General features: G+C 43.9%; 1 protein-coding gene, 1 long non-coding RNA gene and 1 other non-coding gene across 16 annotated transcripts; 1 reads left to right on the forward strand and 2 right to left on the reverse strand.

The window, feature by feature from the left end:
• The first annotated feature begins 1,326 nt into the window (after positions 1–1,326).
• epb41l2 (erythrocyte membrane protein band 4.1 like 2) lies at positions 1,327–47,762 on the forward strand. 14 transcript variants are annotated; one of them, XM_047574399.1, is made up of 25 exons: positions 1,330–1,498; positions 16,855–17,093; positions 17,218–17,400; positions 17,989–18,279; positions 21,946–22,050; positions 22,232–22,274; positions 25,333–25,408; positions 26,562–26,658; positions 26,753–26,877; positions 27,241–27,328; positions 29,350–29,502; positions 29,641–29,738; positions 30,007–30,179; positions 31,065–31,138; positions 34,756–34,806; positions 34,970–35,002; positions 38,170–38,337; positions 38,763–38,969; positions 39,843–39,911; positions 40,278–40,967; positions 41,986–42,114; positions 42,364–42,462; positions 42,702–42,782; positions 43,985–44,099; positions 44,320–47,762. In XM_047574399.1, exons 2-24 carry the CDS (start codon positions 16,869–16,871, stop codon positions 44,087–44,089), a joined length of 3,363 nt encoding a protein of 1,120 aa, XP_047430355.1. In that variant the 5' UTR covers positions 1,330–1,498; positions 16,855–16,868; the 3' UTR covers positions 44,090–44,099; positions 44,320–47,762. The 14 variants fall into 14 exon arrangements, with proteins under 14 accessions (XP_047430364.1, XP_047430361.1, XP_047430355.1 ...); XM_047574400.1 differs by lacking the exon at positions 1,330–1,498 and adding an exon at positions 13,028–13,351; XM_047574405.1 differs by lacking the exon at positions 41,986–42,114 and having other exon boundaries at positions 1,329–1,498.
• Positions 47,763–48,044: 282 nt separating this feature from the next.
• On the reverse strand, positions 48,045–51,668 carry LOC124999492. The gene is made up of 3 exons (XR_007111188.1): positions 51,259–51,668; positions 50,429–50,616; positions 48,045–48,483 (listed from the first exon to the last, which is right to left on the reverse strand). It is a non-coding gene; the product is annotated as an uncharacterized LOC124999492 (long non-coding RNA).
• An 8,285-nt stretch (positions 51,669–59,953) lies between these two features.
• trnar-acg lies at positions 59,954–60,026 on the reverse strand. The gene has a single exon. It is a non-coding gene; the product is annotated as a tRNA-Arg (tRNA).
• Between the last annotated feature and the right edge of the window lie 11,718 nt (positions 60,027–71,744).

Genomic DNA, 71,744 nt, shown 5'->3' on the forward strand with positions numbered 1-71,744 from the left:
ACTACGACTACCCAGATTGTCAATAAAAATCTGTTGTTCTATATAAAGTAGCGTGAAATGACGTGACAGTCCGTCGTTACGTTAATTTTAAGTGCAGCAGACGAAATAAGCAGATTCAATGTGATGTGAAAGGATGCTTAGTGTTGTTAGGAAAGCCTTATTCCCTCTACTTATGCTCTTAATTCCTTTGTTTTTGTGTGCATATGCTCCTCTGGCCTCTTCTGGTCTGCTACGCCGCTGGATCCATGCCGCTTTACTTACGGTGAGTCCATTGAAACACACTCTGCCCCTACTAAACTGGGATTCTTATTGGCCTACCATTCAGTTATTACTGTTGCTTGCTATTTTTTTTTTTTTGCCAAGTTTTTAATAATTAGTAGTATTTCACTCAGTCATATTTATCGTACTATATGTTCACATTCCTCCTATATAAAGTATACTGTATTACTGTCGTCCTTGTGTGGTTGTTTACTCCTCCTCTTTGGTAGATGTCAGATCTGCATGCTGCCGCGCACTATAAGCCAATTACTTGAGCTTTTTTAATCTGGGTGTGGGTGTTGGTGTATATATAAGGGCGTGTGTGTGTGTGTGTGTGTGTGTGTGTGTGCAGTGGCCGTGCCTTATGTTACGTAATGACCAGTGTGTCTTGGCATTAGTAGTAAAACATTATCAGTCAGAGTCAATGTTAATCACCAGTCATCCATAAATATTCATACCACTGACCTTTTGATGGATGCCATTTATCCCGAGGGATGTTCAGCGTCCAGTAGCGTCATCACATAGAGACAGATTTAGAAGAAATAACCACAGTCCAGTTGGTTCCTCACAGGGAGGCGTGCAAAGGACAGAGGACACCAGTCTGTCACTCTATGGTGTCGTGTAGATGGTGGTGGACATTGCTCATGATGGACCGGAGTTTGTTCAAGGTCCTTGCCTCTTCCACCGATGCCAGAGACTTGCCTGGTCTGGTCTATAGGTGTGTGTCTAAGTGACATCCACCCGAATGTCATGTCTAAATGTTTCCCAGCAGAACACTGAATTGTAACAAAACGGCCAATGGTATTCAATTCACCTTGTCAGTGGTTTTAATGTTGTGGCTGATCGGTGTGAATCTAATCTGCAGTAACCTCGCCGGTCCCCTGGAGGGCGCTGACTCGCTACACAAGCACCGACACATCTGCGTCGAGAGTCCCTCCAACGCGGACGGGCAACGCGATTGACCAATCACAGGTCGAGGTTTAGTACAGTAATCCCTCTGAGCCAATGGGAGGCCGCCAAAGGATGTTTTTGACTGTAAGGGGGCGGGTCTTAGAGGATGATGGACACGTCTGCTTTGAGCCGTGGCCAAGTCCTCGGCGTGTGTGTGTGTGTGTGGACTGTAGTTGAGATTTTTAGAGGCTGAGGTAGTGGGACGTACGTTATTTTGTGGAGGAGAACACAGTACACAGAGTCCACGCTTGGAAAAGTCTCCCATACGCATCGTCGGAAATCACAACAGGTAACGTTTAATTTCGCCTCCTTCCAGTCACGTGATTTATACATCAGCGACTGCGGCTGGTTCCCTGCTTTTAGGATGTGTTGCGTGTGTTGTAGACGTTTTTATTGCGGTAAATACGAAGGTAAATAATTAAAAACCGAGCCAGCAAGATTACAAACCAGAAGCGGAATGGTGCTTCCCACTGAAACCCGTTATATTTCGTTGCTTCGGGCTAAGGCGCTTCATGGCGCCTACCTTCTTCCATGTTATTATCCCTGCTATCATCACCTAAACTCCCGCTGCCTCTCCCCCGATGGGTTAAACGCGGCTAACATCAAAGATTTAGTGGGAGCATTGAGCTTCAGGTAAAAAAAAACAAAAAAAACAGCGTGATTTAGACGTCGTAGTGGGCATTTTCTGAATGAATGGAGCCGTTTTTGTACCTTTTTTGGTCGGTCGTTTCCTGGTGCTAGCCTAGGTGATCCTACTTTTAGGTTTACGGTCATCTACGCTGAAGGTTGGCTCTTTTAAAAAAAAAAAAAAAAAAAAAAAATCATGCTACTCTTCAAACATCCGGCTGTTTTTTTTTTTTTTGTGGGACAATCGGTGAAGCTGCTTCCTGCCGCTCACTGAACGAACAAGTAGTAGATGGAGATTTAAAAGCTGACGACAACATTTAACCGTATTCCCTTAGTTATCTCCGCGATTCTTCCCTATCATCTCAGTCCTGTTGTGGCCATTTTTTATTTTTATTTTTTTGTTTCACATTCATTTCGAGAAATGATTCACAGAGATGTCTGGGAAATGAAGTCCCGTAAGGTCACTGTTTGTTTTGCGGAATTTAAAAGATGGGGTCTCTGGGGGGGACTTGGTGGTAAAATAAAAATGTGATAAAGGTTGGTGATCGAGGTATCCAGAGCTCCCTCCAGATTAAAGGGGTGGCCTTTTAGTTAGCCCAGTGTGTAATTGTATCTCCCTTAATAGTTGGGAGTAGTAACTCAGAGTCCTGCAGTGTGTGTGATATAACGGTGTGTGCTCAGACAGAGCCTAGAAGTTGTACTTTGTTTGACAGATGGCCGGTGGCTCAGCTCGTCCACAGACGGGCCGGGCTGTGCTCACATTGTGCTGACTTGTGAAATCCAGGGCCGCTTGGCAAATAGACGCGTTGCATGAACTAAACTCGCTTGTTTTAAGTTACGTTTTAACCATTTGCGTCCTGCTGCAGTCACGCTTGATGCAGTTTGTTAGTTCTGATAAAAAAAAAAAAAAAAAAAAAAAAAATCCGGTTATACTTGAAGGTTTGTGATCAAACGTTCCCAGTTTTATCAGTCGGCCGTGAAGAGGTGTGAACTGCGCTGCGGAGGTCATGTCACCCATACCTGGACAGATGGACGCATTGTACCCAGCCGTGTCCCCGTGTTTCTAACACTCACCCCTAAATCTGATTTGATGTGTCTTAGTGTGTTAAGTACACATCGCTGTAATCAGCACTTAAGCTTGATTTATAGTCGTGTCTCACTTCTACGGCCGAGCTCCGGGCCCCTGCACAGTGGTCTCAGAAATGTGATTTTTGTATCAAAGCGATGCAGTGTCCCCCGTCTGTCTTCTGCACACATCTACCCATCATCTGCAGTGAGTTTGGAAAAAGGTAACAGTCGCTTGACACTCAGTTGAGCTGTTGCAGGAGTGTAAACCAAGCTGCTTCCTTGTGTCCTTGTCTGAAGCTAAACTAGGTTAGATAGAAATGGAGGACATCGGGACAGTGATAGTGTCAGGGACGGTAGTTAATTTCAGTTTATGCCCTCTATGTATCAGTACAGATTTGTGTCATGGAGCTAACAGTTTCCCAGGCTGGCGCTTTTGCTTTCACTCAGAGACTGAGTCACGGCGGAACTGGTTAAAGTCTCCTGTTTCATTTAGGGGATATAACATCCTGGTGGCAAGTAGAGTCAAAGATTTCAGTCTCGGTTGATTTGTATCTTGTAACAGGAAATGTTATTTAATAGTACAGATCCCCAAAATCATAGGGCTGCATGAGAAGCGACTGTCCTTGTCCCTTCACTCACTGAATTACAATGAACAGATTCACCGTCAGAAAATTCATACATGCCCAAGCAGCCATTTCTGAACCCAGCGGTTTGATTTTGAGTTGTTCATCTTGATTCATATCCAGATGCCTGTTTACAGAGATTACATCAGCAGTTTTCACTGTAATGTCTCATAATAATGTTTCTTAATAATTAAAATATATAAAATCCTTGAGCCACTTAGAAAATTGTGGTTGGTAACACTTTAGGACTTGGCGATCGATCTATTCCTTCTCTATTGTGTGTCATCATGGCGCTTTTGAGTTTGGGGTTGTAATCGGCAAATCACGATACGTGATAATGGTGCTTTTTCTCCAGTAAAGAGCATCCATCAAGCCTCGGAATAAGCGGCTGTCGACACCCGACCCCGTAAGATTTTGTTAAATTGATTTTCCACACAAACATGTGGACACACCTCTTAGTCTTTGTTTTGATATGGAGGAGAAGTCCGTAATCTTCGTACACAAACCTGACAACACATAAACCCCAAGAGCCGGGTGGAAACCCAGTGGAATTACAGAGTCTTCATCCACACGGCTGCATTAGCAAGAGAGTTTTAGAGGTTACTACCCAACTATTTTTTACGAGAACCCCTGTTTTCCCGACATCATGAATCTGTCCCCTCTTGTCATTTTGCAGAAGTGGCAGCCATGTTTAATTGGGGCTTTTGAGTCGTATAGCGTAGCAGGTTGTTTCGTACAAATGCAGCTGCACACGTGGCTGCAGTCAAGTACAAGAAAAGCCACCGAAATACAGGCTTTTATGATTGGGGGGCCTCATAGGGGCTCCTGCACAACATCCACTGGAACATATTTTAATACTCGTAAAATTGGCGTTAAGCTGAGAGGATTTATGGTTTGGTGAGCTATAAGGGGAGGCAGGTAGTGTCTGTCTGTTGGGTGTGTTTTTCCTGTCAGGCTCTTCACTGTGTGTGTGTGCGTGTGTGTGTGCGTGTGTGTGTGTGCGCGGTTTATCTATAATCATCAGCGCCATGTTCACTCTCAGGCTCTCAGGATGTGCAGAACAGTGGCAGCTCTGTCAAAGCCACTAATGAGAAGCCTTAATTGGTTGTTCTGGTGGGAGAATCTGCTCATTACGTGTAGCTGGAACCTAATCTGGTCTTGCCAGAATGAGTGCGCGATTGTATTTTTCTCCTCAATGTTGCCGTACAGATTTTTCCAGATACTTTGAGCCAGTGGATCATCTGAGATTTACTTTTTTTCTTCTCCGTTCAGGAGCTTCTTTCTTCTCATCGTCACAAAACGTGGGACGTAGCGTTTAACGGTACAGCACAGGTTATAACTTAAAGCTGCTACAGTTACTATTTATCATTTTCTGATGTGCTGTAACTCCCGCCTTATTTCTCACCCTCCCCGTGCTCTCAGATCGTGGCGGTGCACGCACAAGTCTCAGGGACACGGGGAGATAAAAATAGGAAAACGGGAAAGCCGAGGCTGGAGTGACAAAAGGAGAAATGAGGGAACGCAGAGCCGAGCAGAGAGGAAGTGAGCAAGAGTCGGACGCGAGAGAAGAAAGGAGACTGAGCGAGAGCGGCGGAGAGAGTGAGAGATATTGCCTAACCATTCGGAAAGGCTATGGGAACATCCCCGCGTGTGTGTGTGTCTGCGCGCGTTACGTGTGTGTTTTCGCCCCTGACCCCGTGGGTTCAACAGGAGCGCAGCGCGTCACATCGGCTCAGGCACACACAGATACCCCCACTGTCCCGCGCCGCTTTGGATGAACGGCGCCGTGTTTTTAGAAAAGTAGCGTGTGCATTAAAAAATTCAATCGTCCCACACAATGTCAGAAATCCACTTGACTGCCAATTTTTTTTTTTTTTTTTTTTTCCACCCAACACCCGACTGTGAAAGTGCTCACCGCCGCGGCCACAAAGCGCAACTCGAGGCTTTCATCTCCTCTGTGATGGCAGCGGCATTGGGGCGGTCACAACAGTTATTAAGGTGGACATATTCTACAGTGCGGCAGTCAGCCGTGACGGGCGAGCGTTAGCCTCTGGCTTTTAGGGCCGCGCGGCCTGCGGGCAACCGCGGGACTCGGATTCACGCCGAGGAGATCAGAGGGGCACGGATGAATGGAAACTGTAATGCAGTGTTCAGCTTATTACGGCCACAGAGGCGGCCGGCGAGTGGAGCAGGGTGGGCGGAAGGGGGCCGCGAAAGAGGGATAGAGATGTAGGGAAGAGGACGGTCACCTAAGTGGTGAATGCACGGTTAAATAGAACAACGCATTTGAATTATATTAGTGTTTTTTTTTTTTTTCCTCAAGTGAAAGAGTCGAGCATTGAAGGGTAACATTTCACATCAAAGAGGGGGAAAAAGAGGACAAGCTGCCTTCCCCAGCAAGTGTCCAACTCTGAAAGAAGTGATAGAGTAAAAAACAGAGAGGGAGAGCGTGGGCCTGTGGCTTTGGCACGAGGCCAAACATAGTTAAAAAGAGATTAATCAGCATAGGGTCACATTCTCACAGAGAGGGGCCGAACAGTGCGGGGCAGGACGGGGCAGAGCCTTCGTCTTTCAGAGGCCGCAACTTGGAGAGCAGCACGAGGAAATCTTGGCTCCGAGGTTCGCATCAGACAGAAAAACTGATAATATTGAGCTCCTAGCGCTGATATCTGATCTTGTGGCGGGTGCTCAACATTTCTCAGTGCAAAATCCGGCGAATCAAGGCAATCAGAAATCCCGGGAATGCTGATTTATTTGCATTTCATGGGAAAATCTGTTTGACCAGGAGAATAATAGGGTAATGGGCGTAAATAGCCAGATGGTAATAAATACAATAGCCGTGTTTCTACTGGAAAATACTGCAAAAATGATCCTGTGGTGGCGCCGATGGTGTAGTTTAAAAGTTTAAATTTGTTTTCTCAGTCCGGCATAATTTACAATATGCTTGTTCTGAAAATAGAGTTTACTAATATTACTGGTTAAAAATAGTTGGTGGCTCCAGTAAACATAATTTATGAATCGGTACGCATGAAAAAAAAAAAAAGCCTGAATCTGAATCTAACTGGACAACTTAAGTAAACGCGTTACTCCGACTGATATCAGAATTCTCCTTATCCAATTAAGACACTCAGATAAACTAAACTAGACGACGCATGTGCACATGCTTCACAACCAGTAAACGAAGCCAGAAGAAGAACTATCTGAGGGATAGTGCAAACCTTATCTGCACCATAAGTAGCGCACACATTACGTATGTAGATAAAAAGCTGGACTATTATCCATCTGGTTGTTGTTTGAAATGCTGCTCTGCCGCATGAACGACTCTTGTTTATTATATGACGTAATAGGTCAACCGGAAAGGGGGCCGTATTAACCCTCTGGAAAGACGCATATCGCCACCTAGTGTGTAGGAGGAGGAAGTGTTTCTGTCAGTTATTTGATTTTCTCCGTTGCATGTAAACTGGGACAAGGACCACATTCAGAAAGTGGTACTTTGAGCACCGCTTGATTAAGCTGTGCATGTAAACGCACTGAGTGTTTGACTAATGCTAATTTATTTTAATTACTTATTCAGTTCAGGAGTAAGAGCAGGTTTAAAGTGCGATACTTGATTTCAGGAAATGAATCCAAACGTTCAGTTAATGAATTCGTCACGTGTTAAGTTTTCATTCACTCATTGTGTCGTTGATGGTTTTGAGAAGAGAACACGACGGGGAGCATAAAGACAAGGACGTTGAAAGGAAAAGGAAGTGAGAGGAGGAGCGTCTGGGGCACGGAGGTTGAGTGGGAGCGCGGCCCCGCTAACTTGTCCTCATTAGCTGCTATTGAGATGCTCTGAAGTTTGTTAAACATTTTGGAGAAAGGGTGTAAAGAACCCTGTGAACTGTGTGTGTGTGAGAGTGAGGGGAGTCTGAGACAGACAGAACGCAGGGTCAGTATCCTTTCCCACAGGTCAAAAGTATCTGTGGCAGGAAGTGGTGGTATGAAGCCCTAAAACTGACCTAATGTAGTAAAAAAGAAAAAAAACTCAAACTCAGTGGAGCTAGAAATAGATAATTGGATAGATAAATTTCCTTTACACATATTTTTACATTTTTTGTAAGGTTTATTAGTCAAGTGTCGAACTGAAAACGTCAGCTCATTGAACACCAGACTTTTCTACTATCTATATCTCCCCCACAGGAAGGTTGAAGGGACCAGGAACCTTATGAGGAACTCCAGAGACCAGGGTCTAAATTAAGTTCTGGGGAAATGATTTTCTACTCATAAACTCTGTACTTGAGCCTTGTACCATAGAAAGTACACAAACACCTCAGGATCTTTAGACTGTGGCGGAAGCACAGACACAGTTTTAGTTCCTGGAATAAAAAGTTCTAGGTAATTTGGACGGAAACACAACTTAAGTTTATACTTACCTGATTTTATAAATGCTTAAAACGTAGCTAAAGAAACGATCAGTTAAAGTTAATCAAGCAGAGGGCAACTTTTAGAGGAAGACTTCAGCTCTTTGTATAATCATTAACGTACTTGCTCGAGTGAGTTATGATCAGACACACAGAGTGATTGTGCAGATGTTTTGATGTCGTATATTTCCTGTTTTGATGTTGTCATGTGTCTGATGAAAGACGCAGAGATTCCCGTACTGAGAGACGCATGTGGCCAAAAAAAAAAAAAAAAAAGACAATAGAAAATAAAGATGGACTCGTGGAGATGGTGTGATAGGGGATCAACTGGGGGGGAAAACAGGAGGACAGTTACATCCTGTTTCCTGGTTAGAGGTCAGAGGTCGCCGGTGTGGGATTAGCTGATACTGCGACGCCCAAAATAATCTGTCTGGTCACGTCGTTTGGCTGTGTCGAAGGAGCTGGTCACTGCGACCCCTTTTCACGTAACGACGTGCATGGGTCCTCGCGGTAATTGAGAAAACAGCACGACAGCCTGATAATGAGGACGCCTCACAGCGCTCACAAGGGAAAGGTCTAATTTTCAGGTTTAAGGTTAGCAGGCAGAAAAAAAATTAATGGCAGACTGAATTATTTATTGAATAACTGTTAAGTTGTTTCTTCTCATAACAGCCAAAGTGACTTCTTAAATTGCCGTCGCCCACATCTACGTGTTGTTCTCGTGGGTATGTAAGGATTAAAAGTACGTAATCCACCAGTCGTGGACTTTGACGTGTATGTTGAGTCTTAGAGACTGTAGTGACTTAAAGAAAGGTAAACCTATTTAAATGAGCCACTGAGGTGGCGCGTGCGGGTGAACTTGTTCGGATGCGTGTTCTGGGATAAACAATGAATAATGTCCATGTTCATGTTCAGATTCTTGAAATCCATTTATTTTCAGCACAAAGAGAAGTTCAAACACGTTTCGACTCGGTCAGAAACTGTTTGCTTTCCCCACACACGAGCCCACACCTCCTTTCCCCGTCTGCTGCGTAACTCTTTAAGTAAGTAAGACCCCGGAACTGCATGGAAACGCATGAAGGCAGCGATTTAAACAGAAAAATATATATATATAATGGCTCCAACAGAGACGATATCGGAGCAGGAAATTACAAAACAGACGGAGCCGGTTCGATTGGCGTTGAATTTTTTTCAAGTTGCTGTTTGCTGAGAAGCAGCCTGTCCTGACAGTTTGTTGACAGGCTGCAAACCTTTCAGTCTATTCCACTCAATAGTTAATGACCCGCACGTCCACATCCAGCTTCGTGCCAGAGCAGGCCAATGTTTCTAGCTCCATCTGCAACAACCGTAATAATAATCGCCCTCCGTGCCCATGAAGTCACTTGTTTTGCTGAAGCACCTGTTGTCACAACGCTCTATGGGATGCACGTTGCCACGGTAACGCCGCACCCACTCCTTCCCGTTGATCTACGGTTTCACCGCAGGTTTTGCTTTCTGTCTTTCTTTCTTTCTTTCTTTGTCCTCCCTTCTCTCCTGTTCTTTCTCACCTTCGGGCTGATTCGGGGTTTTTCTTCCCGTCTTCTCTCCCACCTTTTTCTCTTCCTTCTCAAACGCACACACATTGAATTGTATCTCGTCTCGTGTGCCCTACAGTGACCCACCCACTCTTTGTCTCTGGTGTGCGCACACATTCGCACAGACAGGGCCCTCGCGCCTGACTGCTTTAATCGCTGAATAGGGGAGTTTAGCAGTTAACAATAGTAGTTATGAGCCGACCTGTTATTCTCTCTAACCCCACACACACACTGAAACACAGACAGACCCAGCACTAGCAGGGTATATAATAATATGTATTCTCATGGTAATTATTCTTGGGCGTAGATGTAAAACATTTGTGGGACTAATCGGTGAAATATTGTAAAAATCTGAGTTTATTGCTAAAAAAAAATACAAGCACAAAGTCAAAGGCTTCACTTTCTGAAGCTGCAGCCTCTGTTTGTTTGAAAGAGTTTCAAGATGAATGCTTTGGACAGTGGTTCGAACAAAACCCGTCATTTCCAAATTGTCACCTAGGGATCCGAGAGCTTGAGATGCTCAGTTTTTCTCACACGCATCCGATCTAAAAACCGATCAACAGACCGGCCGACAAAAACGTATGAAAGCATGATACAGTGGGATCCCTCCAGCGTGGTCAGACGTGTGGTGTTGTTGGTGTTTTATAGCACTGAGGCGAAGGACTGGGAGCGGGCGTTGTTGAAAAGTAGAGTCCTGCCGCCCGCAGACAGAGCAGCAGTTATGAGTGGAGAGTAATAGCACGGTAACCAAGGTAATGACATAGGATTTGTCACTTAAAAATCACCTAGGAGATGAACCTGAATTTACTCAAAGGCGAAGCGGAGCAGCTGGGCCCACAACTTTTTGTTGTTGTTGTTGTTGTTGTTGTTGTTTGAGGGCAGTGAAAGGTTGAAATCAGGTGTAGATGGAAGTAGAGTTGGATGAAGGGATGGACGGACGGATGGATGGATGGATGGATGGGCAGGCAGGCAGACAGACCGTGAGACACACAAACATACACTGGGATTATCCTTTGTGTAATCCTCAGTTTGAGGGTCAGAGTGCAGTGTAAAGGGACGGGCATGCTCACAATCTTCACACCAGCAGAGAGTGTGTGTGTGTGTCTGTGTGTGTGCGCGCAGATGCATCTCTAGCGTGTGTAGTTTAGATCACACACCCCTTAGTGTTTATTAATGACTCTGAGAGTGTGTTTACATACGTTTTCGAATCCGTTTACATGCACATTTCTGTTTGAGCGTATTTGTGTGTTTGGCACATCTGTGTGTGTTTGTGTGCGCGTGTGTCACAGCGTGACAGATGGACAGATATTACAAGAGAACAGCACAGATTAGGAGTCTGAATTCGGTGGATATTTCAAAACCAAAGAGGGGCTCTGTGACCGTCAGCTGTTTGGCCGCGCTGCTGGCGTGGTGTGGGAAGCTAACCGGCGCGTCGGCCCCGCGCTCGGAGCATTTGGGACGTCCCAGCGCGGTCTGCGGGATTGGATTTTTAATTCGTTAGACTCAGCCGTTGCGAAGGCCGGTCGATTTCCAGCGCTCCGCGTCTACCGCGCGCCGTCGGACCGGGTGCAGACCAGCTGTCGGGAGCGACGTTCGCAGCTCATTGGAAACACTGCAACTGTTTCGTGTGATGAGCGAGTGAACCGTGGGGCCACACACACACACACACACACACGTAAAAGTTAGCAGTGCAGCTATGTGGATGAGGTAGCTGTTTTGAATAAATGTTGAAGATTTACTGGGAGATTACACCTTTGAAGGTTTGGAGCTATTGTGTTCAAACAACTTTTGAACCGTGCAGGTGTGGTGAGGCCCAAATTCATTAAATCCGGATGTTATCTAGTCCCTCTGCAGCCCAAATCCTAAATAACACCTGTGATAACAGCAGTCAGGACGAGTCCCTTTACTTTTTAATCAAACCATCTTCAGGGCAATATTAAAAGTAAAATGTTAATTATTAGCTCTCATGTAGAAACACTGTGAGGCAATATGTGCTTTATATTATAAAAAATAAAAGTCGGCTCCGTCTCAGTATCAACAGGCTGTGTCAGTATTAACCCTTAGGAGTAAACCGCCTCAGTACATCCACATCCTTCAACATACTTACCATGAATTTAAATTGGTTGCGTTGCCACACATTCATAGTTTTTCCTCTTTTTATTGAACATCATGACGTTCAAATGTTGATCCTGGATCCTAAACGTTAAGTGAGACTTTATAGTAGGTCTGCCTGATGTTACTCAAAACCTGAGTGTCCGATTTGAAAAAGATTTACGGCGTTATGACATAACGGCACCTGTTTAAGTTTCACGCGGCGGCTGGTTTGTCTACTTCCAGACGTCTGCTTATATCTCACGTCCTATCAAGCAGCTCCTTTAACCGTATCAGAGTCAGATTCCTAAACTAATAAAAAGTTTTCGCCCTTTGTCTCGTCGATCAGATGTGGAGGAATCAGGTCACATGAGTGCACACTAGTAATGAATTAACTAATATGGTTTCAGGCGCGGCAGGTTCCCTGTGTTATTAGCGGAATCGGTAACTAGAGACACACACACATGCAAATATCTGTTGTAAACGAGTGGCTGTTTTCAGTTGGGCGTGGTGCATCGGATGAATGAGGGAGTAGAAGGAAGCGGCTGCAGTGACTGCAGGGCCACCGTGAAACACCAGCTGTAAATCTGATGCGGCCCCAAATGGGTTTAGACACGCTAATAATTTCTATTGTCATTTATGCACTCTCCCTCTAATAACAGTGGAAGTTATGTAGTAATCTCTCGTCTCCATGGGGATTTATTGTCGCGGCCCGCGAATGCCGTCGCCGCAGAAACCAGTGCCTCCCCCCTCTCGTCCGCCCGCTGCGTCCCATAGAATCGCACAGGCCGGGATGTTTAAGTTTTTACATCGGACTCAGAGTTGTCATATCTGCGGTTTTCTGAGGTTTTCTCTTTCTATTTGCACGCGTTTGCTCTAACTCTTGTGTCTCGTCTGTTGTAAATACGTCTCTCTTGGACGCGGGCCAGTCCAGGAAGTTGTCATTGCTGTGATGACAACCCTTAAACCCAGTCAGACGGCAATAAAGCTGTAAGTGGAGAAGCTGTTGTGTGGTGTTAAATGAGAATAAACAGGAACTCCCTGCTTGTGGATATGAGGGATCTGAATAGTAATTGTATATATGAAAGTTTCTGTCCTTACCGCAGGTATTTTTAAGCCAAAATAGAACGATCTGGTCAGGGGTAGCACTTGCTTTGGCTGTAAAAATGCAAACTTTTCAGAGAACATGAAGTAATGTCTGACTATTCTCTGAGGGAGTATGAATGGGAAAGCGTTCTCTTCCTACGTCTGACAACCTGCAGCGATCCTTACCCCGTCCTTCCTGAGTGGGCACCAACTGCACCGAGCTGCCGATCTGCCATTTGTATGCTAATGTCTCCAAGTAATCCCACACAGCGGGGATGTGCAGTCGACGGGGCTTCTGCCCCTCTCCATCTCTCTCCTTTTGCCACCGCTCTTCCCTCGCTCGCTTTTCTCCACCGCCGCCGCCCCCACCGCCGCTCCGCGTCCCCTCTCAGTTCCTGCCCTCGTTTCTCCGAGCGGTCGGTCCCGGGGGGGATGGCGGCGCTCTGACGAGAGGAGAGGATGGAGGAGAGAACGTGGCAATGACATTTTTGTAGGGCAGGCATCAGCTGAGAGGTTCGGGAGTGAAAGGAAGACGGAACAGAGACGGAAGGACGGAAGAAAAAAAAAAAGGCTAAAAGAAACGGTAAACAGAAGGGAAACGGGAGGTGAAAAGGAAGAAGGGGAAGAGGCTAAAGGAAAGGAGATACAAGGAAAAAGAGAGCAACTGTAGGTAAGGCCGTTAGCACATCGGCGCGTTAACCGCTCATTCAGTCATTCGTTTAAACAAACAATCAACAGGGCAGGTGTAAGATGCTGAAAGCGCTTGGTTTAGCACTAAAAAAGTGTTTATCTTACGTTTGTGGTTGTGGCAGTTTTGTTCAACATTAAATAAATACGGTTAAGTTTCCTTCAGCAGCAAGTAGCCACCAAGTACTGTATGGGAGATTATGGATGACGATGCTAAGTCAGTGTCAGAGTTTGAGATAAAGATGAACATTGTTAAAAACGAAAAAAAACAAGTGTGTGCGCAAACAGCCGACAAGAAGTTTTTGTCCTGCAGATTTGTGCCTATTGAGATAACCGGGCTGCTTGAACTGCCCTATAGCAAAATAAACCAGCAGTACAGCACGTCCTTCTACGCAAAACGTGTGTGAAGACCTTGATGAAGCAACTAAACACCTGATTATAGCTCACGGAGGAGAGGACGTTGTGATTCAGCACATTTAACCCGTGTTTGACCCAATTTAGACGAAACGTCTGGTGCAGCTGCAGCTCGGTGATGTGCAGCAACACTTGACTCATCAGCAGCGCGTTTCTGTATTTGAAGACAGGCTGTAATAATGACACTAGTAGTGTTTTTATATGTTCTGTGGGAAGACGGGTGAAAGAGGAGGCGTTTAGAGGAAGATAATGCAAGAGGGCGATGGGAGGAGATTGAAAGGGGGAAAGTGAGGTTTAGCAAAGAAGAGAACGAGAGGGGGAAGATGGTGGTTTTGAGAGAGGTGGAACAAGGTTCCTGGTGTCGAGCAGAAGGAGGGCGAGTTTAAAGCGGACCTAAGTGGCCGTGACGAAACTCCGCTCTGATGCCAGCTCACACACTGAGCTGGTCCATTGAGAAACAGGGTCTCTGAGGAGTGGGAACCGGGGTTAGTGGGTAGCAACAGACCTGTTTTGATGACTCTACTCGAGGGTTCGGAGAAAGAAGCATTAATGCAGACTTGGGCAAAGACCACTGAGCAGAGAGTGCTTCAAAGCCTTGTAGCCATAATGTTTACATAGTAACACCTGTAAATACATGTTGTTGACTGATATAAAATGTAAATGGGGACATTCTTTTCTCTACTATCACAGGATCAATACTGAAATAACTTGTCCTTTATTTTGTAACCATCAAAGAAGCAACAGTAACGTAGGAAGTAGAGACATTACAAACGGTAAGAGAAACCACTTCTGCTCTTACTAACTACTCACACATTTGGTAAATTGGACAATTTGCTTTTTAGTAGTTTAGTTTTCTGCGCATCTCTTTCACACAAAGTTACATTGATCAAGTAACATAACTTCCTCCTTCCTAGTATTGTATACGTCTCCCTTGTCCCTCCATGGGGATGGACACGGGCCTTCTGAGGGAGTGTCCAGTGGTTGTTAGTGAGTTTGGGATGTAGTGAATGTGGAATCCAGGGAAACACCTTGTGCTGTTCTTCCTGTTTTTTGAGTTGTTCCTAAACTGTTTTCGTGTGTCAGGCTGCATCCCGTCGTTGCTATGGGGTGGGGTGGACCTGGTCTGGTCAAGGTGGGCGGGACATGTCAAAGTAACATCCACACAAATGAATCCCAGGTCCAAAAGTGTCCCGGCAGAACATGAAATGGTTCTCCTGTCAGTGGTCGTAATGTTGTGCCTGATCTGCGTATATTCCAAGTCATAGCAAGTAGATAAGTGGAAACATATGATCAGCAGAGGCATTCAGATTCCTTCTCCTGCTGGATAACAGTGGACAACTGTAGTAAATTCAACGGCTTGTACTGTTGCGTTGCTAACCTTATATTTGCAGCATGGAATTTGTTCCCTAAAGTCAATTTTCGTCAATTTTAGAAAATCCTGCGCATTTATTTCTCTGGATGAGTCCTCTTCTATATTTGGAAGGTCGGTCCTGTGGTTTTTGAGCAGAAGGAAGTCTATGTCCTGGACCTCGCTTGCACCTTTTAATTCCCCAAAACATAAAAACACGCATGCATGTAAAAATAGCTGTTATACTTATCTTTCAGTTGGAGCTTAGAGTTGAGCACCATGTACCGTGTAGAGTAGAACAAATGCAAATGCCATTCAATATAAGAAAGTGATTAAATACCAGGCTTTGTGTAATGTTTGGGATTCCCTCTTAGGAAGTGCCCATTTTTTACTATTAACTGTATTTGTCTTTTGTTCTCTTATGCGCACAAGTGAGTACACAAAGCATATTGCCTCTGTGAGATTTGCACACACCTCCACACACACCTCTCCCTCTATCCATCTCTCCTCCTCCTCCTCCTCCTCCTCCCCCCCCGCCCGCCTCATTAGCCGATCATGCGTAAGGAGACCTGTTCTATTTTTACCCCCGCCCCCTCCCTGTGCACCGCTGCTGCTCCGTGGACGTGTGCGTCCTCACTCACTGAAGGTGGCAGAGCAGGGAGGAAAAAAAAAAAAAAGAGTCCGAGAACTGTTAAGACGGTCGGAAAGTAACGTGCGGACGACGTAGTGAATAATAGAATCAGGTGGACGCGGTCAGAGGGACAGAGGGACAGAGTCTAGGGGATGGAGGGGAAAAAGAGGTCGGACGAATGAAAGGCGTGATGACGTACTAGTGTGTGTGTGTGTGTGTGTGTGATTCATCTTTAGCCTGGAGCCCGGAGCTGCTTGTGTACAAACAGTGCGAGAGACCGTGCGTGCAGGTACACACTCCTTAAGGCTCCGTTTTTTTACATTCCGGACCTCGCGTCGCCCTCAGGACCCGTGTCATAGTCATCCAGTGTCATCAACAAATTAGTGTCGTGCTGAATGTACGTGTCTGTTCCTGTGACAGGGTGTGTGTGGACAGCGCTGCCAAAGATATTTGGGTTGAAGAGTGTGTGTGTGTGTGTGCGCTGACCACAGCTGCAGGGTAAAACCAATGAGTCAGATACTAAGAATTGAGTAATTCTCCCACTTTCCCTCTGTTTATTGTGTGTGACTGCTCTTAACCAGCTGTCGAGCCCCGCGAAACACCCTGTTTGGTGTAATGATATCCCAGACGATTGTGTCTTGCTGAACTGGTAAATCCGAGGGGCTAATGTTTCAAACTGCCGCGAGCTCATTGGCTGACGGCAGCGAGCCAAAGGATCAGAGTCAACTTATATAAGCGTTTCTAACGGACATGTTTCAGTTTGTATTTGTGTCTCACTCTATCACCGTGGTATAAGATATTTTGATCAATTTCAAAGAGGAAAAAAAAACATGTGGCTCATTTATAAAAGATAGTCCAGACAAGTCGTCTGCCATGAAAAATTCACGCTCCTGCCAAACTCCGTCAAACACAGACCCCCTCCTCCCACATCTCTCAAACTGAAAATCACTTTCACAGCATGAACATCACAGAATATTATTAGCATTAGCTCTGAGCTGATGATGCACACAAATAAACCCTACCTGCTTGCACATCTGCGCCGCCCTTTAAAAAATCTGACGCGTCTCCATCGTGCTCCTTTCCGCCTCTACAGGTTGACGCGTCGCCATGACAACGGAAGCAGGCTCTGAGACAGAGGTGAAGGAGAAGGCGGAGGAGTCGGCCGCTCAGCCGGACCAATCGGAGCAGGCAGCGGAAGAGACCCAGGAGGTAGCGAACGCCGAGGGAGAGGAGAAGGGGAAGGAGAAGGAGAAGGACAAAGAGGGGAAGGAGGGCAAGGGGATATCTCGATACCTGCCGACATGGCTTAAGAAGCAGAAGTCTCAAAGCCAGGTGAGTTCCTCCTTTTTGTCGTGCCGTCGCGAGCGATCAGAAAAGGCGTTCACCCCTGAACGTTTGATGCTCGCACCGTGACAGCTAGTTAAATCGGTTAAGTGTTTGTTTCCGACGCGTCCAGACCTCCCCGACGAAGGAGGCGCCGCCCACAGGCGATCCCAAGGTGACACAGGAACAACAGGAGGCGCCTGCCCCAGAAGTGAACGGTCACGCAGAGGAAGTGGAAGAGAAGGAGGAAGTCAAGTCGGAGCAAGTGAAGGAAAAAGAAGCGGAATCTCATTCCAACGCCAGCGCAGACACTGAGGTAACGGCCGCCTGGAGCACGGCATGATAGGAGATAAGTAGCCAGGGGGACCAGCTTTCAGATTCTCATGCTAAAGAAACAGCGCTGTTTTCTGAAAAATGCGCTTTTTAAATTAACAAATAGTCACACTTGCCAAACTTGCCCCCCCCCCACGCTGGTAACACGTCCTTTGCATAAACAAACATCCCGCTGTGTTAGCGAGCTGCATAATGTAAACAGAGACTCCGCTTTCGCTCGGTGATTAAGCGTTCCAATAGTGTAAAGGGGAAATGACTGTTCTGAACTGCCGCTCTGCCAAAAAGAGAAAGGAAGAAAGACACACGCATGCAGAGCGATTCCAACTCATGCACATCCAAACACACAAACTCTTCCATCCAGTGATCGCACTAAGCCTCCCCGGGCCCACCCAGTGACATCAGCATCTCAGCGATCAGGCCAAGAGAAACGCCTGTAAAATCACACTATAAGGGGAATTACACAAGTAGAGTCACAGAGAGAAAAACAGTTCCTTCATTTGTAGTTTGGACGAGTACAAGCTAATATCAAGAGGATATTCTTTGACATAATAATTCTTTCTTTCGCAATCAGCCTGCTAAGGAAGAGAAGGCGGTAGACAGCGCAGAGAAAAGTCCGGAAGAAACCAAGGAGACAACCGAAGGCGAGGCAGCAGCAGCAGCAGCAGCAGCAGCAGCAGCAGCAGCAGCAGCAGAGGAGGAGAACAAGGCCCAGGAAGGAGAGGCGGAGGCTGCAGGTGAGGGAGGAGAAGGCCAGACCTCCATTTTCCAGTCTCCTCTTCGCCTGGTGAGAAAGACCAAGATGAAGCTGGTGGTGTGTCACGTCACCCTTCTGGACGGGACCGACTTCACCTGTGAGGTGGAGGTAAGACTGTGACCAAACTTACCGGTAGATACATGTAGGGTACATGAAGAACATGTTTCCTGTGATTATTTAGTTCTGTTTACATGGGTGAAGCCAACTTTTATAGGTCCACGTGTGCAAGACATAACATAGAGAACGTAGCTTTTTATTTTATTGGCATATAGTATACATAATTACTTTGACTTAACTACTTCATTCCGTCTTACGTTCGTTTGCGAGTCAATGAGGCTGCACGTGAGTGCCGATGATGTAATGGCTAATAGGATCAGAGCCGGTGTGCGTCTTTGTTTATATGCATGGGGGTATTTAACTTTCTGACCCACAGCGTAGTTATGGCAAAAGCACCCGCTCACATCGTTTGGGGGGGTGGGGGGGGGCGTCGTTTAGGGGATAAATGGAGAGCAAAGCGGAGCACGCTGCAGGGGCTTGTCTGCTGACTAGAACACACACACACGCACACACACACACACACACATGGTACACACATATGGTACACACCCAAAAGATTATTGGGGTCTCACCAGATTAGCTCTCTGCATCTGTTGCTCCGTAACAAGCACGTGCCCCAGTCCCCTTACACACACACACACACACACACACACACACACACACACACACACACACACACACATACACACACACACACACACACACACACACACATACATACACCACACACACTAAAACATGCAAATACTCCCAACTATGCCAGGATGACGACTAGTGATGTCCTAACCAACATTTTCTGCCTCTGATAAGATCCTGATCTGACAATTTAAGAGTCCCAAGTGTGTAACTTAAATCTATTTCTCTTCAGAATTAACCTGTTTTTCTTTTTTTTTTTAAATCTTTGACCTCTTTTTGTTTGTGAATGTTAATGGTGAATTAATTACACGTGGTGTAAATGATCTCTTTTTCTGCTCTCTTGCTGTCCTCCAACATTCCTACCACATGACATATTTTTCTCATTATCACCATACGTTGTGGTTGCAAACATGTTTCCCAAGTCGCATGCACATTTTCAGCCGTACCCCTCCTCATATCCACACGCTCGCTCCCATTGAGCTGGAAGCTGCCAGAGCGCAGGTCCTCCGGAGCTCCAAGTCTCCAGGTCCAGGAACGTAGTAAATTGCCCCAGCAAAAATGTTAGCATTTTTATGATGTGCGTCGGCAACGGTCACCGAGACGAGACGGCTTCCTAATCTACAGCACGCCAACGCCCGACAGTTCGCCCGCGAGCGTCTACGGTTGTTTGAACAGTAGCGGCTTTGTCTCGCGACAGATAACGCTGAAAGTGCAACTATCTGCTATTGTCCTATAGGACACACACGCAAACACACACACACACACACACATATCCATCTATCCCTCCCTCCCTCCACACTCTGGCATAGTTAGGATCGCGAGAGGGAGAGATGCACAATGCATTCCAGAGATTAAATTTTCTGTTTTGCCCAGCAGGCCTCCAGCGCACACAATACCACACACACACAGACACACACACCACACACACACTTTCTCCCTGTGCATTCTTCTATCATCCCCCCGTCCTATTTATTAACCCGTGGCATCAGATGTATTGCGGCGTAATATCTTAATACGCGTTTTATTAGTTGTAGCGCTCGGAATGAAAACTTGGGGCGGACATTGTCCGACCCTCTCGTGGGTTTCAAAGGAGAGACTTAGTGTCACATGGTCTTAATGCTGTTTCTAAGAATTTCCTTCATATTGGTTTCAGCAGGATTTCAGTGTCACACGGTTTAAGTAGCGTTTCATAGTATCAAATTGTTGTGGGTTCGACACTATGTGTTTGACTTAATTTAACATGAAACTCAAAACCCGGTCCGGGGCCGTCATCTCTTTTTATTAATCATGTCTTATTTTCGTTATCAGTACTTCTTCCCGCAATTCCTCACTCGTCTCGTCATCTGTGCACATTTAGAAAAAAGCCTCTTATGTCATACACAGCGATACCGTTGTGTGAGAGCGTTCCTCTAATTCAATTTAATATCTGTCCTCCCTGTAACCGCCAGCAGACGTTAGACAGCTGTCCCTAGGTGGTGCCTTGCTCCGGGGCGCCCTGGCACAGACGCGCAAAAACCCCGAAAGGTCACATTCTCGCATTCTCTGGGTGTTGAACTGCGCTCGAGTGCGTGTCCGTGTTGCGCATGTGCCAGGCCCAAGTATAGGAAAATACCGCAGATGTTTTGAGCTGTCCCAGGACGAGAGGAAAAATGCGCTCTTTCATCCTCTTCCTTCCACTTTCACCACGCTCCTCCTGCCCTGTCTGTGCGTCCGTCTGCAGCCCAGTGTGACGCCACGGCTCCGCTGACTAACCAAAAAGAAATGAGCGTTATTTCACTCTTCCTCATTGTTTTTCCCCTCTTCCCTCCCTCTTTCTGTCTGACCTTCTCTCTGGCTAAAGGGGTGTGCGATTATGTGTGTGTGTGTGTGTGTGTGTGTGCGTGCGCTAAATGTCATTGTCATACTTGGGTCTGGAGGATTTTATGGCTAAGGCTCTTATTGGGCTCATGAAAGAACGTGTCTCCGAGAGACAGATGGAAAGACTGAGCGAGAGAGAGCAAAGGATGATGAAACAGATGTAGATGAAAGAGAGGAGGAACAGAGATGCACTGATAGGGAGCCATGGATAGGAAGTGGAGCATACAAAACGAGTTTTCTCTGGTTCACTCCCGGGGCTCAGCTTGTCCCGGGGCTGTCACATTCATTTTAGTTGACATTTTAGTTATCCAAATACCGGTAATTGTGATTATTGATTTCATTTTCTTTTGCCAAACCTTTGCAGCGATCCTTTAAAATTTTGTGTCCCAGTCATATTAGATGACAGCTTTGCTTTGGCTGTGAATCATCAGCGTATTAGAAGTTAAGAACGTCCAGATGAACAGTTGGTTGCTGTCATTCTTACCTCAGTTGTCATTAAACTAGAGAGTTAGAAAAAGATGAGATGTAGATTCAAGAGTTACTGTTGTCTTTCTATCATCTCCAAACAGTCTACCCATTCTCCTCTGACCTCTCACATCAACAAGGCGTTTTTGTCCACACATCTGCCGCTCACTGGATATTTTCTCTTTTTCTGACCGTTCTCTGTGAACCCTAGAGATGGTTGTGTGTGAAAATCCCAGTAGATCAACATGTTCGAAGTCACTTAAATATCCTTGCTTCCTCATTCTGATGCTCGGTTTGAACTTCATCAAGTTGTTTTGATCACCTCTACATGAATAAATGCATTGAATTGCAGCCATGTGATTGGCTGATTAACTATTTGTGTTAACAAGCAATTGAACATGTGTACCTAATAAAGTGGCCGGTGAGTGTATATGAACCAGACATAGACGTATGTAGTCATTAAAAGAGCAACTGTTGAAAACTGTGTGGGTGATAAAATTGTTATTATATATATTTTTTATACAGATGAACGGGAACGATACTTGTGAATGTGACAGTCAGCTCAAATAACCACAGTCAGACGATAATGTATTTATTCCTCTATTGCCTCTATTGTCTGCAGGATGTTTCTCAAGGTTTAATATCACTTTTGAAACATCTCGCACTTAACTTTCTTTGCTGGCTTTGGAAATCCTTCCCATCTTGGGGTGAAATCATTATAACGTAAAGATGTAAACGTTTCCCTCTCTCTCTTCACAGAAACGAGCCAAGGGTCAGTACTTATTCTTTAAAGTGTGTGAGCACCTCAATCTGCTGGAAAAAGACTACTTTGGTCTGACATACAAGGACAACCACGAACAGACGGTATGTATCCACACACACACACACACGGACAGACTTATTGCTCTTAAGCGAGTAATGTATACATACAGAAACTCCAGACGTAAAGTAGATCTCTGCGTAGTGTTTCACACTGTTACTGACAGAGGTTAACTGTCTTCTTCCTCTTTTTTGTGTCTCTCCTCCTGTCATCTGCTCACGCCAGTGTTGGCTGGATCCCACTAAGGAAATCAAGAGACAGATACGCAGTAAGTTGTGCTCAATAAACTCTTATTAAATTATGGTTTTATCCATCCCGGTCTCTTTCACTCCGCCTCGACAAGCCACTTTGTTTTTATTTGACAAAGGCTCTGAGTCAAAAGGTAATGAATAAAATATAAATATTGGATGAATGAAACAGGGCAAGTACCTTCACCCCAAGAAAGTCAAACAAAGAGACCAGAGACATCCGAAACCAAACAACAGCAGTCAAACAGCGCGGAGGAGGTTACGAGGGTGTGATCGCCCCGCTCCATTATTTATCGACCCTTTTATTGACTGCCACACCTCGTCTCCCGTTTATTAATGAGGTGTGGCATCTCATCTCCATTATCGTCATCTTTGTTGACCCGCGGCGTTTAAGGCCGTCGAGCGAGGAAACCTAGAAGTCCTGGTTTCGTTTTTGAATGCACGCAGCATGTTTATAAGAGTGGAAGAGGCCCTCGAGTTTATGAGGTCATTAGTTCAACCACATTAAGACACAAACAGGTTTAGTTTGTATTTGGTTCTGTTTCCTGCCTGCTATTTATTTTCCAGTGTTTCTGATGCTCATAATTCTGTCCGACGGTCGTGAATGTTGCTATTTATTCCTCAGAACGGGCTCTTAACACGTCATCTCACTTCAGTGCGCGCTTTTAAAAGTGAAAACATATCATTTCGGCTCATAAAATGTTTCTTTTTTTTAGTATATGTGAGGCTGTTACGTCTGGGCGTGTGCAGAATGCGAGCGGTTTCGCGCGCACGCTCACACGTGCGCGGCGAGGAGCGTACATGCCTGTGTTTTGCGGCCGTGTTGCTTGTGGTCGTCATGGATGAGTGCTACGCATCTGGCAGCGTGTGTTCGTTTGTGTACGTTTTTTTTTTTTCTGCGCTTTCCAAAGTTTAAAGCCGGAGAGAGAGAGAGACTGCGCAGTGAGGGCTGAGTTTTATTGGGGTTATATTCACGCCGGCTGCGCGGACGTGTGTACACAGCTCGTGTGCACAAATGACAGGGCGCACACCATTGTGCTCTTAACGGTCTTCACCATGTGTGGGGCTGGGGCATAAACATCTGCGCCTGAAACTTATTTTACGGCTCCTTGAATTAATTTGGCTGGATGAAAGCTGCAGACTCGGCTGCGCTTCAATGCCCTATAATTTAAAAAATATAGAGCTGTTGTAATATCCACCTGTAAGTGGAGGGAAAACATAATCTCACATTATGTTAAAATATGTTGTTGAGCAGTTTAAACTCAAGACAACTTGTCAAGCTCCAGAAACAGTAGGTCTCCATGTTCAAACGCCTGACAACTACAAAAAAAATGACCCATGTTTACAGCCTGGCACAAAAAAAAAAAAAAACATTTTGCCCATTCATAACAGCTGTGTTGGTCACTATAAACAAAAATACTATGTCTGCTTTTTGTTTTACTGGTATCCTAGTTTAACGCTAGGCTACAAACACAACCCAGCATAAGTCCCACCAAGTATCACACATGGTGGATACCAGAATGAGAATGAGGCAGAGACGATACCATCCTCCGTGGTGTATGTGTTAATGGACTGGTTGCCAGTGAGATGCTTTCAGGAAGCACTTAAGATATAAGGAGAGAAAAGAGAAGGAAAAAAAAAAAAATGTGAAAGAAATTTCACTCCGAGCAGTCTGAGTATCAGGTATCAAAATTAAACCGGAGAGCCAACAGAAACAAAACTTCTTGCCAAAGAAATGAAACTGGCTGAACTTGTGGCCGCGCAGAAAGATTTCCATTGTAACAGAGGGCACGAATGGAAACTCGTCTGCCGGCCCCCGAGACTAAAATAAGCACCGCTCAAAGTAAAACCGAGCCCGCGGAGGTGAGACCTATCTCCCGTTTCTCTTTGACAGATAATGATAATAACGACAAGATTTTCCCCCTTTTTTCGTGTCGGTCCGAATGAGGCCGAGCGGAGATCACAGGCCTGGATTCGTTCCAGTCGGCCGATCTCTCCCGTGCGTGTGACTGTTGTTAATGTTTAACAGCGGCCGCTCAGGTTTTCTCCATCATCAAACCGACCTTTTATAGTTGGTGGCTGCCTCGTTCCTCTGATGCGGTGCAGTGGATCTGAAGCCGATGTAGTTCAACATTATTTTTTATATATACATATTTAAATAATTTAAATAAACTGCCTAAAACAGGGTGGGAATAAAGCAGAAGATGAGAAAGTCGTATCAGAAAGTGTTCGGAGGAGCTAACAGAGCCGGGATGTTTATACGCTGACGGACTGATGACTGGCAAGTGATGGCTGAGGCACGGCTGTATATAGAGATGAAATGGTCGCGAGAGACTCCCGAAGCACTTTGCAAAACAACAGCGTCTCAGCTTCACTTCCAGACATTCCTCATACGCTGACACATAATGGTGCTGGCACGCCAGCAGACACACATGTGTAAACAGTCATCGGCGGAACAACTAACAGAAGCCCCGCGCACCTACGAGGCTCCTCTCGCGTCGCATGTTGCGCCCGTGCGCGGCGCTCTGTGTCATTGTTCAGTTTCCTCGTGTCACCTCGCAGCGTCCTCCGGGGTTCGGCGCTCTGCACGCGTGTGTGTGTCTGTGTGTCTGTGTGTGTGTGTGTGTGTGAGGGCTGTGCGTGTGTGCAGGCGTGATTGACCTTGGAGGAGGAAATGGTTTTGCTGTGATGTCAGGTTTTCGCAGATTGAATTTTCCAGATGACGTGATCTCCATCTTTTATTGTGTGTGTGCGTCTGTGTGTGTCTGTGTGTGTTGCTGGGTGGAACCCAGCAGGACAGATAGGGTGGCAGGCCTGACAGCGCGGCCTCCTGCGGGAATGAGAGTAGAATACCGGAGCCTAATGAAGATTTAAATGAAATTAGACTGTCTCTCTGTTTCTGATCGCGATTAAGATTACAAAAGGCTATTTGATGAAGCTTAAATGAGGTTATGCGTGTACCAGGCTCAGTGCTGTCGCAAGGCTGCTGTGTCTTAGTTGTCCCGTGTCCTATGTCATGTCCTAATTCAACATATATGTTCTGTAAATTACACTGAACAACGACCTGTCTTTCTCCAGGTAACAACTGGCAGTTTGCTTTCAACGTCAAGTTCTACCCTCCCGACCCCTCACTGCTCACCGAAGACATCACAAGGTACACACACGCACACACGCACAACAGAGTGTAGCGGTGTTTACTTAAAGCTACATTAGCTGTGTTTTTATGGCCATTTGGAGCAATGGAACAAGCTGTAAACCCTGCATTGACACATTATCACCTTTCAGGCTTACGTCATCCCATTAACCAAGCGTTACTACTCACTCATCTACTTAACAAATAAAACACAGATTCATACCTTTCTTTTAGTCCTGTGTTTAGTCTTATGTTACTGTTCATATTTAGCTAACTTTAAATCCTGTTCCGAAACATTAAAGGTGTGGACCTCAAAACCAAACCAGCGAGAGTCAGGCCAGTTTGAGGCCCCGTAAAGTTGTGGATGATGATATTCTGCCTCCCACCGTTTCACAGCTAGTAGTTTGACAAATTGTAGTACGAGTACATAAGAATATACTTAAGTACAGCTGCAGTGCGCAGACTAAAGTAAACCAAGGTTGGCCTCGTGCACGCTGTTAATTCATTCGTATTTATACGTATGCACACACTCGGAGGCGTGCTCCGAGCGCACCGCATTTAGGGTGAAGTGTATGTCTAATGGAGCGAACAGTCTCTCTGACGGACGCAGCTAAAGGCTAAACGGGGACACACAAACGCACGCGCCAGCAGCTGACGTGCTACATCAAGTGCTAATTCTTCTCTTTAGAGAAGTTTTGTTAACAGACAAATTCGCCCGAATAGAAAAAGTAAAACAGTAAAACAGTCCCATGGCAAAACACTAGACTTTATTAACAGGATGACTGGGGTTTAATCCTCTGTTTTATGAACTGACTGAGCCACTGAAGTGTCTTTGACAGCTTTTTACAGGTCATCCGAAAGAAAGCTTCCTCCAGATTTACCCGTCCACACAAATTCACTTCACAGGCAGGGATGTTACACAGCTGTGTCAGGGCGCCGTACGTCACGGTGAGGATTATACATAAAGCCATCCCAACAAACCAGCGTACCAACACACTGAGAAAGACTGTACAGGGCTCCGACAAAGATATTTAATCTGCAGCAGCTGACCCCGTCTTTGAGCTTCACAGACACAAATGGCTTTATTATTGTCACGAACAATGGGGCTGATTCCGGTTCACAGCAAAGAGGAGAGTGTTTTCTTCCTTTCCGCTTAAATATTCCTCTTTCGCAGGTACCTTTTGTGCCTGCAGCTGCGGGAAGATGTAGCCTCCGGACGGCTGCCCTGCTCGTTCGTCACCCACGCTCTGCTGGGGTCGTACACGCTGCAGGTACAGGAACGTGCACGTATTTACATCCTACGTCCGTACCGGTGCACGTGTGATGGTTGTATTGTAAGCGAGGTTGATTCTGATTGGCTCACAGGCAGAATTCGGTGACTTCGAACCCGACCAGCCTCGCCCTCTGGCCTACATCAATCAGCTGACCTTCGCGCCCAATCAGAACAAAGAGATGGAGGAGAAGATTCTCGAGCTCCACAAGTCCCACAGGTCGGACGCAGTCACGCGGTCGGGGGTTTCTTCAGTTGTGTTTCTAAGCGCTGTAATCTAATGAGCCTGCGGGATTTGTTTGTAATGTTAAGAGAGTAAACTAATTTACCAGTTCATTACGTACACTAGTGAAAATGAATGCATTCTAATAAAAAAAAAAAACAGCGCCACAGTAAATCTTAGTTTCGTGAAAGTTTTCTGTATCGGTGTAAAATAGCTGTTAATTCACTTAAAATAATAGAAAGAGGTGTCTCTGATTCAATATTTTAACACTTAAATTCAATCTAGTTTCACAGCACCACAAACTACATCCTCCGAAATGTTCACAGTTTTGCCTTTTCTTTTCTTTTTTTTATGTTTTAGGGGAATGACACCAGCACAGGCCGACACCCAGTTCCTAGAAAATGCCAAGAAACTCTCCATGTATGGGGTTGACCTGCACCACGCTAAGGTATAAATAAATAACCTCTCCTTTCCATTGTTGTCGACATTTGGGTATTCAAACAGTTCATTTGATGTGTGTCGAGCCCGCTGATGCGTCTGCATGTTTGTGTCACTGTATCCCTCTGTGTGCGTGCGTGCGCGCGTGCGTGTGTCAGCTGTACAAACACAGAGGGAGGCCATTGCTATGGGAACAGCCTTTCTCTCACTGGAATAGCAGGTCACCAGCGCGCCGCGTGCACGTCTCCATGTGTGTCTACGCGCGTACGTTTGCGCGTCCTCGATCAAGATGGCAGAGAGAGAGAGAAAAAAAAATGGGGGGGAAATATGCATGAGAAACAGAGAGTCTTTAAATAGAAAGGGAAGAGAATGCACGATTGGGAAAGAAATGGGGGAGAGGGATGAGGTCGGAGTGAGATCCTTTAGAGAGGAAAAGAGGCGGGTGTCCTTTAACCGTACGCTCCAATTGTTTGAAGCACAGAGAGAAGCAGGGGAATTTTTTTACGATAGTGTTATGGTAATTCAAGAGGTTGATCTGTGTCTGTGCTGCGGCACTTATATTTAGTGAAAATTAGATTTTTGTATGTTAAACAAAAGCATTTTAACATCGTTTATAGTTAAATATAGCGTACAAGATTTTTTTTTTAAACTTCTGGATTTGTAAGTAGTGCTGTGACACAGCAGAAAATGTATATACTTTTTAACTGCAAGTAAAGCACATTTTTCCATTTTGCACCTTTGAGGATCAATGTTCGCTCGTTCCAGTGCTGCTTCAGCAACAGAGCAGCCGTAAACTGTTAAAGTAATAAGAGACGGAGCAGCGCGGTGACAAGATAACACGGTGTGTTTTGACCACGTAGTAGTTACCAAATACTCTATATTACACCAGCTTATATAAAGAATTAAGCATGATTATACTCTCCACAGTTTATTAGGTACGCTTGCATGCGTTCTAATATAACAGCCCTGCAATAAAAGCTCCTTCACGACCGTTATAATGTTCAGTTTACGTTGAGACGGCATCAGGAAGGTGGTAGTTAAACTGTATGTACTGTATGTACTTGTGTTTATGTTGTTCAGCCTGGCCCGCTGAATAAAACGGGGTTGTCAGAATAATAGAAATGTGCGTTGGTACAATGCACTTCACTAGCACTACAAACCACAGCCTCCAAAATGAAAACACACCCGAATAAATGCCTCTCTCTGTTATTTTAAGCTAATTCTCACTACCACAATCTGTACGAGGTTTCGATTTAGCGCAACTGGCAAAATTCACATAATCGGAGCTTTCATTGGTTTATTTCACTTTTCATGCCACTTGTTTTCTAGTATTTGTTTATATCGTATTGTTACACAACAGCTGGTTTTAGCCTTCATTCAGGAAGCATGAAATATATTGAGTTTCTAAAAGCGCTGATGGCGTGCGTTACTTTTAGTAATCGAGACGGCGTGGGAAGCGACTGAAAGATAATCTTAGCATCCAACACCACGTGGCTTGTTCCTGTTACTTAATAGTCATTGCGCAAAAAAACAAACAAAAAAAAAAAACAAGTGGAAAGATGTTTGCTTAACATCTATTCTGCTTCTAAAAATGTCTCCCCCCGTTGTGCCACGAGGGCAGAGATCGATGTGCAGCGCGGCGCGGCCTCGTGACGTATGCGCGTGTCCCAGTAAAACTGTCCATTACCAACGTATCGCATCCTCCATTAGTCCCACAGATTTTTCCTGTTAATTCACCGCTGTAATCAATACTTCCCTTACCGTTACCAGATGGCCTAGGATTTAAAAGCTTTGTTAGTGGGTTAGTCTGCCGGGTAACTGTGTTACAGTTGTGCTCGGTGGCGGTGTTTGTGTGTGTGTGTGTGGCAATTGAGTTTCTGTTGACGCTGAGCAGACTGCTTTAACAATCAATTCATGCCACGGCTGATTCAGACGAATGGGCGGCAAGTGCGGAGGTTCTGTTTTTCTCAAGGTGTAGCTGCGTTAAAAAAAAATTAATTCATTAATTTATACTTTCACGTGCTGTCGCAGGATTCTGAGGGTGTGGACATCATGCTCGGAGTCTGCGCCAACGGACTCCTGGTCTACAAAGACAGACTTCGGATAAATCGTTTCGCCTGGCCCAAAATCCTCAAGATTTCCTACAAGAGGAACAACTTCTACATTAAGATCAGACCAGGAGAGGTATGCGTACAAACCAACACATGCACACACTGACTTACTGAGATTTACTGAGTTGCAATTGCCTATATCTGCAGCACTACCCCAATGCGTTGTTCAGTTATTCCCTCTGTGTGATCGATCTTTTTGTTTCTCTGACAGACGGAGCAGTTCGAGAGCACGGTGGGATTCAAACTCCAGAATCATCGATCTGCCAAGAGGCTGTGGAAGGTCTGCGTGGAGAATCACAGTTTCTTCAGGTAGGAATGCGCACAAACAAGCACACACACATATTTTTTAATGCTCTGTTTGGTTCTACCAAAGGCCGTGTCTCTTGTTCGGTCCGATACCTCAGGCAACGGACACGCAATAACACGCAAAGATAAGCCAGGTGTCCGTGACGGCTGTATTTGTGTGTTCATACGCGTGAGGGATAAACTTTAATATCCTGTACATGTGTATTGCGGTGCTGTCATTTCTTCTCATCTTCTTCTCCTCATCTCTCCCTCATGCGTCTTTCTCGTCCAGGCTAAACTCGCCCGAACCTCCCACCAAGGCCCGCTTCCTGACCCTGGGCTCCAAGTTCCGCTACAGCGGACGAACCCAGGCCCAGACCCGCATGGCCAGCTCCCTCATAGACCGGCCCGCACCCAACTTCGAGCGGACCTCGTCGAAACGCATCAGCCGCAGTTTGGACGGAGGTAACATAGCTGACGCTGTAGACAGACGGGTGAAGGTGGGATCGCAGATTTAGAGATTGCGCAGAGTTGTGCGCGCGTGTTTGTATGGATGTAAAAACGCTCGGTGTCTGACCAGATACAGGAAATAGCTGCAGCATATGTTTCCTGTCACACGGCGAGAGACAGAGGGAGAAAGAAAGATATGAAATGAAAGAATGTTGTGTCCAAGAGAAAGAGGCCCGGAGCGTGAAGACAGAAAGAGAACATGCAGATACGGGACATTTTCACGTCAGTCAAATGGAATGAGAGGGTTCAAACCGGGAGACAGCTCAGATCAGCTAATTATTTCGATTTAGGGCAGCGCATGAGTATGTGCTGGATTCCGATTTATAAATAAATAAATAATGCGCAGTGGTGTTCCAGTTGAAATGTTGCCACGGGTGAATCTTTATTTCTACCTTGATGCTTTTCATCAAATACTAATTGCTTTTGTCTTTGGAGAGCACTCCACCGTTTTTTGTGGTTTTCCGGATTTGGGTTACACTACCCTCATCATGCAGCTGTGCACCTCTGTTTTATGTGTGCATGGTTATCCCACTAGCTTACGTTGCCCCCTGGTGTTCGTGTTGTTCTACTGCAGGCCAGCATTGTTTGTGTTCTTGAATCTCATTCAGTACACTTCATTATGTTGTTTGAAAAGTTACACTTATTACATAACATTTGTCTACTAGTTTGCCTAAAGTTGATATTAGATTAACTGCAAATTATTAATTAGGGAATCAATTAATTTTCATACATAAAACATTACCTTCTAAATCCCAGAAACAAAAAAAACAACAGTGATCTTAAAGCAAACAGTAAATTTCAGTTGAAGACAATTTTTTTTATTTGCTTCTCGTCCCTCAGCGCCAGTGATCAGCATAACTGAGGCCTCTGAGAACGGACGTGAGCCTCACCTGGACCTCCACTCTGACTCAAAGGTGAGTATCTGCCTAAATCGAACTGAATAGGGAGATAAAATCAATCTTGGAAAAAGGTCTTGTTTGTTTTTACGTCTGGAAACATCCCAGGGGAGAGATGAACCTGCGCTGCTCGTTTGTCCGACTCCGATATCGATGGAAACGCTACATTTGTTTTTCACATGTGATTTTTCTTCTCCCCAGTTTTTTAGTTTATTTATCCTGGTTTTGACATAATGTCGAAAACATGTGACGCAAACGTGATGTCTGGGGATAATCAGATATTGTATTATTGAATTTTGTGAAGATGGGGGAGGAAGCGGCGAGCGAAGTCAGGTGTTATTTCTGCGTACCTGGTAAAGCTGGTACTCGGAGCGTGCGACACTTTGGGAAACGGGTCGGATGAAAACAGCCTTGTTTGCAGCTGCCCGTCTCGAGCGATTTAATGAAGTTTACAAAATAACACAATCAGGGTCGTTTAAACGCTTCGGTTCATGTAGCGCCAGGAGCCACTTAAAGCTGTAATTATACTGTATGTGTGAGCAGTTCAGCCAAGAAGACAGACAAAGAACCTTTCACATCTTCATTCGACGCTTGCGATCTGTTTGTTTTATGGTTTTACCAGATGAGCTATTATAGTCATTTACTCACCATCCTCCGGCCTGACTGCTGCTCCACTAAACCCATGGGACTAGTCGCATCAGTCTGACTCAGTCCTCCTACAGTCTATATACAGGGTTTTACCGTATGTTGTGCATGCCTCCTGTCCCACCCCCCTCTCCTCTCTGCCCTCTTTCTTCTCCTAACACTCCTCCCAGCACCTTGGATTCGACCTCTGTCCGTGGTGACACCCTGTCGACACTTGTTTCCGCGAACACCTGTGCCCAGTGTTTTCTGCACTATGCTCTACCCTGCTGTGTTCACTTTGAAGCTGCCGTGGTGTGTTGTTCACTGACTAATGTTATGTCTCTTTCCCTCTCTCTTTTTTCCTTCACACTCTTTTTTTTTTTTCCTGTTGCTTTTTGTCACATCCCTCTCGCATGCTCACGTTTTTCTACTATTTCATGGGAATGAAATGACCTTTTTTCTTTTTTTTTTAATGCACATGGTGTGTCATTATTTGTCGTTTAACTTTATTTCTTCACGGCCTGCTCCTTCACTCTGTGTGCGTGTGTGCGCTTGTGTGTTTCCTTTCCCTCCCGCTCTCTTTGCTTTTTCCTCGTCTGCGTCCCCCCCCCCTCCTCCTCCGTTGCCCTCCCATCAGTCCATCTTCATGTTTCCTCTCTCCTTCTCCTCGTCATCCTCCCTCTCGTCCATCCCCCCGTCGCTCGACTCCATTTCCGAGCTCGACCGCGGCCTCTCCGACATCTCCGAGGACGACGACCGCGCCGACGACTCGGACGCCGCGCACGCGCTGTGGACCCTCCCCTCGAACACCTTCTCCCTCTTCTGCGATCAGCAGCTGGCCGACCTCGAGCACCTCGCCCAAAACCCTCCTCCGTCCTCCTCCTCCTCCTCCTCCCCGACCGCCGCCTCCCAAACGCGCGCCTCCTCGGAGCTTTTGAAACCCGAGGAGGGCCGTCGTTACGAAACAGCAGCTGCGCCGCCCGGTCGGCGGAGGTGGTTCGCTCTGAAGGGTGTGGCTAAATGCGTTTCTTTCATCTTGAGTTTTCTGTCCGCGTTGGCAAGGAATGGAAACCGGTGTCTGGCCACAAAGACACTTTCAGGATTAACAAAGAAACTGAACGTTTTCACTCCCACCTTGTTCATGCTAATGTCCAAGTCGGCGACGAAGCTAAAGCTTTTTACCACCAGTGCCCCGAGATGCAACATCCCCAACGTGATCACGTCAAATTTGCATCTTAACACTTTGGCGTTTAAATGGACTCAGCTCGTGGCATTTTCTGCCCATTATCTTCCTCCTAAATTCATTAACTCCGTCCCTGGTTTCCCCCCTCAGCTAACTCAACCGCGCTTCCCCGCTCTATCGTCGCTATCGCCCTGTCCTCTGATCGTCTCCACCCTTTCCCCCCTCTCCTCTCTCCCCTTCTCCGTCCCGTCGCGCCCCTCCCTCCCCTCCCTCGGCGCCTCCGACCTGACGTCGTCCGTGCACCGCTACCTCCGCAACCCCTCCCCCCTCTTCCTGCCGTGCCTCTTGGTGGTCTTCCTGATGATGGTGATGCTGACGGCGAGCCAGTCTCTGGCCTTAGCCCTGGTTTTAGCCACGCCCCTCGGCCTGACCCTGTGTTACTTGGAGAACGTGGCCTCCAGCAGAAAGAGAGCGCTTTTGCCGACGTTTATCAGAGGCCGCGACGAGCCCGGGAAGCGGCCGAGCTCCGCCGGCGCTGACAAGCAAACTCCTCCTCCTCTGACTCCAGAGCACACGCCTCCCCGCGCCAGGCACCACACGAGCGCCGCGTGGACGCAAGAGATGTGTGATCCTGCTGCATAAACACGACACCTGCGCACACCCACGTATCCAGACCCCCCCCCCCCCCCCCCCCCCCCCGCGCCATTCCCCACTCCTCACATTTGACCTCTGTGTATATAATGTGCGCCCATGGATGTCACCTCCTTTTGTTTAGCCCTCACCGCCCCTGCACCCTCCCCACGCTGTATTGTTTATGAAGAACGGAGGGCAGATTAAAACTGAGAGAAGAGATATAAAATGATACACATATGCTAATATAGAGACAAGATAGGTATATTAAGAGTTTAAACTACTGTACAGAGACTGTGATGAAGGAGAGGGGTGTAATATTTAGCGTATTTTGCAATGATAGTATTTATGGGTGTGCTGAACGTTTCTTGCCTTATTAGTTGTCTTGCTCATGGAAAGCTCTGTGCGGTTGCTTTATAGTATTCAGATATATATATATATATATTATTTTGTGGCAAAATATTTCTCCTTTGTGACTTAATTTTCAGTTTCAGACAAAGGCCTGGCTAGAGGATTTGTAGTTGGTTAGATATTAGAAATGTAAATACAGAAACAGGATACATACAGTAAGCCCTTCAAACCTATAGCACTTAAGGCATATTTCATAAGGATATTATTACCGCTGAATGTGACGATGAAACAGTGTTACACTTACCCCCCGACCCCTCAGATTCAATACTGTCCTCAACCCCTCTCCTCTGTTTGCATTTTGATTTAAATAACACAAATAACAACAAATGAAGGCACGGTCACAAGTGATACCAGAGTACTGGTGTGTTTGGTTTATTGTACTTAAATAGAAGTTTAAAGCATGTGGTGGATAAAACTGTAGCGATCAGCTGTCGTGAAATAGTCCCCAAAAGCTTCAGAGGAAGTGGCCGTAGCTGTATTGTCGTTGTCGTGGATACGGTTGTAGATGCATAGCGAGAATCTGGCCGTATATAAAAAGTGTGAGAGAAATTTTCAGCACCTCAGCTCCTCTCATGTGACTCTTTGTAGCGGGTTTGACGCAAAGGTCACATGACCACCAGCACTCCCTAACACCGAGGTCGCCGTGGAAGAAAATAGCTTTTTTTTTTTCCATCATCCATTTCACTCTTTTCTTTCTTCGTGCCCCCCCCCCCCCCCCCCCCCCCCCCCCCCCCCGCCGCCCCTTCATTTTGTCGCGACCACCGTCACCATGACTACGACACTGAAGGTCGTGGAGGTGGACTTGAGCCCTGGCGATGCTGAAGCCATGCCTCCCGAGGTCTGTAAGGCCTGTCTTTACCCAGCATGCTTTGCAAATTCTCAGGAAAAAAAAAAATTAATTTGATGATATTGATTAGAGCTGGTTTTATGGTGAAGTGGAGCAAAACGGGCAGTAACCCTAACCTGTCCTTACTCTCTCCCCGACTTTACCCCGCCAACAGTCACCCGGATGCAGTGAGCATGCCCTCTCTCAGGTTCATACACCGTTATTGGTTATTTGAGTGTGTGTTGGTCTGTCAATCGTTTCTTTTCTCTGCCAGCGTGAGTTGGTTTGTTGGGTGAAGTTGCCCAGATGTGGTATCATGTGTTTCACATCTAATAAGAACTAAATCTGGAATTTGTCTGAAGAAAAAAAAATCAGTTTACACTGAGCATATGTAGGTATAAATACATCTCTAATCATGAAACCTAGGCTCAACATTTAAATTCCAGATCAGGTCTGGCTTTAAAAACTGATGGTGAATGGGCATTTTCACCCTGTGTGTTTACTTTCAGATGCTCTGCTGTGGCTTACGGTTTCACGGTTTCACAGTTTCACAGTTTCACTTTGGTTTTTGGTTCACATCTGTGGCTCACGTTACAGTTATGGTGTTGTGGTTTTATTCTTGAATGCTTTGGGATTTTGCATGCGTTGCCATGGGTACGAGTATCAACGCCGTCACATTCATGAGTGTTACCAAAATGTTCATTTGTGCTTGTACCCAGCTCCCAGGGTTCACTATGTCGTCACATGCGCCTGAGTTTATTTACAAATGTTTTATTTTTAATTAATGAATTTATACATGATTATTTTGTAAATGATTTTCTTATTTTTTCTATATTATTTATAATTTATTTATTTATTGCATTTTCTCAGTGCATTCTTTTATTTTTTAATTTTATCTTTTTTGTTTTTAATAATTTTTTTTTTTAATTTCATGGTGTGTGTCTGCCTTCCAGAGTCCAATGAGAGTGCATGGGGACAATATTTATGTGAGGCACAGTAATTTAATGTTGGAGGTTGGTACTGGCGTCGTCTGATGGCTGAAAATAAGACCTACATGTTTCTGTGTACTCTGACGCCATCAGAACTACAACTTCCTCTGTACTGTACTGTACAAGGCCGCTGCCCTCTCGCACTCTCAGACTCTGCGTGCATGCCCCGCGTGTCTTCATGTCTGTGGATGTCTGCTCGTGAAGTCTACACTCGGTTGCAGCTACTTCCAGACTTTTCTTGTCTCATTGAAAGAGTTTTGTACGAAGACGATTTCAGTTCTGACCGTCCTGATTCGCGCGGCGCCTGTTCTGAACGGCTGAGCTTGGGAGTTTAACTGAAATGTTGTCACGTGTGACGTGTGAAACTAAGGTAGCGTTGAAGGCGCAGCAGCATTTTTAGAAGATTTTAAATAAAGTTGCTCATGCTGACAAAGCCACAGGATAATTATTCAGCTCTAAAAGATTTTAGCTTCTTTCAGCTTGTTGTTTTGGTTTCATGGACCATAAACAACCCGCAGCCTCTAACGAGAGGTGCTAAAAACTGCAGTTCACTGAATGACCACTTGAGGCAGGCTTCAAAAACAAGTCAACCCCTATACATCCTGATGTTAAAATGCCTGGCACTAAAACTGGTTTTGCTATCTGTAGGTAATTTTGTTATTCACGACAGTTGTTTATGACTTACAGAAGCGTATTGCATTCGGATTCTAAGTAATTTATTTTTAGTTTTTTGTTTTTTTGGGCTAATTATTTCTGTTTTTCTGAATAATATATTTCTTTGGTCCTTTTTTTTCATGTTTTCCAGATTATTTAGTTTTTCTTCCCAGTGTCTCAAACCCAGATGAAAGTGAAACTTGATTAAACTAAACAAGCCGGCCGTGTCTGCTTCTGCTACACAGAGCTTTCAAGAAAAGAATGAATTCATTTATTGGTTCAAATGTCCAAAGAGTCCAAAAATCATGAGAAAATTATAAGGGAATAAAGAACACAGAAAAAAATAATAACTCTGAAAATTAAATTTTTCTGAAACGCAGAAATAATACTTTGAAAAACAACCCAAAAAAATATGTTACTCAGAAAAGCAGAAATAATTAGCACAAAAAACAAACCAAAAAAAACAAATTACTTGGAAATCTTCAAGTGAATGCAATCTGCTTCTGTAATAAGTCACTAGATTAAAGTTAGTAAATGTAAGTATATCCAGGCCTACTCTAAGTGTCTGCTTCCACTCCTCTCACTCCCCGAGGCTTCGTCCATGTTCCATGCCAGGAACTTTATTGACTCGGGGAAGTGGAGTGGTCTCCCAGAAACAGAAACAAGGTTAGTCAGCGCCACGCTTACAAAATTTCAAATATTCGCCCGACACGTGTCCGTGCAGCGCAGTAGAGACGTGCTCTTTCAGAAAACTCCCAGGCTCAGCGTTCTCAACGGCCGCTCTGTGAACATTACCAGCTTTGTGTCAGCGTGACTTTAATGCATGCTTTGTGCATGTCGAATGCTGTGTTTTTTTATTTAATCTCGTTGTATTTTCAATTTGATTGATGAAAAAGTTTGATCATTTCCAGGCAGCTGTGTCTAACTTGACTAATCCTGCCTCCCTCACACACGGGAGGAGCTTTTTATCCGTGTTTTCTGGTGTCCTGCTGCCAGCGTAGAGTGATGTGTGGTTTGATAACGTACTAAAACAACGACGACACCTGTTGGCTGAACGTGGGGCTGATAGTGATCCAACTTTAGTTTGCACTGCAGTGTTTGCTAATTGGAAGACTTTCTTATTTTCATGCAGTAGGTTTCAAAAGATAAATTCACCTTAAAACGTACCTGATGAAATCCGTCCTGTTTTACACGGTTGTTTAAGGAAAAAAAAATTAGATTGAATGAGATTATTGCAGTAAAGAAGAAGAAAACCCATCACTACCAGCTCCATGTTCTGCAGCCCGTCCTGGCCTGAATTAAGAAAAAACAGTTCTCAACAAGATGGGAGGCCTTGTTTCACTGCAGCCTACGTACACACACACACACACACACACACACGAACTTTCAAACAAAAATCTAAGATTTTGTTGTAAACTCTTTAAACGAGGCTCAAGTGAGGCACGGCATCCATCTTGTTCCCCTCCAGATTGACAGACTAATGTTCCTGTGACCAAATTTTTTCCCTCCCCCATCCCTCTCTGCCTATATCCTCCCCCACCTCCCCCCTCCCCCCTCCCCATCATTTTCCACCTTATTTCCTCTCCTATCGTATTTCTTCTTTCTTTCTTCTTTCTTCCACCCCACATTTTCTTTCACTCCCTCCATCCCTGTCATGCTTTGACATCCCCTCGTTTACCCCCTCCTCCCCTCTCCTCCCCTCTCCTCCCCCCTCCTTCCACTGAACCATTAGGACCATGATAAGACCCAGGATGAGGTTCTGAAACACCAAGCTAGCATTAGCCAGCTAAAACGCTCCTTTATGGAAGCGCCACCTCCCTCTCCTCCTCAGCCCAACCAGTGGGAGAAACGTCTCACCTCCTCTCCTGCCACAACGATACGTATCCAACAGCAGCAAGTGGTACGTCCGTGTGCATGTGGCGAGACGCGTGAATTGCGAGAGAGACTTGTCTCAGAGCGATTTTCAGGTGGAACGGCGCCTTGCAGAGGATTGTTGTGATTCCTGTCTGTGTTTTCACCTCCTGCAGAGACGTGACAGTGCAGTGTTTCCTCATCATTTCTTTAACTTCTGATTTTATTTTTTTTCATGTGGAATTATTCCTTTTTTTCCTTGTTTTTTTCTGCTTTCTTTCTCTAATGTGAGGTCCTTATGACCTGCTGGTTGTAACTCACTCATCAGTTTATCGACTCCTTCCTTCAAAACTGTCCTAACTTCCTCAGCTTCCCTTTCAGCCGGACCAGTATTACCACATGGGTTTTACTCTGCTCTGTCTCTGCTTCTGTGTTTGTCTTGTCTTTCGTTTTTGTTGCCGTGTGCCGCTGTAGAGCCTCGAGGAGGAGATAGCCTCCGTACTTTTCAGTAGACACAGTGGCAGCGGGTTTTACTCGGCCGCCGAGGCCGCCTGCTGTGACCCAGAACGGCCACTAGATGCCGTCGTAGCCACATGTTCGGCCTCTACTTCCTCTGCTTCCACTGCTGTGTGTCTTCAGACTCTTCTCATTTCCTCAGCTGCCACAACCTCTGCCACTGAGGTGCTTCTGCTGCGGCTGAACGTTAAGGAGTCAGTTTACTTTCAGGCCAAACCAATTCAAGATTTGAATTTGTTGGTTAGCGCTCTGTGCCGCTGGTTTAAGCTGCTCACCTTGAAAATAAACTGACACCCTGTAATGATTCAGTTAATTATGGATGTGTTTGGAGACCTCTCCTTAATGCTTGTTGTATATATGCTGGATGAATGGAGTTATTCTATATGTTGTGTTTGGGTCCATTCAACCTAAATGAATGGTCATAATAAATGTAATCTAACTAACAGCTGCGTTTGCCATGGATTTCTAGGATGCCATCTGTTTTGTGTGTGGATTGAATGCAAATGGAACAATCTGCTCCATTCTGTGATGTTTGCTTCAGCATCATCTAACAGTAAAAACATGTTAAAAGTAACATGTATTGAAGCAGCCGTTTTTATCTCACAAAACTTCAGAAAAAGACAAATCCATGATGTTCATTTTGTTGCTTTTTTTTAACAAATTAACATTTTCTCATTTGTGTTGACTTGAAGCTAAATTCCTTTTAGTTGTGTTTGTGTGTTGTTTCTCACAACTGCTTACTTCAATACCATGTTTCTTTTTTTTCTTTGTTTATCGATGTGATGCTCCCTTCAATCCATCTTTTCGTTTTCTCGTCGGATCTGTTATCCCGTCTCTTTGTGTCTAGCGCAATAAGCGTCACACTGTCTGGAAAATGAGCCCGATGGTGCATGAAAGACGCCAGAGACAGAGAGAGAGATAGAAAAAGTTAAAGACGGGAGGAGAAAGAATGAATACAAAGTGCTGCTGTGATAACGCTAAGTGCTAACGATGCTGATGTGACTGCTGGTGTGTCATGGTAACCTCTCTGTCGTGCAGGTCAGTGTGTCCCAAACCGAAGCCGCTCCAGCCGATAACACCGTGTCTGATACCAAAGAACCTGAGAAGGTGCCTCTAACTTTCTTCTATTAATCCCTCCAGTCTTCCATCCGTGACACTTTTTATCCATCGTCTCCTTCGTGTCTTCAATCACTTTCCACTGGCGCCTTGAAACCCTCCATCCACCCTGTCACTGTTCATTTGTCTTCCTGATTGTTCTGAAAAATGTCCTCTTGCGTCCACAGCTAAACGTCTTCCATCTCCTTCATCTCCTGATGTCATTCATTTATTTTCATTTAACTATAAGTTAATTTTCTTTCCCATTTAAGTTCAATGATCATGTTTTGCTTTTTTGTTTTCTGCCCCCCCCCCATGCGTTTGTCGTGTATGTGTGTGCACCTCGTCGTGTGCTTGTGGATGCGTGCGTGTGTGCAGACGACCGAGGTCGAAATCGAAGAAACCGTTGTCATCCAGGAGGTTTCCAGGGCGACCAAACCCGGGCTTGTCACGGTCACGGCCGGCGCCCCCGCCGACCCGCCCGCCGAGCGGGAAGCCGGGAAGCAGGAAGTGAGAGTTGAGGAGGAAGCGGCGGCGGCGGTGGTGGCGGAAGCAGCGCAGAGGAAGCAGGGGAGCGTCTCGTCCGAGAGCGAGAGCGAAGACGAGGCCGAGTACCATCCGAACGTCTCGGTGTCCATCTCTCACACGCAAATACCCGAGGAGGGGGAAGAGGAGGAAGAGAGGGAGAAGAAAGATCAGGGATCAGTGGAGCAGGTCGCGTCGCCTCCAGGTGCCTCTTTCCCTCCGGCTGATGTCGCGCGGCCCGCAGAAGAAACCGCCACAGAAGAAGAGGCGTCCAGGAGAGAGGACACGCAGGCAGAGATGACGAAGAGCCCAGAGGAAGAGGAGGTGGAGGAAAAAGAAGGTGAAAGGGAGACGGAGGAAAGCACCGAAGATCCCATGCTGACGCCTGAAGAAGCCCCTAACGGCCTCACCCTGCCCGGGGAGGGCGCGACCGGGTCGGCCGCCCCCGCGGAGGAGGAGGAAGAGGAGGAGGAGCCCAAAATGAACGGGGAAGCCTCACTGGCTGAAGCGGAACCGCGGCCGCAGGTTATTTGTTGCTCAGAGGTAAAGTCTTCACTGGGCCGACTGCGGAGCTTCACCCGGGCTTTTTGCTCCCTCCTACCACCTGTAGAAACACCCACTTCTTTTCCTTCCTGCTTACCACAGCGCCGGTTTCCTTCCTGCTTGCGTGAATTTTTAAGCCCCATGTACATCTTCACACACATCATTGTCCAAAATTGAAATTTTTTCTACAAGTTAAAACTCCTTAAAGACAAACAGCCACTGTTTACTTCATTGCTACTTCTCCGCCATCCTTCCATCATGAACATTGTGGTGTGGTGTGTTGCTGTGGTTGCCTTTAATGGGGCCTAAGTGGGAAACGCATGGTGCTTTTAGGTGTGTTTTGTTTCCGCTCCGCATGCCATACTTCACCTTTTGGCTGTGTGTGTGTGTGTGTGTGTGTTTGTGTGTGCGTGTTTGGCATTGATGCTTCTCGTTCTGCTGGCGTTTAATTGGCGCGTCACGGTCACCAAGGTAACGGCATTGTGGAAATCATCTTTGCCAACCACTTTTGGAAAACGCTACCCGCCCGTTTGAATGTCGTCTTTGCATCTTGTTTACATTTCAATAGCCGTTTTGTTCTCCAGTCGTTTGAGTGTCGCTTGTTCCACCGGCTCGTGTTTCATGCATGTCTGTGCTGTGTCATGTTTTGAGTTGCATGTTGACGCCAAAGACATTTCTCTAGTTGTGCCGTTGCTGTCGCTCTTCTGTTCCACCGCATTAAGTAGACATTGCTGTATTATGTTTGTTTGTTTTTTTTCGTGACGTCGTCTTGCATGAGTCAGCGAGCTCTTGCTTTTGTGCATGAATTTTACTTTGTGTACTTGCTGCTTTTATACACGTGTTACTATACAGTGTGTGCTACATATCGTTCATAATTGCACCATTAGAAAATCAAATTTAGTCGAAGGTGAATCTGATCCTACGGGGAAATGCATAGATGTGAATATTTCTCTGTCTCGGGTCTGTCATACTAACACACTTTCCTCCCCCCTCACTCCTCTCTCTCCTCCCTCCCCAGCCGCCCGTGGTAAAGACAGAAATGGTGACTATATCAGACACGTTTGCAGCCCAGAAAACTGAGATAGCTACAAAAGAAGTGCCCATCGTACATACGGAAACCAAGACCATCACATACGAGGCTGCACAGGTGCACACTTAGGAAAAGCCAGAGTCATGTTCCATTTTGGGGGAAACATTTACATTTCTCATTGTTATTTTTACTGTTGGTTAAGTGTTGTTTTTCGAGCAACAGTGCTCGATGCCGTCGTTCATTCCTTTTCCTGCAGAGAAAGAGTTCTTTTTTTTTTTTTTTTTGTCGTAGACACCAACATTTCAGACGGGGTTACTCTGGTGGTAATTTGCAGCTCATTTTCTGTCTTTGTCTCTCTGCTGTCAGCTGGATGGTAATGGTGATGGGGAACCCGGAGTGTTGATGACTGCTCAGACAATCACCTCTGAATCTCTGTGCACCACTACGACCACACACATTACCAAGGTACAGGCACATCCACTTAATGACACGATTGCTCATTTCGTAGCCCATTTAAATACAAAACTCGCCGCCGCGGGAAACCTCTGTAAACCTGAACGCGCTGCTGATTTGATTATTTGTGTAGTGTTATTTTTTTTATATATATATGGCAGCCGTGCATATGGGGACGCGGTAGCTTCATGCGTTAGTCTGCTTTGTGTCAGTCCAACTGCTGCCAATACCCAAGTGTTGTTTTGTTCCAGACGTTAAAGGGCGGCCTGTCGGAGACGAGGATTGAAAAGCGCATCGTCATCACTGGCGACTGCGACATCGACCACGACCAGGTCAGTGTTCAGTCACGCAGCCCCAGCGAGGTGGTCCCTTGACCATCTCCACAGATGTGGACTCTCCGTGATTTATATTCAGACCGTTAAACTCTTTGAAATGATTCCGTCTGGTTGCTTCGACGCCTGGTGACATGTCCGTCATGTTGCTTGCGCTCTGAATTGTTATTGCCAGTCGACCCGCCCAGATTTAACGTTCTCGCCGGGATCGGCTGCTGCCTCTTCACACATTCATCCTTCCATGTAGAAAATGGTGTATTAACCTCTTCTTTGTCACGCTCTGTCAGACTTAGTTGCACATCTTGGTTAATTTTATGTCCTGTCTTTGTCTCTGATTGTTACATTTCCACACTTAGATACAATGAACCTGTACTTTCTAGTACGTAAGACGTACCGAAAGTTATACCAGGGAGGTCACATCAGAGCTCATGTGTTTGGACAATGGGAGTTTGTCATTTTGTTTTCCCATCACAAGAATATTGGATTTTAAATTAGACAATTTTCAGCTTTGAGGAACTTATAATGAGTTCACCAAAGGTAATTTGGAGCCGTCATCAATTATACATCGCCCTAAAAGTGGAAGGATATATATATAAGATACAGTGTTCACCAGTTATGACTGAAGATCTCACATTAAAACGTTTCTTTGTCCAAATACATACAGCCTGATCTGTAAAATGTTTCTGGGCAATTTAAAAACATTTCAGATATTTGAAAGACACGGGCAGTAGGTGTATATTTTCCAAACAGACGATCTCTTCTTATTCTTTCTAATGGAACATTTAGATTTGTGGTGTCAAACTGCATGTGGTGCCCTGCAAATACCTCAAATATCTGCATGAGCTCCATAGTTTTGTTTAAGTTGCCTGTCAAGTCTGATCGGCTGGATTTACACACACAAAATAAATATATGTGTCTGTGTGACGCTGTGTTGCAAATGGGATTTGTTTTTTTTAAATAAATCTCCATTTGAAGCCATTTTACTCGATCTGACCTACACGTCTCTTCCTTAACGCTGGAATAACCCAAAGAAGTAAAATGGCGGCACATTGAGCGTAAATCCAGCCTTCTTGTCATTTTTTTTTTTCTTTATGCTTCTTATTTTGTTTTTCATTTAACTCCACCATTTTCCCCCCCTCCTTCCCCTCCACTGCCCGCCGTGCTCGGTGCTGCCACTGCGTGGCCGCCCCTCGGTACTGCAGGCACTGGCCCAGGCCATTAAGGAGGCCAAAGAGCAACATCCTGACATGTCTGTTACCAGAGTGGTGGTTCATAAAGAAACTGAACTGGCTGAGGAGGAGGATTGACTGAACGCAGGTAATAATAATAATAGTAGCTCGTTATTATTATTATTATTGATGGTTTTAAAATCAGCTTGAGTGGTTGCAAGGGTTTATTTGATGAGGGAAAACAGAACCGCAGGAAGCTGTTAAGACCACCAGCTTTCAGCACATAAGTTGAAGGATTAAATTAAATTTAGGGAGGTCGGCAGCAGAGGGAGTATTTTCACTGATTGCTTTCACCTCTGTCTTCCCAGAGTTGAAGAGCCCATCGTGACTCTTTTCTCTTTCGACATCAAACGACCTTCATCACCCTGCGACGACCAACCTTGACAGAAGTGGAGGAGAAGAAGAGGAGTTACAGAACGGGAGGAGGAGGAGGGGGAGGAGGAGGAGGGTTAGACAAATGGACCGAAGTTGCCGCTCTCTTCCCTTCTTTCTTACATTTCTGTGGTGCATCTAAATCCCTCACTGCAAAAACCAAGAAAAACAAAAACCTCCTCGCTCTTTGTGAGGGAACAAAAAGAACCACTTAGCTTAACATTTGTAGCTCATTTTTATTATTATTATTATTTTTTTAATTAGTGCTTTTTCTTTTAACTGTTTCACTTAAAGAGAGGCGATAGTTCGTCCTTCACGTGTCGCAAAGGTAAAAACTAGGGATGCACTGAACCAATCCTGATGACAGTCGATGCTATGAATGATTATCGTGTCCTTGTACTGATTATTTTACCGACGCCGCCGCTACTGACTTTCAGCGAATCTCAAATGGCAAAATCAAAAACAAAAAAAAGATTTTGTACTTGGAATCTGTAACGGCAGTGGACAGGCGGTGTTCCTTAAAAGGTAATTGGTTAACTTACAGCTCCCCCTCTCACTTCATGGTGCTGTAAATGGAAAGTAATATAATGTAACTCAATTACTTCTAAATAACGTGTAGGACTGCAGGGAACAGGGAGACACTTGGACACGACTGTTTTCTTTTTACAAGGTTTACTGAAGTCCGACAGACTCACTCATTCTAACACATAGGTCAGAGGAATGGTAGAAAACAGCTATATCACATTATTACTTTTACTCACTAATAGCTACAGAAAAGTGGGAGCTGTAACTTAAAATATTGCAGTAAAAAAAAAAAAAAAAAGAAGAAAAAAAATCATCCAGATTTCTTTTTAACTTTTATGATTCTATATTTTCTTCCTTTAACCATAGTTATAATTCATCCACATTCCTTGTGTGTGACTGAGCGGCCGAGGAAGTTCATTTTCAGTTTACGCGCTAAGAAGGAGGCGTTAGAATCGACAGTAGGGGATTTTAATTGACGTTAATTAAGCTCGAGAAGCCAAACGATGCAGTTGGAGCAAATTCCCTCATTTTTAATTTTCTACAACATTTTAGAAGGATTTTTTTTTTTTTTTTTTTTATGAATTTTAACTGAAAATGAGCCGACTTTAAGGCCGGCGTGTACAACTGTACAGTAAAAATGAAGGCTATTAGATGGGAGCAGCTTATTATTAGCTAAACTCTCTCCCTGCGCGACACTAACCGTTGCTGTCGGGCCTGGAGGGAGCAAGGGAGAAGTAAAACGACCTATGATTGGGAGAGAGAAGACCAGTAAACTGAAGGATAATTGGGAGAGTGCCATCTCACAACTTGGGAACGAAAATGAATCTAAAGCAAGTTGGCCTTACTCTGTGGGAACGGCAGGATTCAGCATGTATTTTCTAACCCGCTGTATTATTCTAAGGACCTTGCTTGATTCAAAGAAAATTATTCTGTAACTACCACAGGTACCAAACTGAGGATGACTTGAAATCGACTGATTCTGTGTCGGCCTTCTGATTGGTCTGCTGACCGCCAATCAGAGGCCTCCTATCCTGTGTCAGGTCCTAACTTCCTATGTTGGACAAACGATCCCAATGCGAGGGTCTGTTTCCATAGAAAAGTGGTGAAAACGTGGAATCTAGAAGCCAAACGTTAGCCGTCATGCTAACATTAGCAGATGTTGGAAACATGGAAGGACAATGGCGGAGTTTGAGCGCTTACTAAGTTCACAGTTTTCCAGTGGGAACAGACCCCCCGCACGGCTATTGTTTGTGTAACCTAGCAACAATAACACAGCCAAACCAGTCATGCTCCAAGTCCTGCTTTATGTAACAAGATATGGGATTGAATTCATTGTTACCCTGCGAGGGTATCTTGAGCGAGTCTAGCTAGGACGCTACTGTGTTGATTGGTTTGAGAGTGTGTAGATAACGGTTTATCTCAGCTCACGCCGCACGTCCAGATGAACCCATCTGACACGACGCCGGCTGTGTCGCAACTGTTTTGCCGCCACCAAGTACCCTGAAATCCGTCGGCCTCATTTTTCAAAAAAACGACATTCAGACGTGTTCAACTGACGACGCTGAATCTGTCACTACACTACAAACGGAGGTGAAAGCAGTTACAACACAACAGTAAAAATGCAGCTTAAAGGGAAGTGCATCAAAGGGTTTGAAGTGCTCTTGAAACCCCCTAAATGGAATCTCATTACGTTTTTATTCAGTTTCTGTGTATTTTTTGCGCAAGTGTTCAGCAGAATTCCGCAAAAAAAAAAAAAAAAAAATTAAAAAATGTGACATTGTGTAAATACCGTTGGCATTAAATGTGTTTCAGACCGGAGGTTTTAATGCATTTAGTTGGCAAAGATTTTCAGCGTGGGCAGCAAAACAAACAACTCTCTGGAAATTGAACAGGTTGTAAGCAGAGAAGTGCCACAGGTTACTACAAAAACATTCCACTTCGACCTGTATACATACATCCACACTCTCCTCTTTGAGTGCGATCTTTAAATTCCTTTTTTAATCAGCTGAGGTTTGTTAGTTGACGCCTCTTAATTTGACCCAATTTTAAAAAAACTTTTCCAGTAGGCTGAGAATTGGAGAGAGGCTTTGTATTGGTTGGACCTCTACTATGCAGTTAAATGACATTCCACGAGAGAGAAGCTTTAACCTCTTGCAGAAAAAAAAAACATTTTTAAGAAAAAGCAAACCGTGCAAAACTAGGCAGCTTTGGAAGCTTTCACTATTCCAAAAAAAATAAAAAAAAATCTTTTAAAAAGCATCGGCGATATCACAAGATATTTGTAGATTTTCTCATACTTTGTCGTATTTTCTCCGTGAAACTGATGTAGTTGTTTGAAGCCGGGGTGCATCGCGCCCCATGCAGTTTGCATATTTGTAATGTCGTCACAAGTGTTTTTGACATTGAAGAATCTCAACTACAAATTTCATTTTTTTTTTTTTTTTTTGCCACTGTTTCCTCTTTCGTGCTCGTAGCCGTGGGTGTCGCCTCTGTTCGGGTTTCTGGGCTCTGTTAGCCAATCACAGGAGCTGCTGCGCTGCATGGTCGAGCTTTCCCAAATGTTTGTTACCCCAAGCAAAAAAATTAAAAATTAAAAAAAAAATAATAATAAAAATTGGATTGAAAGTTTTCAGGGTCACATTGGCAACTGATGATTCAAAGCCAGCTGATTTTTAAAAAAAAACTGTCTCAGCGTTACACCGTTAAACTCATGTAATTGGAGGATGCTATTTGTAGTTACATCTCAGGATAGGCTTCATACTCTGGACACATGAGAAACCAGCACAGTTTTGTATTTTATCTAACAAAGCAGCACAAAAACAAAAACTGATTTATAAAAAAAAACAAAAAAACACCACATTTTGGAAAGCCGTCCAGCTGCCAGGTGGCTCCGTGTTGGCTAACCAGTGATCACCGGTAGGTTAATACTGTCTAGCAGCTTAACTGTCTTGTGTCTCCCCGCACACATCCACTCCACCCCCCTGTGTAACACTGTTTAAATAAAGGATTGTTATACTCTGGAGTATGTCTGGCCACTTCATTTCCTCCTATTTATTCATTTCATTGACTAATGTGACTTTATGTGCATTCATTTATATGTCGTTTCTCTCCAGATAGTCTTACAATCCAACATTGGTTCAACAAAAGCAACGCAACTTAAACATTTATTTATTCCAAGTTCAAACAAGAAGGTTAAAACACATACAATCCTAAGACACAGCCAATGATGTTCTTCACCATTATTTTTTTCCTGAGATGTGTCCTCATAGTGTTCACAGTGGATGCATTGTTCCCGATGCATCTAAATTCATTCATGTCTCTTGTGGACCTGTCCAGGGTGTAGACTACACCCCACTCTCACCCGATGACAGCTGGGATTGGCTCCACACACCCCGAAACTCTCCAGAGGACAAGAGGTTACAGAAAATGAAGGAATGCATGACTGAATGAATGTCTAGTGTCCTGTCAGGTGTGTGATTGAGACCCGACACTTCTCCTCCTCGGGTGTGTACTTCTGTGAACCTGCCTGTAGATGGCGCTTCTGCCCTGCGGAGCTTCCGACAGATCAGCGTCAGCTGTAAATGTAGAAAATAATACAGAACAATAATTATAGAATAGAATAGAATAAAAGAAGTGTTACAGATGCAATTTGCAGATATGATTTAAGAATTGGAAGCGTTAAGTTTCTTTTTCTTTTCTTTTTTTGTTGAGTTGAGAATAAAGGTAACAGGAAAGTATCACTGTGACTTTAGCTGAACTTTTTCTTTAGTTTCTTTGTTTTTCTTTATCAGTAAATATGAATATTTTTAGTCACTTGAGTTTAATATAGTTTAAGCGGCGTGTGTCATAAAATAAATGGTCGCATCTAGGCCCTGCTAAGCGGTTTATTTTATTTATTTATTTCCGCGTTTAGTTGGGTGTGCGCATGCGCCGCCACAGTCGTCTTCCTCATTTCCAGCCAGGTGTGGCGGTAGCTAATTAAATGTTTAGTTTAATGACTTTTTATGTGGCGTGAGGTGAATTAAATGTTGCACAGTACGCACTACAGCTGGTTTAGTTTCCAGAGACATGCTGGACGTTAAGTTACGTCGTTAGGAGACACTAAGTCATCGGTGTGTTGCCATTGAAAGCTAGTTTAGCGCTAAGTTATATCATAAAATCTTCGCTTTAAACACACTGTAAACAACAATTCAAGATCTATTTAAAGTCCAGTGTTTTTTTTTATTTATATATATATATATTATTATTATTATTATTATTTTTTTTTTTTTTTATTATTTGCTGGGAGTAGTGAATGTCTTATTAGAAAGCTAATCTAATGGCTTGCACTGTGGTTTGCTGAAGGTTGGACGTCTCACAGAGACCAGCTGGGCCAAGGCAGCAGGGACCACCACATCAATGAGTGAGTTCCTATTAAAAGTGCCACAATGTGGTATTTTACACATCAATTATCCACATAAAAAGTAACTTTAACATCTGCCTCCTAGTGATTTACTCTCAGGAGCACAGATGGGACCAGGTAGATGAGTTTCTCACAAACAGAAAAGCACTGAACAGAAATATTTCCTTCATTTGAGCGCCACCGATGAGCCATAAACTGAAGGTGTTTGATTAGCCGTAATTGTAATTAATAATCCCTTTCAGAATAAACAGCACAGGATCCAAACTAGCACACATTCTGGCTTTTCTATCTCAACCCGTGTTTCAAGCCCATTCACTCCCACCAGGGACGTGGATATTTAAAAGCAGATCAAATAAGATTTTCGCCTTCAAAAATATCCCAAAATAGCTGGTCTCGTTTCCTCAAGCAAACATTTCCAAGATAGATATTCATAATCAATATAGATGCTGTGGAGACCGTGTTTAAGTAACACAAAAGTAATCTTCGCAAAACATGTCCAACGGGAGTGGGAGCAGATGGTGAAAGTGGACCCAGTTTCCTCTGCAGAATGTGCGCACGTGTCAACACGAAGAGTCACGTACACCCAAGCACACATATAGATGAAAGAAAAGCCGTGTTTTTTATGCTTTGGGAGCATGAAAACCTTTCACACACATTTCAGCGTGTTCAAACAAACCAGGCCAGTGGAACTAAACGTGTTAGTGATCAGCATCTTCATGCACCAAGTTAGATAAATCCTAAAAATGTCAGTTTTCTCTTTCTTGTTGCCCATTTTAGTTGTTTTTTATTAAGGTTTAGAGTGTGGCTTAGTTTGGACCCAAAGACATTTCCGTCTTCTTGCGGGTGACACGAGTTTTCTTGTAGTGTGGGAGTGAAGACGCAGTTGTCTGTGTGTGTTTCACAGACACAGTGTTGCTGTTTAGTTTGTATTTCTGTGGGTGTTGGTGCAGAATGGGGTTGCTTTAATGGGCATTTTTGGGATTTGTAGCTGCAACTGTTATAAAAATAAAATAAAATCTCTCCTTTGGGCTGAGTAAAAGGCTACAAGGCACCGGTAAATGGGACATAGCGAACAGTCTCAACGTGGGCTAGACCTGGAAAGTTAATGACGTGCCCACCCTGTCTGAGTTTCCAGCTGAAGTAGATAATCAGTTGCAGCAGCAGTAGGCAGACAGACAGGAACAGAAGCAGGCCGAACAGCCAGAGAGGGAGAAGGCTGCCTGTCTCTCTGTCCGACTGTGTGACAGCCTGTCGCAGGAGCAGAGCCAGATCAGCCCAGGGGCCGCTCAGCACCTCCATACTAGTCCTAGACAGGGGAAACATTTGGGGAAGAGAGGATGTCAGGACAGATTTGACAGCATTATCCCCGAGACATGATCAGGTAACACATCCGATATTCAATAAGAACTGATGTGGGCATTTGCAGGACAAAATACATCCAGGGTTTTATGCTTATTCGAAGTGTATTAAAGTCTTTAACATATTTTAATGCAATATGAACATGCAATAAAAGTCAACATAAAAGCAAACTGTTGATACTTTTCTAATAGTAAGCTAAAAGGTTTTCATACCTATATGAACATTGATTTCAACAGTAATTTAAAGGGACTTATGAGAATCTATTCAGACTGTGAATGTGGCTCACATTTTCCTATTGAAAGCAGGCGCTCATGCCCCCTGCTGTAATTTAAATTGTGTTGAGTTTATGGGGCACTGAACTGTGGCGATCCCGCCGGTAGCGGCAGCAGCAGCAGCAGCTAGAAAACTGAGCTGTTGACACAAATCACAAAAGCTAAAGGCCGGAGAACTGATTCAGATTGACAGAGAGAGCGTTAATTGGTAAATTCAACAGCTTTCACACCTGTACCTACACAAATTAGTTTGTTTGATTAACAGAATACACCGCGGTTATCAGATACAGAACTATATGTACAGAATGTCCTCTTACCTTTTTCAAGTTCCCCGACAGGCATATAAATAGGTAGAAATATCCTGCAGGTGGCTGCCGACTATTATGGATGACTACTGCATAGTTGTCCTGAGATTTATCTTCCCAGATGTTAAAAAGTATCCAGACTTCGAGCGGAGGTCAAGGATGAAGGCTGGCGGTAGCGGTCACATAGCTTCAAAACTAAAAGGAACCTTTCAATTTCAGTTTACTGTCGCATCGAGTTTCTGCGACTGACGCTGGAGAAAGATGGTGCAGTGAAAAATTTTAGATAATAATTCCACAGGGCGAAATGTCCGCTGAAGTCCAGGGGACGAGGTTCTGACTCACTGTCTCTTCTGTAACGTCCGTCTTCTCTTCAGTTACTGTGTTCCTCTGTTCCCGACTATGCCTCATTGGAATAAATACCACCGCTGTTGACGATGTGACCTTTGTTCAGTTTCAACAGTCAAACCTTGTGATTAGTAAGAAGATTAGCTATACTAGCCAGAGCTGTGTGTGTGCTAATAGAGAGATAGTGTGTTTGGGGCCGTTGCAAGGTTCAGTGCCCTCATGACATCAAAATTAGTAAAACAAAAAATAGTTAGCCATTTTATGGCTATCATGTTGTATATGTGCATGCACTGAGGCTTTGAGAAACGTTTTAATCATTGAACCTTAGACCTCTGCGTGTTATCTCACTGTGTTATAAAAAAAGACTCACAAACACATGTCTTTCACCGGTTCCCTCTCCGTCTGGTCTTGGTTTATCTTCAACAATCGCCGATACCATTTTGATTACAGTATTGATTACTTTAAAACAGAACTGATGGCGTCAACCTTGACTGAATTCCTACGACAAAATCAGTAAAGACAACATGGAGTTTAGTACAGAAGCTTTGATCCAAACAGTAGAGGGACACTGGCTGACGGACGGTCTCACATGTACGTCTGTGTTTGGTCAGATAAACACACTATTTGCAGTTCTCAGGTAATTTTGTGAATGTAATAACCGATGTCATCTATTTTCAGGGACGGCTGGTATAAATGGACTAACAGGGCTGAGCCCTCCCAAGCTAACACACACAAAAAGATGAGAAAATAACGTATTGTTCTAGGTTTTGGTGAAACCAATGGTAGCAGCAGCACCAAAAATTCAAAAGATAAACATAGAATGTCACTAAATGGACTGATTTTCATACTGTGATATTATATTCTGCTGTCTCAGGTTCAAACTTCACAATCTTTTCATTCATTAAATGTGAGATGTTGAAAATCTTTGATTTGGTTCACAGCTTGTCATTAAGGGGTGATGGTGAGTCCTGAGGCCAAACCAGTTGAGAACCACTGATGCAGACCACTAAAGAAGTATAATGTATGTGTAATTGATGTAACTATGTGTATTGTAGGTGATTTTCCTTTTGCTGCTGTGTTAACTATTTTTTCAGTGTTATCCATTTGTTAGCCAACCAGCCACCACTGTCTATTTTAGTCTCCACCAACACTATAACCTAATACCTGTTACACTTAACCTGCCTGAGCAGCTTGAAAAACTGCAAGTTAGCCTCAACCAGTTGGATCAACAAACCAACAAACATAGTAGTAGTTGAGCACCAAAAAGGATAGAGTCTGTGAAAGATAGCAAGCAGTGAGTGTAGCTAGCTATGTATTTATTATTTATTTATTTTGATAGATGATTCTTGTACCAAAAAGGTGTCTGTATATTGGACACTCTCTTCGTTGCACTGTTTTATTTTCACCATAAGAACTGGTCAGTTCCACTATACCTTGGTGGTGGTATCAGTTGGGGCTTAATTATCCTGTCTTTCACTACCTGTAGCTTCATGAGCTGCTGCGACTTCCCTCCCTTCTCTTCCTTCCTGTCTCTACCTGACCAGTCCCGTCACACAATCTGGGTTCTGCTGAAGTTTTCTTCTCGTTAAAAAATGTTTTTTTTTTGTTTGTTTGTTTGTTTGTTTGTTATTTTCCCTTGGCACCATCGTCTTCCGCGCCGGCTCTGGGGATTTCGAGCACTGGAGGTTTGTTACTGATGTTTCTATAAATAAAATTTAGTTGAACTGTATGGATAAAGAACAGTGGTTTAGGAAGATTCATTAGCTTCAATTTCTCCTCCTCCAATTATACGCAGCCAGTCTTGATGTTAATATCGAAATGCAGCTCAGCCTCACGTCGTCACGCTACCTCCTAAATCAGATTTGAGCATTTCTTAACAAGCTAACACGCTGCCATTGATTCAGCAGAAGTCGCTGTTGGACATAGTCTACACAGGGAATTGAAGACGCTCTTGTTTTATATCCGAAGCCAACGTGTGCTTGTTCTCACCTGGCAAAACAGGAAGCTCCTCTGAACACGATGCACTTTGACACTTGTGTACTCAGACCTCAGCATCAGCTCATTTAAACAAACCAGCACTCTTTTATTTTCTTGTGGGAGAAGTAAACGGCCTTAGGTGATAAAATCCCAAATGCAGTTTGGCCGGGACCAATGAGAAGTGGTGGCTAATTGAGTGATGCTGTCACCCTGATCAATACAATTGATTGGCTTTGTTGTTTCTCTGATTGATCAGGACATAATGGGCTTATTTTTGGAGGATAAGTGCATACGTGTATGTGTGTACGTCGTGAGCGCTTGTGCGGATTGACCGGAAAGCTCACACAGATCGCTCTGCAAGTAGACCTTAAAGCATGTTTTGTTTTATGTTTGAAGGGCTAATTAGCTTGCGGTTGGTTTGCGGTGTGTCGGAGAGACAGACTCATTGAAGTCAATCAAATAATATTTTCTTGATGACTGCCGATTATTGAAAATGTTCAGTCAGTTCGGTGACAAAATAAAATGGAGAAACTAGATGAGAAATACTCAAAAAGGACCTACATTATTTATTAGACACGACTATAGAAATATTTAAGTGTTTCTTGTGGAAAGAACAACTATTTCAAATCTCCTCTGAGCAGCTGTGACTTTAGCTAAATCTATCACACCAAACCAAACCGCTCCCCTGATGCTCTGTGAAACTTCCTCTCATCTGGACCTAAAACCAATAATGTAGTAAAGTGATGATTTTGGGGTTGTTTACAGCTCTGTCAAGCTAACAAGCCCTCCAGCCACTATGCTTCTCTCTCATTAGGTCCAAGTTTCTCTTTTGTGCTGCTGACGAAATGTACAAAATAAAAAAAAAAGTTTTTGCAGAGCATAATATACTGTGAAGGCTCAAGATGGAGAGACAGCAGAGTGTAGCTTCTTGTCAGTGTTAATATCAACACTTTGGCTGTTTTCTCAGGTTTTTATCCCGCCCTACTTTGATGTCAGCCTCCAGCTTTTTATTTATTTAATATTATTTCTCTCAGCAGTTCTTTTTTTTGTTGTTGTTGTTGCCTACATTCAGAATCAGAAAAGTAGCTTTATCTCTGTGTCTGCTGGTGTACTTTTGAAGCAGCACCCACTTTGATAAGTGTAGTCTGTGTGTTTGTGTGGTCTCATATGTGGGTGGGTGATGGTGTGTCTGTGTGTGTGTGTTGTCAGTACTGTGGGAAAAGATCCTGAGTTTTCATTGATTGTACAGTGAGATGAAACCAACTCTCTGTCTGTCTCTCGTGATATTAACGCTTTATAAATGGTGGGAAAAAGAAATAAAAATCACTGTTGTCCAACAAATTACAGTATTGTGAGATAACAAGGCACATGTGCATGTGTTTCCTCACACTAACTGTTTAAAAAATGTTTTATTTTCCTGTTGCAAACTCTCTCCACCTGTAGTTACTATTTGCTGGCAGAGTGTGATGGCACACTGCAGGGAATATTGCAAATTTCTGCTTTCAAGTGCAAACAGTTCCCATCTTTTACAGCTTGAGTCATGTTTATTGTGCCTCTGGCTGTTGTTTCAGTAAATATTGTAGTCATTTTGTACTCATTAAGGATGCAAATATTTTCATGCTTTCCAGGCTGTGACAGACGTGGCCGGAGGCGGCTAATTTTACCCTGAGACAGTGGTAGAATAACTTGTGTCTGAAAATGGCTGATGTTTGGATTACAGGTCTGTGTCACTCTGCTCTTCCATTTGTCTGTCAATTTATTGGATTAATCCTTCCAACAGAAATGCAATCAGCAACTTTGTTTAGAATTGATTCATCGTTTTTATCAGGCAGAATGCAAGGTTATTGATGTATTTCTCTCTTTTCTGTTTTACTGTACACTAAAGGTCTTTTGTTGACTTTGCCAAATCTCTTGACTGGCTGCTACAAATGATGAATGATGGTCCTGTTTTTGTTTTTTGTTTTTTTTTTCAAATAGTCGATTAATCTGTTGGATATTTAAGTGATTAATCGAATATTCGATTAATCGATCGAGTAATCGGTTAATCTTTTGCTTACCTCACCGCTATGTAAAACACTTTTTCAGTTTCTTACATGAATTTTAACACTGCATAACGATACTATTTATCACACTGTTCACTGTAGACCTAACTAGGAAAGAGCTAACATGCACCTCTATTATTTACCTGACAAAGGTTACTAAACCCCACGTAGAGCATTAATGGAAATCTGTTGTTTATTTTATTGGTGCATAAACAAACTACAACTCCCAGACATTGACCACAAACCAACAATCAGACAAAACTAACTCTAACAACCCAAACATGCAGGATTCAGTCCTGCAGTTTTGGCGTTGGAAAGCTGGATAATGTTTTATTGAGATGCTTGTGGGGGTGCTACTGTGGATTGTTTAATTTTTCCCAAAGCATGCATCTTATCAAGTAATTTGGACAATCAGTTCAGATCTTTTAAGACATATTTACGCATTCGCTGCAGCCGCCATAATTGAAAATGAACTTACACCATGCTACATGTTTGACGCAAATCGACATATTTCCATAACAGAGGACGTTGACCCATTGTTTCAACCCTAGTTAGGTCGAGTCATTCAGCAATCTCTGCTCTATCTGTTTTATTATTCTGCATGTAATTAAATCAATGCATTAAACACAAAGCAAGGGGAGGTGGTGAATATTAATAATGTTCAAAATTGTATCACAAATGACCGTCCACCTAATTAAACCTTTTAATTTGAGACTGAACCAATTCATTTACATGCACCCATCCATTTGCTGAATTCACTTATCCTGCTGAAATTAATTTACGTCCCTGAACGCACTATCATCTGTTTTCATGAGAGGCAGCTTCTGGCCTGTGCTTGGTTTATTTGTTTCTCTGCAGTAATTTCTATTTGCTTTAACTGTTTGATGACTTGTTTGAATTTCTTTGAGCTTGAGCAGCCAGAGTTACCACTGGTGCAGCTGGATGGGTGTTACAGATAACACCTTGCTCCGTCAGTGTCCATTATTAATAGATGACCACACACACACACACACACACGCTTCTTCCACTACTTTTCCAATTAGCTCTCAGTGTTGGCAGGAAGCTTGTCAAATGGTCACGCACAGACTAGCCGCAGGGAAAACACAGACTCCTGCGTGGTCTGTGAATCGTCCATACAAAAGAAACCTGTCCAAGCGCTGACGTTTAAATGAGCACAGGTCAAGTCATGTGTTGCATTGCGTTTCAGTAGAAAGCATCAACTGAAATGAGAAAAAACAGAGAGGTTTCAAGAAGCTGACTAGTCTGAGGCGACAGATTGGAGCGGAATAAAATGTTCAGATTTTAATCAACATTCATGTGAATTTGCTCTAACAAGCTCCAGTCCAGACTGTCACTACAGCCGCACTGTGTGTGAGAGCAGAGAGGACACATGGACCTGGAGTGCAGTGACGAGTAGACGACTAACAAGTTAATTGTGCGTTTTAATTTCAGTGCGTTAGCTATTATTTGCCGGCGTTGCACTGTTTGTGTGCCTGGGGGTGTTTTTATGAATGCATGTGTGTGAATGTCTGCAGTCTTCAAGAAACCAGCTCCAACTTTCTCCCTTTGCTTGTTTTCCCTCCAGTTGTCATAGCAACCTCTTGGCCTTTTTAGCATAAGTTACATCGGGGGTCGCCGGCGATGCTCATCGCCATAGTTACCGGAGCTTTCTTAATGAGATTCAGAGCTTCTGGCGTTATGTAAGTTATGTGGCATTTACCTACAAATGCAGGCATGCTGGTGAGGCTGGTGAAGATATCGATGTTTATCGATGGACACAATAGAGAGAGATAGAGAGGAAGAAAAACACCCTCTCCGCTGACTTCAAATGCCGTCACTATAGCTGCTGCCAATAGATTCCCCTGGGGCTTAGGATGGATTTCTGCCTCTGCTTCAAGGTGTTATGGTGGTCTTTCTGTAAAAGCCTCCAGTGTAGGAATATATTTGTAGTCAAGCATGGGATTTAACTTGGTTATTGCTGTATTACTGCAAAGGAAATGTATAATTATACGCCCAGAGTGACTGTATTTACAGTCTGGAGCAGGTTACTGTTCATTTCTTCAGCTTTTCCCACAGAGAAACACATTTGCCATTCTGTTGGTCTGGTTGCGAGCAGTGTCGCAATGAGCAGGAAGGAAGATTTTGCATCGGTTGTCTTTGGTTTCCCTAGTTTCATTAAGTCTGTCTGTTGATTCTTACATTAGTTTCCTTTCTTTATATATTTATCAACCTCGATACTGCATATCTTCATCACATGATCTCACTGTGTTTTGGATAAAGCACAAGTTGACCCCACAGACCAGTCTGCATTCTTGTGTTTTCCCTTTTTATTTAATTCCGGAGAGATTTCCTTCTTGAGTCAACAGTAAAGATTTTATTTAAATTTAAATGTACGATAAAAGAAATGTGAGAGATTTTGGTCTAGACACAGATGAGAATGGTGGAGATCTGGATTGTCCTACAAATTCCCATAGTCGTTGATCAGAGGACTGAGAAGAAAAAGAAAGCTGGTGACAAAGGGATGACAGTGTTCCTGATTGATGTTACGCTGAGCTTCATTACCGCCAAGCTGTGATTTTTAAACGGTGCAACTTGTTTCTACAGAGGTTGTATTTTGTGTCCTCGAGGTGAAAACATTGCAGATAGGAAAAGTCATGAGGTTTGCTCTGTTGCTGACAACCGACATGCTACTGTCACAGTTTAATTTGGTTGCTGAGGCTTTCCTATTGTGTCATTTTGACAGTTGTCATGACTCCCTCTAGCTGCTGTGTCATCTATTACTGTAAATACCTGTTTACTGTGAGAAACCGCTGCAGACTTTTTTTCGTGGATAATGCTCAAAATGGAGACAGACATTCATTCTTTGATCTCACTGAATCCAGTCTATTGTAGCTTTGCTCTTTATTTATTTATTTATTTTATTGTTGCATTGATGGATAATCTCTCCCATCCTCAACTTGTTAATTATCCAGCAGCAGGCGGTGGAACCACATCACTCAAATCCTCCTCGTGCTTGATCTGCCTGTTTGTTACCATAGCAAGAGTGTGGAATATTTTATTCATCTCTTGAGATGAATATTTTTGTTCCTGTTGCGTTCAAGGTCTGTATTATAATGTACACTGATCAGCCACAACATTAAAACCACCTGCCTTCAACTCAGTTCTGTTTTTGTGTATGGTTCAATAACAATACAAATTGTCTCAAGGTGCTTTAATATTGTGTAGGTCTCCCTAACAGGATGTTGTTAGTGGGTCTTTATAGATCACATTTGTTTCGGTGCATCCCACACATACTTGATCAGTTTGGGATCTAGTGAATTTGGAGGCCAGGTCAACACCTAGTGCTGTTTTTCATGTTTTTTTGAGTTATTCCTGAGTTGTTTTTGTGTGTGTGTGTCAGACTGCATCCTGCTGGGGATGAGTGCTGCCATCAAGGAGTGTCATTGCTATGGGGTGGAGGCGTCTGGTCTGGTCTAGATGGGTGGTACATGTCTAAGTAACATTCACATGAATGTCAAGTCCAGAAGTTTCCCTGCAGAACTTTAAATAGTCAATATTATTTGCTTTACCTGTCAGTGGTTTTAATGTTGTGGCTGATCAGTCAGTGGACATTTGATCGTGTGTAAAATTGGACGCAGTCCAATACAACGGCTCAGCTATTAATTCTACATTTAGATCAACAATATTCATCAGTTTTATTTAAACAATCAGAAAGTTATTCCTCCAACTGTGTGTTGAAACGGTTTATTTTAGTTTATTTCGACATTTGAAAGGAAAAAATAGCGAATGGACATAATGAACATAAATAACACAAATGAAAAATAAAAGTAAACTGAAAATTACATATTCTACATGTCAGAAAAGGAGTGGGGATAAGTACAGACTTATTTTATCCCAACCCTTCTTAATAATAATACATTATTATTACATTATTATAAGTAACTACACACAAAACTACTAAAAATAACAAAAGAAATAAATAACAGTAAACACCCAGTGATAATCAAATACCCTCTTCATTTCTGTTCCTTGTAAAAATCTTCTCTTTATATATATTTTTAAACTGGTTTATATTTGGACATTCCTTGAGTGTCCCCTTCAAACTGCTCCATAGTTTCAGTAAGTGTTCAGTAATATAATTTCTAGTAGGAGAGTTTATTTGCTTTGAATACAATAAGTGCCATCTGAAATTCAGAATCAGAAAATCCTTTATTGCCAATTACATATGATGAATGAAATAAATCATAAACATTTACACATGCAAATGTATATGAAATATATTCACTGTATGCAACAAGGGATGACAGTGGGTTTGATGAATCAAAGCCAGGAGTCAAAAGCTTCGAGCCAGCCAGGAGTCGAACCTAGAATCTTCTGATCCGTAGTCAGACGCGTTATCCATTGCGCCACTGGCCCAGGATAACCTCAGTCATATTGACTGTGAGAATTTGATATCATACAGTACACGTAACAGTTGTAAATTTGTATGTGGTGGTTACATGTAGCCGAACAGTCACTAGGTACATTTGCATCTTTCTTGAAGCCTCACACTGCACTGGACTCGTTTTGCTTTTGCCTCTGGTTATTTCTGATGACTGTATTCTGTGGAGCGTAAAGACAAAGACGAGCAGTAAACGGAGAGTGATGAGAAAACTCCTCCATCCTTATAATGCGCCCTCATACCTGCAGTACCTACTGTACATTACAGTAAATTTATGTTACAATACATGTAAACAATATACATTATAGAGGAGTCCGCATTTTAACTTGAGATGTGAGATTGACAGAGGTTGTGGAAAAGAGCAAACCAGGCCAGGAAGAGGAATAAAATTAGCAAAATCATTCCTGATACATTCATTTGTTTGTGATTGATATAACACTAATGGGAAAGAAGCATGAGGAAGAGTGTGATCATGGAGCTGAGAGCTGCTGCAGAGACCAACAGCGAGAGGGGATGGTGGGTGGAAGTGTGAGACAGAGGGAGAGGAAGAAGTGATGGAAGTGGAGAAAGAGAGAATGAAAAACATGCAGAACAATATTTGGCATTTTATCTGCTCCTTGTTAATTTAATGCATGGCTTTGTCAGTCAGGGAGATTGAGAGAGAAGCTGACAGGGATGGGGTTGAAAGAGGGAGGTGGGAGGGGGACAAAGAGACAGAAACTGTTGGAAATTATTAATCCCTTAATTAAGCTGTTGTTCAGAGAGAGAATGATTGATGGGGAGGAGAGGAGGTGAGGAATAAGGAATGAGAGGATGAGGAATAAAGGTGGTAGAGAGACTTGGTGGGCGGATGTAAGACGGAGAGATGTGATGAAAGAGTCCTGGGGGAATGAGAAAGGGGGGAGGAGAGAGAACAGTTGGATGTCAGGAAAGTAGACTGGAGAGGGAGAAAAGAGGAAGACGGCGCACTTGCTCATCTGGACTGAAAAGTAAGAGCAACGACGAGGACGGAGAATAATGAAAGGGATGGAGAGGAAGGTCGAGAGAGGCTGAAGCTGTGTAACTGCTAATTCTCGTTGCTATGGTAACGAGTTAGCATCATGGACGGCAGGGTGGTTACATAAGAGTAGCATCCTTTATTACATTTACACACACACACACGTATAAAATACTACTGAGCAGACATTTCAACACACACACAGCAGCAGCAGAGACGAAGTTAAAATTTCATAACGCCGGTTTCATCCTTTAATCTCCAGTTCCTCGACTCAGATGTGCTCGAGTAATCCCTGTGATTAATTACAGTCCTGGTGGAGATAAACAGTTATAAAATTACAACTGCAGAGGTGTAACACTGGAAATACTGCCCTCAGCAGAGACATGGATGAGTTGTGTGTTTTAAAATTGATCAGCATGGGCTAATATGAGAAAGTGACCAATGCTACTGTTGACCCATTGCTCTAAAGGTGTTTTTCTAGATTTAATAATCGTGTAGGATTTGTTCGTAATGTCTGTATTTAATATCCTCCTGGCAAAACCTGATGAAACATGCGTTGACATTGCGTCTCTCAGCTCCAAGCACAGCTACATACTTACAGCTGAGGTTCAGAAAATTACTTCTGGTACACTGACTCTGACGGCCAGAGCTCACAGCCTGACAAGCTGACCACGTGTCTTTAAATACCCACTATACAGAGAGTAAACATGGATTTCCGTCTAATACACCCCTTGGGCTAGGCTTTGACATTGCTGGCCCACTAGTAAGGATCTATGGTGTGCAAAGTTGAAGCAGTTTAATCTCATGAGGTTATGTAGTTAAAGCAACTGTATGGTAACTTCAAATAAATTAACAGTTACAAAATAATTTTCATAGTGTGCCAGGATGCTTGTAACTTATGCAACTTTCAGTTTACGGCACTACATCATAATCATATACCCCTTTCACATCAAAAATACCAGGTTGACCTGGGATTTCCAGATCTCCCATTGTTGAGAGCTGTGTACCTGTTTTTTCCTCCCTCTCATACGTCATCACGTAGACGTAGACAGGACATATACGTCATCACTACACATTTAAGTGTGCCGTATCTCGTCTTCCCCATGGATGCAGAGCAGCTCGCAGATCTCAAAGTCTTGCCAGTGCGCTGCCATGATTGATAACAAGTGTGCCATATTGCTGTACATGCTGCATATAAACATAGCCGTGCACGTGCAGTTCACATCAAGATTCCCCAGTGAGATTTCCCGAGCATGACGTAGGGCTAATTCACCTATGTGCTTCTATTAATGATTGTGTAACAACACATTTGATTTGTTTGATTGAAAAAATAGACAAAAATGCCCTTCAGAGATTGGTCTCTTATGGAAGTAAATGGAGGAGACCAAAACTTTGCTCTGTTTTTGAGCTGCTCACAGCCCTGGAGCTTCTACAATGACTCAGGTCGTCCAGTGACAAAATCAGAATATGACAAAAAACGTCTTTGTGTAAATTAGTGGGTCAATGTGGCATTCTTGTTCACATCAAAGCCGAGCCGATAAAATCCCAGGTTGATTGCTGGCTTGAAATCCCACGTTGACGTGAGTCGACATGAAAGGGACAAGACACTTGAAGAAGGAAGCTAAGAAAAGGTGGTGAGAGCTTCACAAAATAAAAGCCCCAAAACAGATGCTGAGTTGGCCACTTCAACCACTAAGTAAAATTAGACAACTTGTGAAGTTTTGTGTTGTTGTTAGGGAACTAGTTTGTAATTGTAATGCCATTTCAGCAGAGTTTTAGCCACTTACTGGACGTGTCATAGCAATGGTGTAAAAATGACGAGTCCTGCGATAGACTGGTGGCCTGTCCAGGGTGCACCTCACTTCTCATCCAATGACAGCTGGGATAGGTTCCAGCACCAACCGCGACCCTCCAGGGAACAAGTGGTTATAGAAAATGATTGAATGAATTTTAGGGACGCCCATCAAGTGGAGCTTTCAGCAGGTGGAGGTGCATTGTCATACGAGGTGTCAGAATGAAGGAATAGTATAACTGGTGCTGAATGAACGTAGGTCCACTGGGGAGAGAGGGTGACAAGAAACACCGGAGAGCTGAACCAACTGTCCAGATGTACAGCCACATTACTGTAGTGCTGCCCAGGAACGAACAGACGAAGAGCTGCTGCAGGGATCACAGTAACACAAATGACACGAGTACTTTGCCATGTCTCCTGCGGGGCCATATGCTGCTACTCTTCGCGGAGGAGAGTGAGCGCACAGTGACAGGAGGTGAAGGAAAAAGCTTTTACTTGCACCTTTATGCAATGTTCACGAACATTAATTTCCAGAGAGAGACAGAGCAGAGGTGTGAAAAGGTGGCGTGTAATTGATTTCTCTTCTAGTTGTTACTTGAAATTTGAGTCTGCTACACATTTACTGACACCCAGGCAGGCGAGGGATGATGGAGAAGAGCGAGGGATTGAAGGAAACAGAGCTGCAGAGACAAATAGGGGATGTGTGTGTGAGAGAGATTAAAAGGATGGACTAAAAGGTTATCTCACTCCCCCGATGATGCTCTTGTACTGAGTGGGGTTATTTAACCTCAGACAAAAGGAAAGAGTGGGGGGTGTTAAGAGGCAGAGGGGGAGATATACGACAGGAGGGAGAGTTGTGCGTCTGAGCTGAGGAGGTTCGGTGAAAGAGAGCAGAGATAAAGAATGTGAGGAAGAGGAAGATGGATAATGGGATTAGTTCTAGCCTGTCTCAGTTCTTATCTTTCATTTATTTCCCTCTCTTTTCTCTTATCCACATGTTGAGTGCCTTTTGTCCCTTTGTCCTTGGGACTCTTGTGTGGCATGTACTTAATGCAGTATTCGCTGCTTGAGTTTTCATATAAACTGTATTTTCAAGTCCCAGCTGAGGTATTCGTCAGAGACCGACTCAGTGAAAGTGGCATACAAGAGATGTCCTTCATCATAATTATTTTACTAAACTGGGCGCGTGGAGGGATTTGAGCAACATTGACAAGAGCCAAATTGTGGTGTCTGGACAACTGAGTCAGAGCATCTCCAAAACTGCTGCTCTTGTAAAGTGTCCCTTGTCTGTAGTCAATGCTCATGCTGAAGGATGCTCAAGGATCACTGATGCTTTTTGGAGTCAGCGCTGACCTGTGTGGTCCAATCCAATCCAACTCTGGAAGCTCAAATTGCAGAAAAATGCTTAAAGGGATAGCTGGATGCATGTGGCACATGGCACCAAGATGTACTACGGGAAGAAGGCAAGCTGGTAGTTTGATGCTGATGGCAGTGTTCTGCTGGGAGACCTTGGGTCCTGCCATTCATATGGATCCTGCTTTGAAATGTACCACCTACGTAAGCGCTGTTGCAGACCGTGTATTTAGCTGTATTCCCAATGGCAGCGGCCTCTTTCAGCATGATAATGCACACTGCCACAAGGCAAAAATTATTCAGGACTGGTCTAAGGAACACAGTATCGAGTTCAGCGTGTTGACTCTGAATTCCCCAGATCTCGACCTCATCTGTGGAATGTGTGGAGGACCCACCTTGCAACATGAACGACTTAAGAGCCAATCAGTATCAGAGGCCAGTAGTCGATAACGTGACGTTTCAAACAGATCCAGAGTGAAAACATATGTTAGCTATTATAGCCTTGAAGACCAAGTTGACTTGCAACCCTTGCATATCCACCAGTTGCCTTCTAAGTCAGATGACCAGGAAAGCAGTGGGACAGTATAACAGCCAGGCAACAGCTCTTTTATCTGCTTTTAGCTAATCGCCAATGCCCCTTTCACACTGTGTGAAAGGGTCGACCCGGCATTTAGACCCGGGATTTTATCGGCTCAGCTCGGCTCGGCTGCAGTGTGAAATGGCATTTCGCATCGACACACTAATTTACACCATGTTATTGAGATACCTGCTCTGTTTTTGCGCAGCGCAAAGTTTTGGCCTACCGCCATAAGATCAGTCTTCCTGTTGGTCTTCAGACCGACCTCTGCGGGGCAGAAATTTTGTCCATTTTTTCAACAAAATCAAATGTGCTGTTACACGATCATTAATGGAGGCGCATAGGTGACTTAGCCCTACGTCGTGTTATGGAAATTGCACCGATCCGGGAATGCATGTGTGACTGTGTTTACATACAGCTTGTAAAATGATATGGCACACTTTTTTTATTGATCATGGCAGCGTACTGGCAAGACTGTGAGATCCGCATGCTGCTCTGCATCCGAGGAGAAGAGGAGATTGGGCGGCACTATGATTTATTCTGATATCAGCAGCCTTTTGAAAGAACAGGGGTTTGACTGGTTCATTCTTCAGATCATCAACAAACTGAAAGCGTTAAAAGAAATACCTCCTGATAAACGTCAGGATGAGCTGGAGCAGCATGGGACGTATCATGCTGTCCACTGTTTATCTCACAGTGTCCAAATGCACCAAATGTGTTAATGATGATGTCGACACGATGAAAATAAAACAGGCACGCAGCTCTCACGGTGGGAGGTCCTGGGACTGCTGTGAAAGCACACCAGGGCGGGTCGACTTGGGTCTGAAAATCCTGTGTCAACCGGTATTTTCAATGTGAAAGCAGTATATGATTAGCATGCTAATATTAGATATGCTAATGAATATATATGTATAAATCAAGAGAGAGGGAAGTTGAGATGATTAGTCTGGGCCAAAGTATAAAATAAACTATTCATGTCTAAAATTAGGAGAAGACACCATTTCCCCTTAAAGAAAACATTTTGTATTTACCCACACACTCAGTTTTATGTTCTTAAGAAAATGCCAGAAGCTTTGAAATAACACAAGCCGTGAGCTCTCCATCCATAAAGGCCAGACACACAGATCTCTTTTGATAAAGTGTAAGGCCTGTGTTTTGAAAGTCTTGTTTTACATTATCATAAAACTGCACACGCACAACCCGTAAATAGATGTCAAAGGCCTGTTTAACCTTATTTGGACGTAAAGCAGATCTATTCTGACGTTACTGGTGTCATATTGGTGACAGCGTTTAACAGCGCTGCTTTTTTGGAAACAGCTAAAAGCAAACGTTTCTCAATGACACTCTGAGGCTGAGGCTTAACACTGAGCCAATAAACCATCAACCAATTTTACACGCACATTTTAACAGCTCATTGTTCTGATGAATCAGAGTTTCCTTGTCGCAAATGCATATACATTGTATGTGTGTGTGTACATGGCTATGTATCTTTTTTCTCTCTCATCCTTTTAGTATCTGTAAATCAGCACGAACCAGGCAGTTTTCCAAGTCGTTGTCTCGTGCTGCTGCTTGGAAAGAATATTAAATGTAGCTTTGTATAGTTTTGCAGCAAACTGTGTCTGGCCAATGATGAAGGTATCCAGCGAAAGAAGTGCTTTGAATTTTCGCCCTGTAACACACACACGCTAGTGTTTGACTGTCCTTCGTTAATTTTTTAATGACTTTCTTCCATTTAGCTTCCCTTTGAAATGCACACATATGAAGGTATCCTCTTAATAAGAAGAAAATGGGGATTTAGCGGCGGATCACGGTCTCTCTAATCCTCTGTTTCATTTATTAGTCATTTCCAAGAGGATTTACAGAGGAGAATGAGAGGATTTTTTGGAGGGTAAGAGATGAGAGAGAGAAGGAAGGGCAAATAAATGCAGCGCGGAGATAAATGCAGAGACGAGAGGAGCAGCGGCGCCAAGATCAATTGGGTCAAAAGGAGCGGAGTGAAAAGATATTCTTAAAGAGGAGAAAGGCCAGGAAAATCTTTTAAGTACAGGTATCAAGGTGCAGAGACAGATGTGACGGAGACGGTGAGGGAAGAGGACGCTCAGGAGATGGATAGATGCTCAAGGGCACTTCTGCTGTGGATGTTAAGGGGATTAGAAACAGCTTGACTTGCACAGACCCACGTTCCCAAGAACGTCTGTTCCAACCACTAGTCCACTGCTGCCTCTGATTTAAAAGATAATATCGAGCTCATTATAGAATAATATATTACAAAGTTTTTCTGTAGGTGTAAATAATCTGAGCAGGATATATTCATTTTGGAGAAGCTAAAGCCACTGAAACATTATTTGTGGGAATTTCTACCTAAGCCTGGAAATCAGTCTGAGATTCATAACACATGACCACGAGCAGCCTGTTCCTGCTGCCACACTATTTCTTCTGCTACTGTCAAAATCTTCCCTGTTTCTGCTGCTGCTGCTGCTCGCTATCAGTACTGTCACTCTAATTAACGGCACTGTTTGTCCTCTCAGAGTTTAAACCAGGAGCAGTAAATAAGGTTTGTATACTCTATGCAGTGAAATAATTCACTCTGTGGACACATTAAACCAAACATTGTTGTACAGTAAATGCTTGGATGTCACGGACATCATGTTTTGGTGTGAACGTGCATTTAGCCTGTCGTCTTAGGTACTTTTTGATGCTCACTGCACACTGTAGCTATAATAAAATTGTGTTGATGTAATGAAGATGTCTCACTGATTCCCAGAGAGAAGGTGAGTCTTATTTATTTATTTATTTGTTTGTTTGTTTGTTTGTTTTTGGCATATATTTGCATTGAATTTGAAATACCGGTAATTATAAAAATGCAGAGTGTGCAGTTTACTAGTTTTAGTGTCATTGTAGCTCTTGGGATGTTGAGGTACTGTTTTTGTCTAGACTGAAGTATCTCAATAAATATTTCTATGAATTGTGATGCGATTGTCGTGGTTTCCAGAGGATGTATCGTAGTGACTTCATAGATCCTCATTCTAGCCCCCCAGTCAGGTTTATATTTATAGTTTTAATTGGTTTCTCTGCATTTAACCCATCCACTTGTACTCTCACGGTACCGAGCAGCAATATGAAGGACGGGTTAGGTGTCTTGTCCAAGGGCAGTTTGGCTATGGATGTAGTGGGGATTCTAACTAGTGACCCTCTGTCCCTGTGGGTCCTCTCGGGGTGCTCCGGTTTCCTCCCACCGTCCAAAGACATGCTCGTTAGGTTAATTGTTGATTCTAAATTGGTCGTAGGTGTGAGTGTGAATGATTATATGCCTCTCTCTGTTAAGTCTGAGAAGGACTGGACCTGTCCAAGGTGAGCTCCACCTCTCGTCCAATGACATTTGAGATACAGCAACACTGCGACAAGCAAAACATCAGCGAATAAGTTATTACTAAGCTGCTACTATCGCGTAGCATCACAGCGTGTCATGGATAGCTGTTCACACCTGTGTATCCACAATTAAACCTTTCCTTTGGCCAAAACAAGAACTTACTTTTTAACTGATTCATTTTTCTGTTAGTGAGAAAAATATATACGGAAAAAGAGAAGACAATGGTAGCAATAGAAGAAGAGGTTTTATATGTTTTAACATGTCACAGCAGAAAGCACAGGTAGAAGCTGCGTTTTCATTGTGTTTGCATCATGCTGGCTCACTGTCATGACTTACTGGGACACTGGGACAGAATGAAGCCGTTGTTAGTGTCATGCTGAAGTTGTGCATTATGAATTTCCTCGCTTGATTCAAAAATGCGGACATAATCTTGCTCCTGCAACCACTAAATTCACTAGATTCTTCTGCTGTGTTCCCTGTCGGCCTCTTTCATTTGTCTCGCCTTGCTTCCAGTCTGCCATCCACAAAAAAGTATTGCCTGCAACTCAGTGCTGTGTCGGTGGTTCAGTATGCCGCAAAAGCCCTTTTCTGTATGCACAAAGCGCTTTCTCTCGCCTCTCATTTCATTTTGCCGAGCACATTTTGCTCACGGCTGTACAAGCCGAGCTGTCCGTCATTATCATGTTCGCTCAGTTTCATGTTATTGCTTTTACTGAAGAGGCAGAGAGTTGTAGTAAGCACAATATAACTGTCAGGGGAGGATTACGCGCTGAGCCCGTTTTGTTTTTGTTCCAAATAAGAAAAGCTTATATATGTTTTGACAAATACTAAAAAATATCAGTGGAGTAGAATTGATCATTTAGAGTTCATCCATTATTGAAATATTGAACCAAAGCTTTAAGAGAGCAGTACAAACAAAATCAAAGCTACGATTTATTTGATTCTACACCAACGTGCTCTCATGTCATTCACCTGGACTGGCTCAGCTGACTGGATACGTCCACTCTGTCCGGGATCAGCTGTCAGAATGAAAGCCTTTGTCCTGCCGTCTGTATGTGTCAGCTTCTGCTTTTGTTCTTCTCCCTGACACACGCAGCACGCACATAAAGGCGCTGCAGCTTTTAAGGTCTGTGTAGGCTGCTCCGTGTATAATTCATAACTCTGTGACTTCAGATCAAATATGCATTATTGGAATCACGTGTACGGAACGGAAAAAGAAAAGGCTTGCACTCCTTTAGCGTGTTTGTGTGTAGATGAGTGCAGAAATGCATGGCCACTATGATGTTTTGATGTTACGTTTTGAACAGATTTTACTAGTCATGTGAGCTAAGACAGATGTACAGGCTGTAGCGCAACGAGCAACATCTCTCAGTAGCTTGGCATGGACGGATCTCATATATATTAATAATTTATTAACTAAAAAACATTCCAGATAGCGTCAAGCAAGAACTAGGTTAGGATCGGAGTTAGGATCACTAACGGCCAGAATATATTAGACCTGAACTAGTTCATTCAAGTGTTGTCTGACAAGGTATGAAGGAAAAGAAGCAGTGTAGAGCTCAGTTACATTGTTTACTTCAACAGTATTTCTGCAACTCAGTTTAAATTGTTTTGATTTGTTAGTCTAATGTTTTGCTTCCCAAAGTCCACAGCTGAAGTGCCTCGAGCAAGAACCTAACCCCCAAGTTGTTTCCCGTGCGCTACCCAAGTGGCAGCCCTTTGCTTCGAGTGTACACACTACTGTGCTGTGTGAGCGAATAGGTGGGTCAAGTACGGAGAAGGAATTTCCCCACGAGGGATCAGTAAAAGAATAATTCTGTTCTGTTCTTCTATTTACACCAACTCTAAATAAAATGACCTAATAAGATGAGTTTTCATCCAAAACATCAGTCACAATATAACATGTTTGACGTGTGCATAGTGGTTCTGGCTGCAGGGGACCGATGAATCTGCCAAAAATACAACAGAAGAAGACGTTTTTTTCCCCCAACTTAGTCACAGCACACTTCATTCATCTTTCAACCATCACTGCATACACAACCAGTCAGACGTTTGGACACACTTCCTCACTGAACTGAATGAGAAGGTGTGTCCTTTAACCTTTAACGCAATCTCACATCAGTTCTGTTTTATTACTGCCACATCTCAGTCCCTCCCAAAAACTCGCCTCATGCTAACCGCACATTTATTTAATTCACCCAGAATCAATCTTATGTTGTAAGCAGTTGAACAGCTTATCAGAGGTTGTACACCACCTCTCTGAATCTGAGTGACAGTTCCCTCCAATCGGTGTGGACAGTCTTCTGACTGTTCTAATAGAGCTGGTTACTTGAAGCATTTTTATTGTGTTTGGGTTATTTTAGGATTGGGATACTAGCAACCATGTAAACACAACCAGTGATCACTTCAACCGGATACAGCCCGTTCCTTCTTAATAACATTTACAATAGTCCAATAAACACGGTTGATTGCTGAGAGAAGAGAGGAAAGTTTAGGATTGTGCATATTTTCGCCCGTTTCCACATCTGTCCGTCACTGCAGCTGAAAAACACACCACATTCAACCAGGAAAAAAAGTGAATGACGCGGCCATAAACTCACAACAGAGAGCTGGGTTGGGTTACAGTCACTTAGAGTGTCACTTCACAGAGATGGGGCAGACACACAATGTGCTTTTGTTGTTGCTGAATGCTGCATCATCTCACTGAGAGCGCCACCAAAGCTAAAAGCAAATTAACAGGGACGCAATAAAAACTTTTACTCGGGCTTTGTCTGTGCTGCGCGGCTCAACGTGCAGCTCTGCAGCAACCAGTTCTTGGATCCACATGCTGACTTGATGTGAAGGTTATTTCAGGTTGCGTTCACATCTCACATCTTTCTGGTGTTACTGCGTGCCGCACTAATTCTTATGACTGTTTCATTGTAGGTAATGTTTTGCGCATTTCCCACATGTTTTGTATTTTGGTGTTTGCTCCACATCTGGTTTGCTGCACAGCTAATGATGTTGTTGTTTATTTAGTTATCATGGACTTAGACACTTGAAAGTCTCATGTTTCTTTTTTTTTTTTTTTTTTTTTGGTCACGTTTCCTTGCAGATATTGCTGTAACTGTGGCAACAAATGTTGTTAAGTGACCTCTGTGCAAACACTGATACACTCTCTACAGTATGTGCTGTGGGTGTGTATGAGGCATATCTCACAAAGCTAACTGTTGTTTTTCAACACAAGGACATCTCTGTTAAAAGTTCTTTTACTGTGTGTGTGTGTGTGTGTGTGTGTGTGTGTGTGTGTGTGTGTGTGTGTCTATTTCATTGTCCCAAGGGCAGCAATTATGGCAGACAGCTGTAAACATTGCTGATCTCCCTCCATGTCTCCCTCTCTTCTTTTTTTTGTACTAATTGAAACTAATTCGATCCGATCTCCGTCTGGCCTTCTCCCGTCAGTCCGAACTTGACAGTGGTTCTACAGCTCAGATCACATATTCATTATTTATGGTTCCAAGCAGAACAGAGTCGTTATCGTCCCACTTCAATCAAGTTACATTGATTCTCCCTCTGATCTTTTGAACTCCTCCTTACAATATTTTAGACATTTCCTGGTCTCTCT

Source organism: Mugil cephalus, chromosome 21 (genome assembly GCF_022458985.1).
Source record: "Mugil cephalus isolate CIBA_MC_2020 chromosome 21, CIBA_Mcephalus_1.1, whole genome shotgun sequence".
Lineage (NCBI taxonomy): Eukaryota > Metazoa > Chordata > Actinopteri > Mugiliformes > Mugilidae > Mugil > Mugil cephalus.

Excerpts from the sequence above, each read along its gene's own strand:
- epb41l2 (XM_047574399.1), top strand. The coding sequence starts at position 16,869 with ATGACAACGGAAGCAGGCTCTGAGACAGAGGTGAAGGAGAAGGCGGAG. Across the intron at positions 25,409-26,561 it reads CTCACCGAAGACATCACAAG|GTACCTTTTGTGCCTGCAGC; the intron begins GTACACACACGC and ends CCTCTTTCGCAG. Across the intron at positions 26,659-26,752 it reads TGGGGTCGTACACGCTGCAG|GCAGAATTCGGTGACTTCGA; the intron begins GTACAGGAACGT and ends ATTGGCTCACAG.